Genomic DNA, 67,023 nt, shown 5'->3' with positions numbered 1-67,023 from the left:
AATTGTTAAGTTTTTAATATATGCATATATACATCATATATATTGAATATATTTTACATATATCATTTTGCTGTGTTTTTCAGTGAATGTTTTAGATATCACGTCACCTCTAATAAGTCAACATACAGCTCTTAGAATTAAGGGTAATCTTCTAGATGACCATTAAACCATTGTTACCTAAAAAACACTAATAATAATCCTATATTGTTCTATGATATTCAGCCCATTTACAAATTTCTTGGATTGGCTAAAGAATATCTTCTAAAAGTGCCAGCTTTTTAAAAGCCAAAAACCAAACTAAGCTCATATATTTTATATGACTGCAGCTTATTGGGTCTAATAAGAATTGGTCAAGAATTTGCCCTCCACCTCCTTACATTTTTTGAAGACTCAGAAGTAACCTGTATAATGTGATTCCATATTTGTCCTTTTTCTCAAGGTGGGCTTAACTTGTTCCTCTATCCTTTGTATTTATTGTGAACTGAAGGTTATGTCTAGAGGCTTTTCAGACTAAACATTTTTTATAAGACTACTTCATAGATAGTAGTGTATTTAATATAAAATATCAGGTGGCATACAAGTGAAACTATGTTTGATCTCTTGATTCATGTAATGACCACGAGTTCCCTCCATTGTATTGGTATATTTTTTTCTTTGCCATTAGTAATCCATGTGAAGTCACATTGGCACTCCACTCAGAAATTTAAACAGGTTATTATTTTAAAGAAATTAACATCTTGAGGAACCTCCATACTGTTTTCCAGAGTGGCTGTACCAGCTTGCATTCCCATCAACAGTGTAAGAGGGTTCCCCTTTCTCCACATCCTTGCCAACATTTGTTCCAACATTTCCTGTTTCCCAAATTTTTGCCATTTTAACCAGTGTAAAGTGGTATCTTATTGTGGTTTTGATTTGTATTTCCCTGATGGCTAGTGATATTGAGCATTTTTTCATGTGTCTGTTAGCCATTTGTATGTCTTCTTTGCAGAAGTGTCTATTCATGTCTTCTGCCCACTTTTTGACTGGGGTTTTTGTTTTTTGAGGACTGTGTTTGAGAAGTTCTTTATAGATCTTGGATATCAGCCCTTTATCTATAATGTCATTTGCAAATATCTTCTCCAGGGTGATAGGTACTAAGGAGAGCAAGTGTTGTGATGAGCACTGGGTGTTATACACAATGAATGAATCACTGAACACTACATCAAAAACTAATGATATACTATACAGTGGCTAACTGAACATAATTTTAAGAAAATTTTTAAAAAAGAAATCAAGACCCCCCCAAGCCCTCATATTTTATATTTACCCATATATTTACCCTTTCCCATGCTCTTCCTGATTTCCCAATTACCAATTCCCAATTGTCTGAATTTCCATCTGGTATCACTTTCCTTCAGCTTGAAGAACTTAACTTAGCATTTCTTGGAGTGCACATTTGCCAGTGGTGAATTATCAATTTCTTTTACCAAATGCCTTTGTTTTTGAAGGATTGTTTTTCTTGCTATAGAATTCTGGGGTTTGTGTGTATTTTTCAAAAGATAGACATTGATTTCTGTCCTCCATGGGTTATGATGAGAAGTCATTTGAATTATTTTTCCTCTGTATATGTCATTTCTCTCTGCATGCTTTCAAGATTTTTCATTACCTTTGGTTTTCATCTATTTGAGAATGCTGGTCTAAGTGTGGTTTTATGTTACTCCTGTTTGGGGTTCTCTGAGCCTCTGAAATCTGCACACTTATACTTTTCCCCAAATTTCAGAAAATTTTGTCCATATTCGGATATTTTTTTCTGCCCTTGCTTCTCCTCCTTCTGGGATGCCAGGTACTTGTATTAAATCTTTTGATATTGTCCCACAGGTCACTGGCTCTGTTAGTGACTCTCTCCAACCTTTTTTCTCTTTTTCAGATTGGATAATTTCTATTGCTCTATCTTCAAATTTACTGATTCTTTTTCTTGTCATCTCAATTATGCTGTTAAGCTTATCAAATGTTTGAGATATGGCACTTTTCAGTTCTAACTTCGTGTTTTTTTATATAGTTTCTATTTCTTTACTAAGATTTCCTGTTTCTTCATTGTATATTTTGACAATGCTTTTGCTTCCAGTGAAAATCTTTCATATATTGATTCATGATAGAAAAATAAGTAAAATTATTTTTAACTTATGAAAAGTATCAGTTTCAAGAAATATTCCTACCCTTTTAGTTAGGTCACAAAAACAGCTTTTCCTTTCCTTGGCGTTCCAGATTTTCTTTGTTTATATGTAGTGTGGTACTGGTGAGAAAACAAATTACACTGTCATTTTGGGGGTCTTGATTATGAAATATTTGCCAAGTATTTTTTTAAAGAAAGCCTTGGAGTTCAAAATACAGTAAATCTTTGTAAAAGATCTGTAAAACTCTTCAACCATTGAACCAATGAGCATTGGCAAAGAACATAAATAAATTCATTGTTTTCTATTTCTTTCAACAGTTCCATAAAGTGACAGTGATTCATATTTACCCATATATACTAAACCATCATACTTTTCATACTGTGGAGCAAATCAATTAGGGAGACATAAAGCTCTTTAAAATTTATGGCACGTACTACATGGAGCACTGGGTGTTATACAAAAACAATGGATCGTGGATCACCACATCAAAAACTAATGATGTATTGTATGGTGACTAACATAATAAAATTTAAAAAAAAAGAATTTAAAAAAATAAAATTCACAGAATTCATATTTTTAACTTAGCATAGCTGTTTAATCATAATAGAAATTATTTTTTTCATATCTAGTGGAAATTCTTTTTTGACATATATAAACTATTTTAAAATATCTATGCTATGACTCTGATTTTGTAGGCTGCAAATTGACAACATTTCTATTTGATTTGGAAGTCTTTTGAGGCAAAATGTATGCAGAGTATTAAGTGGGCAATATTTCATATTGTATAACTCACTTAAAGCTAGAGAAGAATATATGTAGCTTTACTAACTTTGAATTAATCTTTGATATTGTTAGATCTCTTATAGGCAGTTGACTGGTGGCTTAATTTTTTTTTACTTTTTATACAATATAATTTTTCTTTTTTCATAATATCCTAACAAAACTTCCATAACTACAGTAATAACTTATCTTCCCATATTTCCACTTAAAATTTGATTTTTTGTGTATGTAACACACAAAGCCACTTTATAGCTACACAAAGTTATAAGCTCAGATTATGTTTCAAAGTTATTTAAAATTTTGGTTCCCATTTAATTATGATTTCAGGCAACTAATTTTATCTATTCCTTTTTGGTTATCAAAAGGAAAATTCTCATCAAATGTGTTATGTATTTTTGCAAATGTCTCACAATATTCTCTACTTTAACTCAATTTTTGTACATTATCTAACAGCTCTTTTATTTTGCTCTATTCACAGCAAATTGTAATTGGCATTTGTTGTGAAATTCACAGTACTTCTTCCAGTCTCTTATTTTTTTACTGTTCTGGCCACAGTACTGGCCTCTACTTGACTATGCATCATTAATATGTATTCATTTTAAGTTTTAAAATCAGTACACACTTATTTAACCTAGAATAATTTAATTGTAATTAAAGTAATAAGTATATTTAATTACCAATTATTATTTCCTTCATATCACTGTAACTCATGTTGCTTTCATAAAATATCCAAATAAACACATCAACTGCTTGACATCAGCTAGGTCAGTGATATGTTTATGTCTAACCCCAGAAACAATATATACACGACATGCACACTATAATACAAAAATAAGATCGATGCAATGCAATGGTTTAAGTGAAATGTAGTCCTACCAAAACAATAAAGTTGTCAGTAATGGTAAAATATTTTACACTGCTTTTTTAATATTTAAATTAATTAAAATTAGATGAAATTTAAATGAGTTTCTCAGTCACACTAGACTCGTGTCTTAGAAAGTTCAATTTGGTGGCCATATAGACTATATTAGATGAAGGGTGGGAATGAGATGAGCATCAGAAAAAACTGAATACAAGGTATCTGTCCAATATTACTAGGCATTGCAATAATCCAGATTGGACATAAGGAAGATTCACTACAGCTGTGATGGTAGGAAAAAATCAAGTATTTTTCATACATTAAGTAGAATCAGCAGGACATGATGGGATGTGAGAGACCACAAATTCCAGAAAGATTCTCAAATACTGCAAGTGTACCGGTAAACCCCCATTTCAATCATTTAATTCCAGCCTATTAGAACTTTTGTTCAATACTGGCATCCAGGAAGTTGGGTTCCATGGTTGGTATTTGAATTAGGGCATCTGTTAATTACCCCCCCATATCAATCTCCCTTTCTTCCATAATAAAAGAACAATCACTTCTTTATTTCCTTGTGTGCACCACTAGGATGGTGATTCCCCCACCTTATTGGTCCATGGCTCTTCTGTTATGTCCAACTGGAGATAATCGAAATTGTGTGGCAGTTTGAAGGAACCTACCTTAAACACACCTGGTTATCTCCCTTTCTTCCTTCCTCCATGCCTCCATTCTACTGCCTGGATTTGGATAAGATGGTTTGGAGGACTTTGGAGCACAGCCACACCTGGCTTAGACTGTCACCTCCAGAATTTTAATGTGACAGAAAAATTTTCCTGGTTGAACCAGTCATTCTAGGTCATTTGTACAGCCAAACTATCTTTACTGATTCATCCTCGTTACTGTATACTAAGAACAGTCATCACATGTTCCTATCTCATCTCAATCAAAAACAGAGCAGAGATTTTTACATGAATATTCCCATGTTAAGTATTCATTCCCACCTCATCAAAAATTCAGAATACCTGCAAGGGGGAGACATTTTTATTTCCCTTCTAGGACATACTTTTCTGCTTTTCTAGAAGAATTCAAATAGTGCCAAATGACATTTTGAAAGACTACATGAGCTTTGGAAGAAAAGTCATTAGAGGCTGTTATTTAAGACCATCCCTTGGGGAAGAGGAGCCAAGTTAATTTATAGAATATTATGAGCACTGGGTGTTATACACAACTAATGAATCATTGAATACTACATCAAAAACTAATGATGTACTATACAGCGGCTAACTGAACATAATAAAAAACAGAATATTGCAAGACAGGAGCTTAAAATAAATGCTTCTATGCTTGGGAAACATAAGCAATGAGCATTAGCAGAAGTTACTGGAATTATCAAAGCCTGCTATACTTGGCTTTTAAACTGATTGTTCATGTCTATCTTTGTGAAATTGAGATAGAAAACTGCTTTGAGGCAGGTAGAGAAAGAGCAGCTACAATCCATGAATGAACAGTCATGTTTTGTATCTCCTAACTAGCCAATTTACAATAATTCCATTCTGAAACTTGGGCTTAATAAATCTGAACTGCTACCTCCAACCTTGGGAACCCTAGGTTCTTTCAAGAGTGGAAATAGTACTCCAGCCTATCAGAGATGCCATACTGATTCATTTAAAGTTTGCAGAGGGGTGTTACAATTTCTCTTAAAAAGGTAGAATTGAAACTAGACCCACAGAGAGAAGTCTGAGGATTAAGGTCTAGACCAGGATGTCTATCCTTAATCTGTCCTGAGCTTGATTCTGATAGAGAGAACCAGATACACAGTTTATGTCCTTGACACTGTAAGAATGAAAGTTTTTGCCCTGGGACCTGGAATAAGTAAGTACTCCTGTGAATTCTCAGACTCAAATTATCCCCTGCAGACATGTGATTGACCCTTCTTCCACCTAGCCCAGAAACAAATATTTCAAGTCCTTCTTCCATGAGCATACTATTCACTTCATTTGTGTACGTTCCAATCATGACCTCTGACACTTTGTGATTTCATTTCCCATCAGGATGCTGGAACCAAGAACCTTCTTTTAACCTACAGAGATAGCCCTTGTACTGAGGACACAGAGATGAATCTGAAATATACCTGCCTGTTGAGTTAGAAAGGTAGACCAGTAATATGATAACTTATAATGCAGTACAACTAAGTGCTATGAAATAATAGTAAAGGAGGCTGAGGTAGGTAGGCACCAAAAACAAACAGAATCTGGCAGGACTTCATGAAATAATGTGAAGACTTCTATTTGGAGCAGAAAAATCCTACAAATTAACTAAAAATGCTCAGTAAAATAGAAAAATTATTTCAAATGCTGACAGATATTCTATCGAGTGCTTATATAGCAGAGTATCTAAGAATATTAAAGAAATCTGCACTGGGGGCAAAAGTGAAAACAGAAACTGAAAAGTCAATAATGCTGGGGCTACCTGGGATGTTACAAAATGAATGGACCTGGAGATGAAAGTGACGCTAGAAGCTACAAGGAGCAACAAATTCAAACACATAGTGGGAGATTTTAACACATCGCTCAGTAAATGATTCTTCAAGCAGATAAAAATTGCATAATGAATATATTGATCTTATGAGCGTATTATAAAAGCCATGCACTTAACATGCACTGAATTCATGCTGAAGTGCCTATGGATTATTTTTAAAACCTGACCAAGTTAGAAAACTCAAACATCCTGATTCCACAACTTATAACAAAGCTATGATAATCAAAACTGTTACTGACATAAGTGATAGACACACAGATCAATAGAATTGAGAGACCATAAATAAACCCATATACTATATTGTCAATTGATTTTTGACAAGGAGGCCAAGACCATTTTATGGGGAAAAAACAGTTTCTTCAACAAATGGTGCTGGGAAAACTGAATACCCACATGCAAAAGAATGAAGCTGGGCCCTAACTCACATCATAAAAAAATTTTAAAAAAACTAACTCAAAATGGATCAAAGACCTAAAAGGAAGAGCTTATAGAACTCTTAGAATAAAACATGGGGGTGGGGGGAGGAACTTCATGAAATTGGATTTGGTAGTGATTTCTCAGATATAACACTAAAAGCACAGGAAACCAAAAACAGATGAGTTGGACTTCATCAAAATTAAAAACCTTTGTATATCAGCAGTCACTATAAACAAAGTGAAAATGGCCCTCAGAAATGGAGGAAATATTTCAAATTATCTATCTGACAAGAGATTAATATCCAGAATATATAAAGAATTCCTACAACTCAGCAACAAAACAACAAACAGCCCAATTAAAAAATGAGCAAATGGGGGTGCCTGGGTGGCTCGGTTGAACATCCGATTCTTGGTTTCAGCTTGGGTCGTGATCTCAGGGTTGTGGGATCAAGCCGTGTCAGGCTCTGTGCTCAGTGCTGAGTCTGCTTGAGACTCTCTCACCCTTTCCCTCTGCCCCCCCCCCACCCCATGCTCCTGCTCTAAAATAAATACAACTTTTTAAAAAATGAGCAAATGAATTGGTATTTCTCCCAAGAAGCTATGCAAATGGCCAATAAGCACATGAAAAGATGATCAATATTAATCATTAGGGAAATTGGGCAAATCAAAACCACAAATAGATACCACTTCACACCCACTAGGATGGCTATTTAAAAAGAAAGAAAGAAAGGAAGAAATAACAAGTGTTGGTGAGGATGTGGAGAAATGACAACCTTTGTGCAGCCTGTAGAAATGTAAAATGGCATAGTTGCTATGGAAAACAATATGGTAACCCTCAAAATTTTAAAGATTTTATTTATTTGACAGAGACACACAGAGAGAGGGAACGCAAGCAGGGGGAGAGGGAGAGGGAGAAGGAGGCTTCCCACCGAGCAGGGAGCCTGATGTGGGGCTTGATCCCAGGACCCTGGGACCATGACCTGAGCCGAAGGCAGACGCTTAACGACTGAGCCACCCAGGCGCCCCAACCCTCAAAATTTTAAATATGGAATTATCATTTAACCCAACAATTCCACTTCTACGTATATACCCAAAAAATTGAAAGCGGGGATTTCAACAGATATTTGTACTCCAATGTTCACATTATATCACAATAGCCAAAGGTAGTAAAAACCCAGTGTCTACAATAGATGAATGGATAAACTAAATGTGATATATATATGTGTATATATATATGTTATCATATATGTATATATATTGTGGAATGCTATTCAGCCTTAAGAAAGGAAAAATTTTGATATATGCTACAACACAGATGAATCTTGAAAACATCACACTAAGTGAAATAAACCAGACACAAAATGACAATATTGTATGATTCCACTTATATAGGGATAGGGTACCTAGAAAAGTCAAATCCATAGAGACAGAAAGTAGAATAGTAGTTACCAGGAGTTTGGGGGAGCAGAGGCTGTGGCAATGGGGAGTTATTTAAGAAGTACAGAATTTTGGTTTGGGATGGTGAAAAGTTCTGGAGACGGATAGTGGTAGTGCTTGCACGGTGTAAATGTACTTGGTGCTACTGAATTGTGCACTTAAAAATTGTTAAAATGGTAAACATTATGTTAACATATATTACAATAAGAAAAATAATGAAGAAAACTACCTATTTATAAAATAGAAATGAAGACTATTATAATTCTTAATCTTGAGTGCATGATAGCCAAGTGAAATCATGAAGTAAATAATAAACAGGTTTATCTGTGAAAACAACACTCCTGTCTCAATACCCCCTTGCCAAGTTAAAAGCAAATTAAGCACAAATTTTTTGTTCTACGTATGAGAAACAAAATGTTTGACTGAATTAATAAGCAGGTTTTAAAAGATTAATTTTTAAGTAATCTCTATACCCAACATGGGGCTCGAACTCACAGCCCAAAGATCGAGTCATGTGCTCTACTGACTGAGCCAACTAGGTGCCCCAATAAGCAGTTTTTATATATCAATACACAGATGAACACACTGATGTGAAAAAGAATGAGCTAAGGATATAAATGGAGATTTAATAAAAATAAATGTGTACATGAAAATATATCTAGGGACGCCTGGGTGGCTCAGTCGTTAGGCATCTGCCTTCGGCTCAGGTCATGATCCCAGGGTCCTGGGATCGAGTCCCATATCCGGCTTCCTGCTCAGCCGGAAGCCTGCTTCTCCCTCTCCCACTCCCCCTGCTTGTGTTCCTCCTCTCGCTGTCAAATAAATAAATAAAATATTTTTTAAAAAAGAAAATATATCTAAATTTATGAGATATATAGATATGTCATTAAATATTCCATATTGGCCTAAAAACTAGCAAATTTTTATAAAAATCATATCCATGGTACCATAATTTTCATGCACTATTAATTCCAAATGAATTTGGTGTAAAAGAACTCATATACAACTTTCCTAGATGGTATTTTATGCCCTTATTTAAAACAAATATGTTCTTGAATGCAACCCATTTAAAAGAATATACTTCATGGTAATGGTTAAACTAAAGTGACAAGTTATATTTTCCATAGGATTATTTATATTATAAGCAAACTTTGGAAACAATAATTCTGAATAGGCAAATAAAGTATTCTATTCCAAAAAATGGAATTCTGGGCAGGTGTTAATAATAATTATGTAGAGGTATAATGACTGATAAGAGATCTCAAGACATGAGAAAAAATGGGTTACATATAAAAATAGGTCTCCCCAACTTTGTAAAGTTATAGATGTGCTGTAAAATATAAATGTGTAATATAAACAGTATTTTTAAAGGTACATTTAATATTAGGCACTGGCTAATTCTAACTAGTTGATAAAAATTTGAAATTCAAGTTTCATCATCCTTAAGAAGATAATTCCTTTTAATATTTGTATAATAAAGAGTGGTTCAGCCCTAAAGGCCCTGAAACACAACCAATATGGCTCAAATCCATATCATCCCACTTGGAAATGGTGGGCTTTGGGCAAGTTGCTTAAAATTCATGAGCTCTATTTTTGCTCATTGTTATAATGGCAACATTATTACCACACGGGCAGGGGTTTGCTGCTAGATTTAAATTGGTTAATTATGGGGCACCTGGGTGGCTTAGTCAATTAAGCATCTGACTCTTGATTTTGGTTCAGGTCATGATCTGAGGGTTGAGAGATCCGGCCTGCATCAGGCTCTGTGCTGGCGTGAAGCCTGCGTAAGAGTTTCTCTGTCTCCCTCCCACACTCGTGCTCTCTCTCGGAAAAAAAAAAAAAAAAAAGTTAATTATGTGAAACTTTTAGCACTGTACCAGGCACATGTTAAGCATAAACATAATTTACTCAGTCACCCTCCTTGGGATCAGGCATGTTGTTGCTGGAAAAAACTGACAATGAGTTGAACACCAACAGCATCTACTGCTTTAGCCAAAATCCCCCTATCGAGTGAGAGCTGTGATGGTTAATTTTATTTGCCAATTTGACTGGTCCACAGGTGTTCAGGTATTTGGTTAAACACCATTTCTGGGTGAGTCTGTGAGAGTGTTTCGTATGAGATTAACATTTGAATCAGGGGACTGATTGCCCTCCCCTATGTGAGCAGTCCTCACCCAATCCATGGAAGGCCTGAATAAAATGAAAAGGCTAAATAAGAAAGCTTTCTGTGTTTATCTTGAAGCTGGGACATCAGTCTCCTCCTCCGTTCTGACTCAGTCTCCAACTGGAACTTAACACCATCAGCTCTCTTGGTTCTCAGGCCTTCAAACTCCACCTCGCACTATACCATTGACTCTCCTGGGTCTCCAGCTTGTCAAATGCAGATCTTGGGACTTGCTGGCCCCCATGTCCTCTCTTTCTCTGTCTCTCCTGCCCCTTTCCCTCTCCCTATATATCCTATTGGTTCTATAGATGATAGATAGATGATAGAGATAGATGATAGACAGATAGATGCAGAGCTCTATAGATTCTATCATCTATCTATCTCTATCCAGCCAGCCAGCCAGCCAGCCAGCCATCCTGTTGGTTTTGTTTCTCTGGAAAGCCCGGACTAACACATGAGCAAAAGAAAGAATTTTAGGCATCCAAGGGCTCAGCAATTATGCCATTTACTGAAGGGACCCACATAAACTGTCTAGGGAACTCCTAAGAAAGGGGGTCCAGCCAAATGACATTTAAACATTTAAATCAGAACTAAGCTTTCATGAAGGGGAGATGAGGTGAACACACAGCAGTGAGGTTCCCACACCTCTGAACCTCTTCCAGTTCCTCTCAAAGTCTCAAGCACTTTCTTCTCTTGGGGCTTTCGCAATACAGACGATTCTCTTCTCCGTCTTTGCCATAAGGTTCACTCTCACCTTTCAAACTGCTGCTTATTTATTCCCTTACAGGCCTTCCTTATATCTCTATTTAAATCAAGATCATCCATCACTGGTTCTCAAAATCCTCTTCTTTTTCATTATCGTTCATCATACTGTGTAACTTTATTTATATTTGGATTTTCCTATGTCCATCTCCATGGGTCAAATAAAATGCCCATTACAGCATGACTGTTGACTCTTCAGTTATTCATCTCTAACAGGAGTCGGAAAACTTTGGGAGGGCGCCTGGGTGGCTCAGTGGGTTAAGCGTCTGCCTTTGGCTGAGGTCATGGTCCCAGGGTCCTGGGATTGAGCCCCACGTCGGGCTCCCCGCTCTGCGGGAAGCCTGCTTCTCCCTCTCCCACTCCCCCTGCTGTGTTCCCTCTCCCGCTGTGTCTCTGTCAAATAAATAAATAAAACCTTTTTAAAAAAGGAAAGAAAACTTTGTCCTATGGGCTAAATCTGGCCCACTGCCTTTTTTTGTGTGGCTCTGGCCCATCAGCAAAGAATAAGAATGGTTTTTACAGTTTGGCGGGGTGGGGGGCGGAGGGGGACTTTTACATTTGTAAATGTTGGAAGAAATCAAAGGACAGTCCTTTGTGGTAGTTGAAAATTATGAGATTCAAAAAAAAAAAGAAAATTATGAGATTCAAATGTCATGTCAAATGTCACTGGAACACAGCCACACTCAATCACTTACATTTTATCTATGGCTTCTTTCAAGATACCACCTCAGAGCTCAGTAGCTGTGATAGACACCCTGTAGCTCACAGACTCTAGGATATTGACTGTCAGGCCCTTTACAGAAAAAATTTGCCAACTCCTGCACTATACTCAGTATGGAGTACCAATGCCTAGCAGATAATGGAATCTATTGGTCCAAGTTTGGTCTATCACTGACATCAGGCATTTACCTCAGGGGCTGGACTTTTAAAAGCAGTAACTTAGGGACACCTGGGTGGATCAGTCAGTTAAACGCCTGACTCTTGGTTTCGGCCCAGGTCATAATCTTAGGGTCTTGAGATCAAGCCCTGCATTGGGCTCTGGGCTCCATGCTGAGCGTGGAGTCTGCTTGAGACGCTCTCCCTCTCCCTGTGCCCCTCCCCTCCACTCACTCTGTCTAAAATAAATAAATAAAATCTTTTAAAAAATTTTTTAAAGCAATCACTTATACCTAGGCATAAATAATTTAACACAATATGGCCCAAATAAGGAGATACTAGAAACAGAAGGGTAATTTTTTCAACCACATGAATTATTTCAAAATCACCCCTTCCAAGAAAGCAACTAGAGGTTTTCCACCAGCTAAATGAATAGAAAAGTAAAAATTCAATATCGGAGAGAAGTGAAGAAAACCCCCATAGGGATGGTGGTAGAGGAGGCCAGATCTCTTGAGCATCAGGCATAGAAGGCAACCGGTTAGAATGGATCATATTAAAAAATTGTGGCCAAGGATAATGCAGACCCACTTCTCCACAGTAAACACTCAGGAATAGTAGAAGTAAACTGAATCAAAATTTTTATTGGTGAAATCCATAATGGTGTATGGATGTCACTGAATTATGATGCATTAATGGAATATTTTCAAATCTTGAATGTCTACTATGAGGAAATAAATTCTCCTAATTTACATAGACTATCTGCCCAAGAATACAGAAGATGCTGAAAAATGTAGCTGTCCCTAAAGAGTCATTGTATAGCTTGAGAAAAGGGGAGAGAATAACACTCATTTCTTTTGAACTTAGCCCTATGTTTGTGTACTATAAAAATAAACTTAGTAAATATATTCCCCCAAATTCTAATCACACCTTTGTTTCATTTCCACATTGTTCATTTTGGCCTTCTCATCCTTGAAGCTAACAGAATTCCAGGAATTAAACTTAAAAACGTAGGCTTCTCTGACTCTGGGAGAGTGAAAAAATTTTACAAGGTTAAACCATTAATATTTCCCCTGTCCCTCATAGTTACAAAAAAAAAAAAAAATCGGAAAATAAAAAACTCCTAGTAAATGTTCTAATACTGAATTTAATACTTCAGAATTTTTGCTATCTTTTTGAAATAAACACTAACCTCTGATTAGTCTGTAATTATACTTAATGGTCTTAATATATGCATTTAATTTAAACTGTCATCTATGTTTTATGAAATATACACATGTAAAAATTTTTGTTGTTAAAATAAAGGATCACTGGTTCTTTCTTCATACATGCATAAAAAGATAGTAAAATTTATGAGCCTACTACATTTAAATAAAAACTTTGAGTTTGTAATTAATTTAAAGTATACCAGCAATTATTTCAGAAATTACCTATGACCCAAGTTAACAATTAGGTTTAAGAGCAGACATACTGTTAACTAATGGGAAATGTTCTTTGCCCTTAGGAGTCACAGAAAATGATCTCTCCTACTCTTTTCCCTCAATATTGTCATGCCTGTATAAAATGTCTAGAAATCTGTCAGCCTTCATGGTACCCCAGCCAACACTGGGGAAGACAAAGTGAAAAATAGAAGAGAATCTGAGTCTCTGAATATTTCATTTTGCTTATGAATCAAAAATCTCTGGAACCTCTTCTCTCCTCACCCTCCAAAAAAGCCTGTTATATGACTCAATATACTTCCTCATTGCTTACGCTAGTTTGGTATTTTGATTTTTGCTGAGTGTATCCTAACTGTATCAAATAACTAAGGGTCATGGTTCATACTGGGAGCTACAGATGCAGAGATAAAACTGATTCCATCACAGCCACCAACCAGCTCATGTCTGGTGGAGGAACACACACACACACACACACACACACACACAGTCACTGCCGAGGTGGTAAATGCTGTCCTACAAGTTTTACAAATGCTTTGTGAAACCGGACACACCTAATACATCCAATGTCAGGAGGAAGGAGTGGACAAGTATTGCAAGAATATCCAAATAGCGAATAAATAATCAGAAAAGAATGGAAATGTAAACCATGATACCTACCAGAGTAGCAAACACTTTTCTTTTTAATTGATGATGCCAAATATTGTCAAGGATATGGAGAAAGCAGAACATTCATACACTGTTGGTGGGAGTGCCAGTTGGAATTTTTGGAACCTATTTAGAAAAATTAAACTTACTAAAGTTGAACATAGGCATACCCATGACCAAACCCAAGCAACTCCACTTTCAGTATATGGAGAAAAATATGCACAGGTACGATCATTAACAGTCTGATAAGGAGCTCTGATTTCCCAACATAGTATTCCCAAGAAGACATAATGAAGGATTTTCAATGTTGTAATGCTCCTTTTATGTGAATCTTAGCTGGTACTACATGGCTGCAAAGGTTCCTGAAAAGAATTGTGCTGGGCACTCTGAATTTGTTGTGTCCAAAGTAGAATTTCAAAGATAAGAAAATCAACAGATGGAACTAGAAAAGTGATTATAAGATCTCCAATTCAAAACAAAACCACCCAATACAGTCATACGGTTTTAAAGAACAGGTAACTGCAATACAAAAACAAAAATACCTCAAAAATATAACTTTTATATAACCTCACTCATGAGATGTAAAAATTCTAAATAAAATAGTAGCAAATGAAATCTAGCAGTGCACCAGAATACATACATATACCAATAATTAACCTGGGTATATCCAGGAATGGGAGAAAATCAAACAATCTGTCAATAGAAATTATCACAATTAACAAATTAAATACTATACAGTTGCAGGAAGAGATGATGAAATGACATGAGATAACAGGAGCCCTTTTGACTTAGATACAACAAAGATTTTTACTCACAAATAAAAGAAAACATTAGAAGGCAATCCTTTGAGAGCATGATGCTAACTACCATTCCATCATAACAAGCAGACTTAGTGACTGAAATATCCAACTTTAGGGCCTCCTAGTTATGGCAGCATTCCCAATGCAGTTTCATATCCCTAAGATGGAAATAGGTAATGGGAATCAGTATTTCCATGGTAAAGTTTGAGATCACCAGTTTAAATGAAGTCAAACAATTTCACTCAATAGAATACTCTTTAGTTTTCTAAGTTGACTAGGTGCTTTTGATTTTTCCTTGAGAGGGGGATTTAGTAGTTTCTACTTCATAGGCTTCATTAACCAGAGAATCCCACTGTTTCTCAAGTACTATTCAGTACTGGTAATTTTTGAGACATAATTTCAGAAGTTCTGGGACAATTTTAGTTATATAAATTGCTTCTGTATATTGGCTTAGGGTTTGTTATTTTTCTAGCTTCTTAGTTCAGTGTGACAGGGATGGTGTAGATACGGGAAAACAGAGCATAGTTCTGGCCCTCCATCTGGCCAGATGCATCTTGGTTTCCTCCAAGACACACTAAAAGGTATTTTCCACTGAATAGAGCCTCAGGCACATTCTACAACTTCTGATACACAATTTAACTATCATTCTTTTTTGAACAATCTGTAATTGTTTCCATTTTATCTTTAATTCAGAACTTCATACATATGATAGGACTACATTTTCAAAAGTAGTTGAAAGGTTCACCAGTCTTACTAGTTGTATAATGGAGATCTCTAGTCCTTTATAATGGAGAGCTCTAGCAGTCACCATCTTAAGCAAATGACCAAACTTAGCATTGGCAGTAGTGAGAAAAATGGGTATTATGTGTTTCTGGTGTATTGCAATATGAAGTATGTATCACCAAATATGGTGTATTCTGGCCAAAAATGTTCAAGTCCCTGGCTCTAACTCGACTTTATGAGAGATACAAAGGATAGAGACACAAATTAAAGCTCACCATGAGGGAAGAAACCAATCTAGAATGCATGGCATTCTGTAAAACAGCTTTCCAAGTCTCTTCAAGATTAAAATCTAGAGACATGATAACCAAATGCAATACATGAATATAGAAAAGATGCTGGTTAGAAAATAAATAGCGGGCGCCTGGGTGGCTCAGTTGGTTAAGCGGCTGCCTTCGGCTCAGGTCATGATCCTGGAGTCCCGGGATCGAGTCCCGCATCGGGCTCCCTGCTCGGCGGGGAGTCTGCTTCTCCCTCTGACCCTCTTCCTTCTCGTGTTCTCTATCTCTCATTCTCTCTCTCTCAAATAAATAAATAAAATCTTTAAAAAAAAAAAAAGTATATGAAGCACAAAATTTAAAAAAAAAAAAAAAAAAAAAAAGAAAATAAATAGCAATAGGATACCTTGGGAGTATTGGGACATATGAAGTGAATATAAAAGAATATTACAGAATTACTGATAATTTTCTTGTGTGACCATGGTATTAAAGGCTGTTCTTATTCTTAAAAGATGCATGCTACTATATTCAGGAATTAAGTATCACTTCTATGTCATAAGATAATGGTAAGTATACGTACACATACATACCTATAATTTCAGAAAGAAAGCAAATATGATCAAATGTTAATAATTATTGATTCTAAATAGAGTACATGGATGTTTATTATACTGTTCTTTAAATTTTTCTAAGTGTCTGAAATTTGTAATAATAAAATTTGGGGAAAGAATTCCCAAACGGACAATTTTTTGTTTTTTTAATTTGTAATTTATGTCAAAATGTGAGCAGAGAATCTTAATCACTGGCTACTTCTCTGTTTTTATTCATCACAGGCAAATTGTTTCACACCTCTCCCTGGTTCTTCAATAGGTATATTCCCAACATCTTTAACACTAAGTCCACATTTTTTTTCAGCCTTCATTTTTTATGCAGCTTAAGGGATAAACTCTGAATAAAAATCCTCTCAAGTTTGTGTTTCTCTAGATTTTATCCATAATGAGAACTATCAAATTCAAATGGATGAGTGGTTATGGAAGCTCTTCTAAATCCATTACACCAATGAGCATTCTTTTCATAAGAATTCGCTACTAGTAATACTAATGATGAAGATATTAAGAACAATAGCAAACATGTATTGAGCATAGGATACATATAAGATAACTCTTCCAAGGATCTGATGCATACTAAATCCATGCAATCTCTGAAACAGGACTATTAGTTACCATCACCAACATTTTAAAGACGATGCCCAAAGGAGATAAGCATTTTTCCCAACATCCCATAGGTAGTAAGAAGGTGGAATGGTGAGGACAGTTAAGTATGGTTTGTGCCATGTGTGAGAGATTTCCTATATTTGTTACATTGACAAGGTTATTCTCTAGGATGAATTCACTGGAGTTTAACAAAGGTTGAATAGTGTCAGCAGGCTTCTATACCTTCATTAAATGAACACTACTTATTATAAATTATGCTATTATAGGCATAAGGAAGTTGTGACTCACACATTAGTCAAATCTTCCTTTAGTGTGAATATTCTGCTATTCTAATCACAGAGGTGACAAGTGAAGCATTTATTCTAATTAAATTATATTGTGACTTGTCTCATGTTTCTAAAACTGAATGTTGTCTCTCAAATTATTTCTTGGAAAGGGCAAACTTTTTAAATTCTAATCATTCATGAGCTGATTGATATTTTTATAAACACAATAATAATGTTATGGCAATATGAAATTGCTATAAGTTTCCCAACACTTACTCTTATTTTCCACATTCATCTCATGATGGACAGGTAACAATTTTGTGGACTGGCACAAGTCTCTAGACAACAGTTTTAGTAGTTCTTGTCTAAAGGCCTTCCTACATCCCAATTTAAAGGGTTTCTCATTTGCATTCATTCTATGATATAGCCTAAGATATTTATCACATTCCTTAAATTCATAAAATTTCACAGCAGTATGAGTTCTCTAATGCACACAGCAAAAACTGAATTAGGTTTTCGTTCTTTCTACATTCCTTAAAGTGTTTCTAATGAGTACAAATTCCCCAATGTTTACCAGACTTTTGTGCCATGAATAAAGATCTTCACACATCTTACATTTAAATGATTTCACATCAGTATAAACTGATATTCAATAAAATTGTATAAAATTCTAAGGGCCTTTTCATATTCCTTATATTCAAAGTATTTCTCACTAGTATGAATTTTCTGATATCAAGTAAATTGTCCACACACAGATAAGGCTTTTGCACATTCCCTACATTCATAAGCTTTCTCAAGATTCCTCACGTTGTTTATACACATAAAAAATTTTCTTTCATCTCTTCAATCATAAAGTTTCACCAGTATCAACTGTCTCATTTGAATAAGTTGTCCATATAAAGGCTTCCCCACAACCTTTATATTCATAAGGCTTATCATTACTAGGAGTTCTCTCATGTTGAACAAGGTTTGAGTCATAAACAAAGGTCTTCCCAAATTCCGTACACTGATAAGGGTTCTCACCAGTATGAAATCTCTGATGAACACTAAGCTGATAGCCACTACCAAAGGCCTTCCCACATTCTTTACATTCATAGGATTTCCCACCAGTATGGATTCTCTCATGTTTAACAAGGCTTGAACCCCAACTAAAGGCCTTCCCACATTCCTTACATTTAAAAGGTTTCTCACCAGTGTGGATTTTCTGATGTTGAGTGAGGTGATAGCCACGACTGAAGGCCTTCCCACATTCTTTACATTCATAGGGTTTCTCACCAGTATGGATTCTCTCATGTTGAACAAGACTTGAGCCACAATTAAAGGCCTTCCCACATTCTTTACATTCATAGGGTTTCTCGCCAGTATGAAATATCTGATGTCGAGTAAGTTGATAGCCACTACCGAAGGCCTTCCCACATTCTTTACATTCATAGGATTTCTCACCAGTATGGACTCTCTCATGTTTAACAAGGCTTGAACCCCAACTAAAGGCCTTCCCACACTCCTTACATTCAAAAGGTTTCTCACCAGTATGGATTTTCTGATGTTGAGTGAGGTGATAGCCACGACTGAAGGCCTTCCCACATTCTTTACATTCATAGGGTTTCTCACCAGTATGGATTCTCTCATGTTGAACAAGACTTGAGCCACAATTAAAGGTCTTCCCACATTCCTTACATTCATAGGGTTTCTTGCCAGTATGAAATATCTGATGTCGAGTAAGCTGATAACCCCAGCAAAAAGCCTTTCCACATACTTTACATTCATAAGGCTTCTTGCCAGTATGGATTTTTTGATGTTGAGTAAGTTGATAGCCACGACTGAAGGCCTTCCCACATTCTTTACATTTATAAGGTTTCTCACCTGTATGAATTATCTCATGTTTAGCAAGGCTTGAGCCCCAAAAAAAGGCCTTCCCACATTCCTTACATTCGTAAGATTTCACACCAATATGAATTTTCTGATGTTGAGTGAGGTGATAGCCACGACTGAAGGCCTTGCCACATTCTTTACATTCATAGGGTTTCTCACCAGTATGGATTCTTTCATGTTTAACAAGACTAGATCCCCAACTAAAGGTCTTCCCACATTCCTTACATCCGTAGGGTTTCTCACCAGTATGAAATCTCTGATGCACAGTGAGCTGATAGGCACTAAAAAAGTCCTTCCCACATTCTTTACATTCAAAGTGTTTTTCAGCTGTATGAGTTCGCTCATGTTGAACAAGTTTTGAGCCATGACTACACGCCTTCCCACATTCCTTACAAACATAGCGTTTCTCTCTATTATGAATTCTTTGATGTGCACTAAAAGATTTACTTTTTCTATAAGTGGGCATTTTTCCATAGCTAATTATCATTTGACTAAAGTATCCCTCTTGATGTCCCTGTGGTCCCTCAAATTTGCTTTTGCACTTAGAATTATTTTCGAAAATGGATGCCTCAAGGCCAAGAGTTTTACTTCTTTCCTTCATCTCCCATTGGGAAAAATTTATTTCAAAAATGTCTTTTTCTGAAATTGTATTTTTGGTCTCATATGTTGACTCCAAATCTGAAAGAAAACAAGAAAACCACAGATTTTATTTCCTTTCCCAGAAAATTTTACCAGGAAAAAAAAAAAAAAAAACCTCAACAGAGAAATACAAGACAAATTGGAAATAATACCCATAAGTGAATTGGGAGATTTATTAAGCTCACTGCTAAGCATCATGTCTCTACCCTGTTGAACAACAATCTCAGCTTTGACTTTTCAGCTTTTATGATCTTAATGCTCTGATCTAACAGCTTTCTGGAGGATTCCACAAAGATCACTTTAACAAGTTCCTTATCTCCCCATATGGATGACCCCTTGAACCAAATGTGCCCTTCCATCAATCAAGCCCTTATGTGCCCAAGTGTGGTTCAGCTGAACTTTTAACGATTGTGTAGGCTGGCATGATGAACTCGAATCTAGAAAATCCCCAAACTCAAAAACAAAATCTAGCACACCTGAAACTAATATTGTAGGTCAACTATACTTAAACAAAACAAAATAAAATAAAACATTAAACTACATAATACTTCTTCACAGGGATTTTACTGAGTGATTGGTGTTGGGATAGAAAGCAGACAAAATTCTGCAAGCCAAGCAGTTACTAAGTTCCAAGGCTCTACTGGAGATGAAACATGTGAAACAAAACCAACTAAAACTGTAATACAACCTCCACTTCACTCAAATCCTGATACAATCAAAGAGATAAGCACATGGTCATGTGGGAAGTTTATGGCAAAGAAAGATTTTTACATCTAATTTGAAGCCAGAAATAAACTGAAACTAATAAAAGCTATGATTCAGTCCCAGCTCAGCTCCATGCTTGGTGGGATCTGAGTTATCATCCCCTCACCCTAAATAACTGAGAAAGGAGCATATACTTTTATGGGCAGGGAACCATCTATTCTTTACTGTTCTTCAAAATGTCTGGCACATAATAAAAAATTATGAGGTAGGTGAGGAACAGGGAAAGTACAATATATAATCACCCCCCCCCAAAAAAACCCATCAAAGAGACAAAGAACAGATGACACAGATATTAGAATCAACAGGCAAGGCCAATCAATTGTATTTTATAGATTCTAGAAGAAAAGATGGACAGTGAGCAGCCGGGAAATTTCAGCAAAGAAATGGAAACTCTAAAATTGTAAAACGGAAATTCTACAACTAAAAAACCCAAACAGAAGCACAAAGAGAAAAAAGAAGGGGAAAAAAAAAAGAACAGTGTCAGATCTGTGCAACAATATCAAACAATCCAACTTCAGGCAACAGCATTCTAGAAAGAGGACAAAACCAAGTAAGTACTTGAAAAGATTGTTGAAATGTTCTCGAAATGTATGAATAGGCAAACTGCAAGCAGGATAAATACAAAGAAAAGCAACAATTGAGAACATAATCAAACAGTTGAAAACTGAAGATAAAGTAAAAATAGTAAAAGGAGGCGGGGAAGGGGGGACATTAAAGTTAGGGGAACAACTAAACATTACCACTGACTTCACATCTGTAACCATGGAAGCTACCAGACAATGGAATGATATCTTCAATGGCTGAAGGAAGAAAGCTAGAAAATCTAGAGTTTTATATAAAGCAAAAAATTTCTTCAAAATGAAGGTGAGAGATTTCCAGCCCCAGCTGTGAAGAAAAATCCGGTATTAGACTTAACTCTCAAACCACAAACAACCAAAAGCTATAAAATAGGATACTAGACAGAGGGCTGAGAAACTTTTAGAGAAGATTATCAGGAGAACTTTATATTCACCCTTTATGCCTGGTTGCATCCTCCAAAACAAGATACAGGGAAATGCTCTCCAAATAGAGAGCAGTTGTCTCACTGGGCAAAGGATCTGAGTTCAGGGCTGCTAAGGTAGCTGGAATTTGTAGTTCAAGGTTAAGTAAATAAAGGAGCCATGTAACAGAGTCCCAGAAATCTATGCAGGGATTCCCTCCCTTGGATCTATAACCAAATATTAATTTATGTATCTATACAGTGACTCTCCACAAGGTAGTTGGAGTAACACAGCCTGAGTGGAAAAAGGCATTCATCTGGGGACGCCTGGGTGGCTCAGTTGTTGGGCGTCTGCCTTCGGCTCAGGTCATGGTCCCAGGGTCCTGGGATCGAGCCCCGCATCGGGCTCCCTGCTCCGCGGGAATTCTGCTTCTCCCTCTCCCACTCCCCCTGCTTGTGTTCCTTCTCTGTCAAATAAATAAATAAAATTTATTAAAAAAAAAAAAGGCATTCATCTGAGTCCTCACAGAGACCATGTATTGAAGACACATCAGGGGCGCCTGGGTGGCTCAGTCGTTAAGCGTCTGCCTTCGGCTCAGGTCATGATCCCAGGGTCCTGGGATCGAGTCCTGCATCGGGATCCCTGCTCTGCGGGAAGCCTGCTTCTCCCTCTCCGACTCCCCCTGCTTGTGTTCCCCCTCTCGCTGTGTCTGTGTCAAATAAATAAATAAAATCTTAAAAAAAAAAAAAAAAAGAAAGACCCATCATCTGGAGCAGTAGTTCTCAAACTTGTTGGTTTCAGAATCCTTATATTCTTAAAAATTATTGATGAATTCTTTGCTTGCTCATGCATAAATTTATTTTAAATACAAAATACATAAGGTTAGTATTTTTATCTAATGGTGATTTTACAACATTTTAGTTGATTTACTAAAGGGTAGAGAAGTACTGTGGATGTATCTGTGGGAAGTAATTTTAGTCACGGCCAGTTGGTCATAGCTAAACTACAGTAACTATTGTTTTACTTAACAATGTCTTATTGCTTTGTATATATTAACATTTGGGTATAAGGACCGTGTGTATATCCAAAAGGAAGCCAAGGTATTTAAACTGACCAATCTAATATTACAACTACTTTGAGATGGTCAAATGTAAACTAAAAGGAGTGCACTTTTGTGCAGTCTAGCATCAATAAATAGTTCAGTAAACTTGAATTTAGCTCAACCAATCTGAATTGCCATGCAAGAACTTGTATTATAATTACTTGGTAAGTAAGGCTTAACAATGCTAGTAAAGGAATATAGTTTTAACTTCTTTTTAAATATTAAAAAATTATTGAGGACTAAAAAGAACTTTTGTGTGAGTTATAGTTTTTGATATACCATATTAGAAATTAAAACTGAGAAATTAAAGATATTTATTAATTCACTTGAAAATAATAAATCATTGCCTGTTAACACAAATAACAGATTTGTGAAAATTATATTTCCCAAAATAACAAAAAATAAGTATTATTTTAATTTTTTGTGAATCTCTTTAATATATGGCTTAATAGAAGAGAACTGGATTCTCATATCTGCTTCTGTATTCACTCTGTGGCAATACGCTATTCTGATTGAAGTATATGAAGAAAATCTAGCCTCCCACATATATGTAATTGTTATTTTTTGATACTATAAATATGTTACTCTTTGATAGTGTAGTAAAACTTGAGAAGGGATAGTCTCTCAAAGGTTAGCTGCAATGTGAAATATCCAACTATACCCGTGAACTTTTCATATTATGTTACCTTAAAATCCACTGCACTATGAATGATCTTTTATCCAGGCATAATTTTGTAATATCATGCACTGGTCATATGAAAAATAGTGGTTCACTGAGTTATGCAGATCTTTGAAATGTTGACATATTTCATTACACAATATATTAAAAATCATATGTTAATATTACCATCTATTGCATCAAAAAAATGTTTATGTGTTGGGAAGTTTTAAAGCTCAAAATGGTAGCTGTTTCACACAATTCTAATTTTTACTTGAAAGTCTGAATTAATCATTGGCAACAAATACTGTTATTTGTCTTCAAAGGCGTGCTTATAAGAACATTTTTCCAACTACCTAAGTCTGAACAATAAAAGTTTGTCTGTTGGGCATTCTTTCAAGAACAAAGTGGTATTCTGGGGAAAGGACACCTAGTTTGACTCACAATTCAAACAACTGCAAAACTGGTTTTCCTCAAGGCAACCATCACACTTTAGGTATACAACAGAAGAGCTTAATGAATACTTCCCATTTCACCACAATGAATATTTTTTAAAATGCATACTCAAGGGTCAAGACTTAATAAAATGAAGCCCAGAGTAGGAAACTGAAAGTCAACCACTACTGTTACCCTCTGTGAGGAGGGTGTCAGTATAAAAGAGTTGTCCCATGTGCAAGAAGGTTAAAGACAAGTGTCTGTGACCTGGCATGGAGGTCACAGCCCAAGGAGGATGAGAAGGTCAATCACATGATCAAAGTGGTGGTACTGGTAATGGAAGATTGGCTACATACAGAGCGTTTGAGCAAAAAACATATTAAGGAAAATGGAAGCCAAATTTTTCACTGTCAGAGAAGGGAGTTAGAAATATAGAAAGTAAGTTGGTAGGAATGCAAACTGGTGCAGCCACTCTGGAAAACAGTATGGAGTTTCCTCAAAAAGTTAAAAACAGAACTACACTATGACCCACCAATTGCGCTACTAGGTATTTATCCAAAGGATACAAACATAGTGATTTGAAGGGGCACATACACCCCAATGTTTATAGTAGCAATGTCCATAATAACCAAAATATGGGAAGAGCCCAGTGTCCATTGACAGATGAATGGATAAAGAAGATGTGGCGTATGTGTGTACACACACACACACACACACACACACACACACACACACAATGAAATATTACACAGCCTACAAAAAGAATGTAATCTTGCCATTTCCAATGACATGGATGGAACTAGAGGATAATATGCTAAGTGAAATAGTCAGAAAAAGACAAATACCACATGATTTCACTCATATGTGGAATTTAAGAAACAAAACAGATAAACATAGAGGAAGGGAAGGAAAAATAAAATAAGATAAAAACAGAGGGGGAGGTGACCGATAAGAGACGCTAACTATAAGAAACAAACTGAGGGTTGCTGGAGGGGAGGTGGGTGTCATCTCATGGTTTTCAATACACAGATGTAAATGTGTGTGTACACACGTATGTATGTATATAAGTATATTCCCTAGCTCTGACCACTCAGAGACCTGGGAGCACCCATCTCCCAACAGCAATGAGCAACCCTAGTATGAAAATATTGGCTTCTAACTACCATTCTCGACTAAAAGGAACCAGGACACCTTGAAGAAATGGTTGACTTTAGGACTGGAGCAGGGTAAGTACAAGATGAGCCAACATGCTGTTGTGTCAAAAGATAAGGAGATGCTCAATGAGTAACAGAGTTGTGCCAAAGGACACAGAAGCCTCAGGAGAGGGTTCCCATAGATCAAATCTGGGACAAGCTCAAATATTTTGAACTTCAAAATAAATAAGAAGAGCTTACAACCCACCAACTAAAGATCAAATATATGAATAAATTGAAAATTTGGAGGGATACATTTAATAGTTTCCAAGTTCCTCCTCAAAAAATACCCATTAAAGGAAAAATTATTAATTTTACAAGGAGGAGGGGCCCCTGGGTGGCTCAGTTGGTTAGGAGTCTGCCTTTGGCGCAGGTCATGATCCCAGGGTTCTGGGATTGGGCCCCACGTCAGGGTCCCTGCTCAGTGGAGAGCCTGCTTCTCCCTCTCTCTCTCTGCCTGCTGCTCTGCCTACTTGTGCTCTCTCTCTCTCTCTGTCTCTCTCTCTGTCAAATAAATAAATAAATAAATCTTTTAAAAAAAATTTTTTTTACAAAGAGGAAGCCCGCAGACACTAACCTAATCAAGTGCTCAAAGTATCATCAGTAATGACAAACCATTTGTATTACCTGACAGAATGCAAGAACACAGCATCAATTCTGTGATATTACTGCCAAAGATACATAAATCTAAGTCTAATCATGAAGAAAAGTGCAGACAAACGCAAATGAGGGACACTCTACAAAATAACTGGCCTATAATCTTCAAAAGCAGCTAGGAATTCAAGTCAAGGAAAGATGTATGAACTCTTTCAGACTGAAAGGCTACATAACCCAAAACCCTAAAACAACAACAAAAAAACTGTATTACTGAGCCCTCACCTATGTTACCAACCTAATTTCTTTTTTTTTTTTTAAGATTTTATTTATTTATTTGACAGAGAGACACAGCGAGAGAGGGAACACAAGCAGGGGAGTGAGAGAGGGAGAAGCAGGCTTCCCGCCGAGCAGGGAGTCCGACGCGGGGCTCGATCCCAGGACCCTGGGATTACGACCTGAGCCGAAGGCAGACGCCCAACTGACTAAGCCACCCATCACCAACCTAATTTCTTTACGATCCTTTACTAACTCTGCCCTGTCCTTCTTACAATTCCAACAGTTTCTTTGCAACCACTGAGCCTTTGCATTTACTGTTCACTGTGACAGATATATTCCTCCCCCAAATAGTCATAAAATTTGATCCCAGTTTTCATGTTTCTATTCAAGAAAGCTTTCCCTGACCATCTTATCTAACTTAGGCCTGTCAATTTCTATCATTTTCTATTCTCTTATGCTCTTTACCTTCTTTAACCAATATGTTTCATTATATGACATTATTTATGTACTTATTTACTAACTTATTTTCAGTTTCTTTCTGACTACATAAAACTGCATTTGAGAATGGGCAAGTTATCAATGTTGCACATGACTGTATTGACAGTGCCCAGTACAATGCCTGGCCAGAAGCAGGCAGTCAAAATACTTGCATAACTTATGAATGAATGCATTTATTCATTCATACACATGCAGAAATGTGAAAGAGCTGGAAAGCAGCTGAATCCGACATAGAAGTAGAATGGTTGCACCAGAAACAAAAGAGAATGCCTTCCTTGCTGAAATGGGAAGGTAATACGAGAAGAAAATCAAAGAGTAAGAAATGAGATCAGATGAAAGTTTGTTTGGCAGCCCAAAATGAGATCTCAGTTTCCTCCCTCCAGAGGCCTTGGTCCTTCGTAGGGAGTTTTCCAAACACCATCCCACCTGTTTCTTCTCCTCCTGTGTGACCTGTGAGGTTGGTTCCCTGCAGTGATGGTTCCCTCCTGCCTTTGCCTTCCTGGGTTCCAACTTCTTGGCCCTCCCCTCACAACCATCCAGGACTCTTGTCCTTGCTCCCATAATGTCACATCCAACTGAGAAATGGAGTGTCTGCTTGCAAGAAAAGAAATGCTAAATGGTATAGACTTTTTTTTTTAATGATGAGCTCAAAACATTTGGTTAAATTTGCAATAAAAAGTAAAAATAATATTGATAAAGACTTCACAGAAGAGAAGTATGATGGAAATGAAAAGCATGAGATCACATCAGTAGGAAAATGATCTTGTAGATTCATTCAGGCGCCTTCTCTTTGGAGCAAATAGAAAACAGTGGTTGAAAACACAGACTCATGAGCCAGACCTCCTTACAGGCTCAGTTGCTGCTACTTCTCCCACTAGCTGTGTGACCCTGGGAAGTCACTTACAATGTATGTGTGTCTGTATTCTCATCTATAAAAAGGGTTTGACAAAAACGTTACCTGCCTCATAGGGATGTTGTTAAAGTTAAATAAGCTAAAGTATTTGCTCTGCTTAAAACACAGCCTGGTTTATAGTAAGCACAGTGTTAAGTATTAGGATTAGTATTATTACTGTTGTTATTTTGCTAACAGAAAAAGAAGTTTCATGAGACATTTTTAATATTTAACTCAGTGTTGAATTTAACTTTGTAAAATGCAAAGTTCAGATTGCAACTTTTAACCTCAAATATGTTGAAAAGCAATTTGTTCACTTAGTATAAAACGAATTCTGTTTATCCAATCCTCCTCTACATAAAATGGAGAGGCTCTTTGCAAAGTCACAGTACATCAAGACCCTGTTTCTAGCTGTACTCCCCGCATTTTGGTCAAAAAATAACAAAGAGCAATGTTTCTTTAATGTGTATAACAATCACCTGGGGATCTTGTGTAACTGCAGACTCTCTTCTGAGGGTCTACGGTAGGACCTAACAAGCCCCAGAAGAAGCTGATGTTAAGTATGTAATACTTAACAGGCGCCTGGGTGGCTCAGTTGGTTAGGCAACTGCCTTCCGCTCAGGTCGTGATCCTGGAGTCCCACATAGGGCTCCCTGCTCAGGGGGGAGTCTGCTTCTCCCTCTGACCCTTCCCCCTCCCCTCATGCTCGTTCTCTCTCTCTCTCAAATAAATACACAAAATCTTTTTTAAAAAAGTATGTAATACTTAACAATAAAAAAAGCTAAAATCCCACATAAACCAAATGAAGGCTTCTAATCACTGAGAAAACAATCCACATTCCTCCTCCAAACCAACAAAACTGCCTATCACCTGGGCCTTATCTAGCTCCTTCACTAACTTCCTGGTGTCATCTCCTTCACTAACTCTGCTCTGGTCTTCCTACGGTTTCTCAAAACAACCACACTTTGACTAGCAAGTCACAGATCATCTCTAGATATGCTAAAGTTAAACACAGTGTGAAACCTGGTTTCTTTGACAATGGTTATGAATTAAATGCCCCATAATGCAAATCCAGCTCCTTAGTAATTAAAGAAGAGAGGCCACTGCAGGAAAAGCCAGAGGAAGGTGTGAAGGTATGGGAAGAGGAAGGAGCTCGATGAACCCATTTCTAATCCAACAAATATCAAAACATGCCTTTGAGCACAGGGAGAAGAGATTCACCTGGTTTCTTCAAAGACAGCCCTATCATTCCCATAGCAAAAGCCAATGGTGCAGAGAAAGACTAAAATATTTCAGGCAGATGACCTTACCCAATGAGACCAAGTTACTATAGTTCTCCAACATCACATCCACGTACAAGTCCCTCTGAGCAGGGTCCAGGCACTCCCACTCCTCCTGAGAGAAGTCGATGGCCACATCCCTGAAAGTCACCAAGCCCTAAAACCAAAAACCCATACATTACTTGTGAAATTTAAGAAATTTCAGGATTTAAGAAAATATTTCCAAGAGGAGAAAAAAAGGATTGTGAAGGATAAACTGCAAGAAGAGGAAAATATAACAATCAAGTAGGCTGAAAGCCTGTGATATGTACAGGTAGGGAAGAGTAAAGAAATCTGTATGGCTAAAGCAGAGTGTCTACGTGTTCTAGAAGAATCTTGCTCCAACAGAAAAAAACTTCTAGGATATTGGGAAGTAACTAGACCTGTCTGGTAATCTATAAAATAATCCCAGTTTCTCTTCTATTAAATACAAATAGTGGGGGTGGGGGAAGGCTGTTGATGAGTGTGTATACATACACACAACCTGCTATGTGCCTGCCTCATAAATTCTTCATTAATGTGACCTGCTGCACCGACTTTCAAGGAATACAAAAAAACAAATAAAACTTTTTCCCACATGCACTATAAAATCTCTATTTGAGAAAAATGATTTCTATTAAATTAAGGATTACTGTAAAGCCTCAAGTAAATCACTGTTAGATTACATAGTAAGTCTTTTCTCTTATAATGATGAATACATAAGATGTTTTTATTGGCTGCAATTCAGGTCATCATATAGATACATGAGGTTAATATCTCTACTATATTTATACAGTTAGGTTGGACAAAAATTCTATTTTCTTCATTCTAGGAATCTATTATCATCCAGTATTTAGAAATCCAGATCACCTTCTTACTTGTTACCATCAACCACCCCTCACCTAACACTTTTCCTCCTTCCTGAGTTGGAGGCCATTGAAAGGGCACAATGTATATGACACAGATATCACCCAGTATCTGTGCATCCTAGTCAATAACCAAATGAACTTAACACTGGTATTCATCGATTAGGGAACCACTTTCCCTGGAAAGACCCACTCACAAGGCCCCTCATCCTAAAAGCCTTGCAAAGCCTCACAGAAACTGAGGCTGGGCCCAAGAAAACCCAAATTCCATCTTCTCTGGGAAACTCAGGTTTGTGAAGAAGTTCCAAGTTTGCCTGTGTGGTCAAAGGAGACCCTCATCACTGAATCATCACCTCACAGACCTGACACAAGAATAAGAAATTCTGATAAGGGAACTCGTACAGCCCTAGTGGAAAAAAGACAGAGGTGATAACAAAGGGCACTACCCAAGACAGCCTGCTGTGGATATGTCCTAAGTAAACACCAAAGCTCTTCTGGAGAACGCACAAGCAACGGAAAGCGTTCTCTTGGGTGACCATCCAGCTGTCTAAGGGCATTATATCCTGACTGGTTTCCTTCCTAGATACCTGCCAATCAGCACCTTAATCTGAAAAAGAAGTAACTGTTGTTTTCAAAATGTCTATAGTCTTTCATTCTCTCTTTTCTCCTTCCCTTATAGAAATCCTGTTTGTGCCTTGATAGATGAAATCAATCTACTCTTGGTTTTCCTCGTATACGAGTGCAAATGTGCTAATTGTTAATTATATTTCTTTGAGTTATTCTTTGACAGGAGCTCAAGCATTTCCCTCAAAAGACTCCTATCCCTTCACTGCTTTCGATAGAAGACTGAGCACACAGATGTTGGATGATGTGTTCAATGATATGATGACACTGATTGGAAAGGCACGTGAGGACACTGGGCTATTTGGCACTGTTCTTTACTGGAACAGGAACTGAGAAGCAGGTTCAGGACTAGGGTTCTGTCATGCAGAAAGCTTTAGGACAATTAAGGAGAAGATTCATATGACCTAAAAATCACAGTATCTCAAGGACAGAGAAATAACAACTTACATCAGTCATGGTTCTAGAACTGCAAGAACTAATTAATAATCCATGGGGTTCCTCGACTGGTGAAGCACAGAATCCAGAAAAGCCAGAGCTGGGGAAGGAAAAAAAAAGCTTTAGACTAGGTGTGCTTAAGTGATCCCATCCTGACGTAAGCTAACATAAACTTTTATCTCTTCCATTCCTGTTTCTCCTTCATACCCCCACAACCATCTGTGGAAGCTGAACTCTCACCTAAAACCCAAATGTCCTTCAGGGGGAAGGTTCCTGGCAGTGCCTAATTCTGGGGATGCTGACATGGGCCGAAGGTTGGACTACTGAGTGCTGCCCAGACCAGATCCTCCTCCTACCACCGCCACTTCTCAGGGCTGAGAAAGAGGCACATGGTCTGAGCCAGAACATCCTTCACAGGCTTGGGGCTGAAGAAAGTTGGTCAAGACACAGGAGTGGACAGGATGTACAATTGCCTGAGCCCCAAAAGCTGACCTCTTAATGCATTCAGAACATCCATGCAATGAAATGCTATAAAACTATGCTAAGTTGGGGAAAATAATCAAGATACACTGTCAATAGAATATATAGCTTACTACATCAAAAACTAATGATGTATTATATGTTGGCTAACTGAACATAAAAAAAGGAAAAAATACAGCCTACAGGATGTATAGTGTGATTATATTTATAAAGTATATGTGTATATCAATATAGAAAAGATTGACAATCAGATGTCAATAGATGAAAAAAGTGTTTAGGAAGTTATACACGTATATACAATAAAGTTTTTATTGTGGTAATAATGTTCTTTTTGTTTAAGTATTTGTAGAGTTGTTGTAACAAGGGCCATGCATTATACTAACTATATAATTTCTATATACACTCATGTCCTGCTTAGAAAAAAATGGCTAAAATTCCCCAAGAAATGTCATGGATATACTGATGAGATCGCAAGCCTGTTTCTTTTCACGTCTTCTGACACATGGGTTTATTTTGCATCTGACCTGTCTTTTTAGACGATACTCTACCGATAACTGCTGAATCACCTGATTCTGTCAGTCTCACTTAGCAATGAACATTAGTAGGATAAAACCTCTAAGGTATAAAACTCAGGACAAATTCCATTTGCCTCCAAAAAGCTGGTCATGACCCAACAGTATTTCCTATAATTACCTTCCTATGAGTTCCTAAGACAGGTTGCCTGAATTGCTTATTGGCCTTTGTTGCTGGCAGCCTAGTTATTCCTATGTATATTTAGTCTTCTTTGTCTTAATGGTAACAACCATGTCTTTCAATTATTGTATTACCTCCCAAGTACTATCTCAGGCTCTTAAAATTGGGGCAAATTTTTACGCAGAATTCCCTTATGGAAACGTATCCTTAAACGGTTAAAGAAGTATAGATGTACATACACGAATATTCACCCAGGGGCACCTGGGTGGCACAGTCGGTTAATTGTCTGACTCTTGGTTTCAGCTCAGGTCATGATCTCATGGTCATGGGGCTGAGCTCCACCTCAGGCTCCACACTCAGCAGAGTGTGGAGATTCTCTCTCCCTCTCCCTCTGCCCTCCCCCTCATGCTCTCTCTCTAAAATAAATCTTAGAAAAAAAAAGAATATTTTGTGCCAGTACCATGCTGTCTTGATCACAGCTTTGTAATATAGCTTGAAATTGGGCAGCGTGATGCCCCCGGCTTTGTTTTTCTTTTTCAAAATTTCCTTGGCGATTCGGGGTCTTTTCTGATTCCATACAAATTTTAGGACATATAGACCAATGGAACAGAATAGAGAACCCAGATATGGACCCTCAACTCTATGGTCAAATAATCTTTGACAAAGCTGGAAAAAACATGCAATGGAAAAAAGTCTCTTCAATAAATGGTGCTGGGAAAATTGGACAGCCACATGCAGAAGAATGAAACTCGACCATTCTCTAACACCATACACAAAAATAAACTCAAAATGGATGAAAGATCTCAATGTGAGACAGGAATCCATCAAAATCCTAGAGAAGAACATAGGCAGTAACCTGTTTGACATCACCCACAGCAACTTCTTTCAAGATACATCTCCAAAAGCTAGTGAAACAAAAGCAAAAATGAACTTTTGGGACTTGATCAAGATAAAAAGCTTCTGCACAGCAAAGAAAACAGTCAACAAAACAAAGAGGCAACCCACAGAATGGGAGAAAATATTTGCAAAAAGACACTACAGATAAAGGGCTGGTATCCAAGATCTATAAAGATCTTCTCAAACTCAACACCCAAAAAACAAATAATCAAGTAAAAAACTGGGCAGAAGACATGAACAGACACTTCTCAAAAGGAGACATACAAATGGCTAACAGACAAATGAAAAAATGTTCATCATCATTAGCCATCAGGGAAATTCAAATCAAAACCATATTGAGATACCACCTTACACCAGTTAGAATGGTAAAAATTGACAAGGCAAGAAACAACCAATGTTGGAGAGGTTGTGGAGAAAGGGGAACCCTCTTACACTGTTGGTGGGAATGCAAGTTGGTACAGCCACTTTGGAAAAGAGTGTGGAGGCTCCTCAAAAAATTAAAAATAGAGCTACCCTATGACCCAGCAATTGCACTCCTGGGTATTTACCCCAAAGACACAGATGTAGTGAAAAGAAGGGCCATATGCACCCCAATGTTCATAGCAGCAATGTCCACAATAGCCAAACTGTGGAAAGAGCCGAGATGCCCTTCAACAGATGAATGGATAAAGAAGATGTGGTCCGTATATACAATGGAATATTACTCAGCCATCAGAAAGGATGAATACCCAACTTTTACATCAACATGGATGGGACTGGAGGAGATTATGCTAAGTGAAGTAAGTCAAGCGGAGAAAGCAATTATCATATGGTTTCACTTATTTGTGGAACCTAAGGAATAGCAGGAAGGACATTAGGAGAAGGAAGGGAAAAATGGCGGGGGGAATTGGAGGGAGAGATGAGCCATGAGAGACTATGGACTCTGAGAAACAAACAGGGTTTTAGAGGGCGGGGGGGTTGGTTAGCCCAGTGATGGGTATTAAGGAGGGCACGTACTGCATGGAGCACTGGGTGTTATATGAAAACAATGGATCGTGGATCACCACATCAAAAACTAATGATGTATTGTATGGTGACTAACATAACATAATAAAATTAAAGAAAAATTCAACCAAAAATCATTTATGATAAAGAATCAGAAACTACCTAACAGTAAGCAAATGATTTGCTAGATTGTGGCCTGCTATGTCCTCATTAGTTTGATTGTATTAGACCATATTAACTGATGAAGAAAAACACATGTAATCAATTCCTTAGGGAGGCAGGCAGGATTGTAAAGTATACACAATGTGGGAAGTGTATCTGAAATTAAGATAAAAACTCTGGTGTTGGACTTTCAAGATGTGAATCTGGGCTTGACAGTGACCAGTTTCTCAACACTTCTATTTCCTTGCCAATAAAAGACAAATAGGTGGGCACCTGGGTGGCTCAGTCAGTTAAGTGTCTGCCTTCGGCTCAGGTCATGATCCCAGGGTCCTGGGATCGAGCCCCGCATGGGGCTCCTTGCTCGGCGGAGAGCCTGCTTCTCCCTCTCCCTCTGCCTACCACTCTGCCTACTTGTGCTCTCTATCTCTGTTAAATAAATAAATAAAAATCTTAAAAAAAAAAAAAAAAGACGAATAGGAACATTGTCTACCACAGAGGGCTGCATTGAAGATTATGTGAGAAAATCCACAAAAAATACTGGTGTACAACAGGGGCGCCTGGCTGGCTCCTTCACAGGAGCATGTGGCTCTCGATCTCAGGGTTATGAGTTTGAGCCCCACGTTCGGTGCAGAGATTAGTTAAAACAACAACAACAACAAAAATAACAACAGCAGGTGTACAACAACTAGCCATTATTGAAGATGCAAAAGATTATTGTCCCTTATTCTAAGGAAAGTTAACACCCCTTTCCATTTTTTCATAATAAAATCTGTACTTTTCAGGTCTATTTTCTTACAAAGTTAAAGTTTCACAGCCCAGCCTTGAGCTTGCTATTCTTCCCAAATAACATAAGCAAAACAGGGTCTCAGAAAGACATACAGGAGATATCCCCTCCTCCCAGAAGCAGCAAACAGAGATAGGACTCAGCATCATAAAGCAGGCTCAGAAAATATTACCCAATTAGATGTCAAGAGAACGTTAACCAGAGGGCGCCTGGGTGGCTCAGTTGGTTAAGAGAACATTAACCAGAGATGTGATCTTGTTCTGTGCAATTGGTGGTTTATTTGAATATTTATCACCATAACCTTCTTATTCTACCTTCTGGAATAAGATTTTTATTTATTTATTTGATAGAGAGAAAAAGTGGCAGAGGGAGAGGGAGAAGCAGGCTTCCTGCTGAGCAGGGAGCCCGATGCGGGACTCGATCCCAGGACCCAGGGATCATGACCTGAGCCGAAGGCAGACGCTTAACCCACTGAGCCACCCAGGCGCCCCTATGAAATAGATTTTCATAAGACAGAACATATACACTGGAAAATTATCATTATTTTCTATGGAAGGAACCTTTAAAATAATCTAATTCTGAAAGTCTTTGTCGCCCTTATAACTAATTTTTAAATGGTGTTTCTATATGCCTAAAAGTTGTTAATACTTCAGGTTTTTAAATAAGAAATCACTGACACTTCCCTCTTCTTTCTACATATTCAAGACTAAAATAAAACCCACATCTGGGTTGGATTTCTTCTTCAAAATAAGAGCTAGAGAGTCTTCAACTCAATTGTATCACCAATTACTGTTATCTTATTCTGCAGAAACAAAACCAGACACATAGGCTCACGCACAAAAAAATTTAAACAGAAACACACCAAAGTATTAAGAATGATTAACTTTAGAGGATGTAATTTTAACTTCCTTCTCTATATGCTTCCTGGATTGTTGCGTTTTTTGCAACAAACCTATATTAATTTCATCATCAGAAATGCAAAGATATTCCCAAATGTAAAAAATTGATGGGTGCCTGGGTGGCTCAGTTGGCTGCCTTCAGCTCAGGTCATGATCCTGGAGCTCTGGGATTGAGTCCCGCATCGGTCTCCCTGCTCAGCGGGGAGTCTGCTTCTCCCTCTGACCCTCCCCGCTCTCATGCTCTCTCTCAAATAAATAAATAAAATCTTAAAAAAAAAATTGAATGATCGGGAAGGGGCATCTTTCAGCCATTAAGAAAACTGAAAAAACAGACCCAACACCGAACATCAGCGTGCCGGAAACAAAGTGCACCTACTAGCTGTTGAACGTCTGTAGCTGTAAGCTCACCACGACACTGAGACACTTTCACTGTCAAGATTCCCCTGTAATGGGCACCTGGGTGGCTTAGTCGGTTAAGCATCTGCCTTTGGGATCAAGTCCTGCATCGGGCTCCCTGCTCAGCGGGGAGTCTGCTTCTCCCTCTGCCCCTCCCCCCAGCTCAAGCTCGCCCCCGCCACTCTTTCACAAAAATAAAGAAATCTTAAAAAAAAAAAGAAGGGGCGCCTGGGTGGCTCAGTCGTTAAGTGTCTGCCTTTGGCTCAGGTCATGATCCCAGGGTCCTGGGATCGAGCCCTACATCGGGCTCCCTGCTTGGCGGGAAGCCTGCTTCTCCCTCTCGTACTCCCCCTGCTTGTGCTCCCTCTCTCACTGCCTCTGTCTCTTTCAAATAAATAAATAAATAAATAATCTTAAAAAAAAAAAATTCCCCCACAATGAACAGCAATTATGTAAGTCACCTTCAAAGTCGGAGGAAGGAAATATACGCACATAAACAGAACAATATCTGGTACAGAAGAGATGCTCAACAAGTGTGGCTACACCTCTCCACTTCTTCACTGAAGAGTCAATTAAAAAACATTTTGGATACAATTCCTGAAAAATGTCTTTCAAGACTTTCTTTCACTGAATGGGATTCTTATATAACTCATCATAATCTTGGGGACTTTTGTTCATTACTACAACTAGTACTTAATATTTTATTATTTACATTTTTCCTTTTGATTCTTTATAGGCATAATTTTTATTAGGTGCACATTATTCCATTACAGGATATACTGCCATTTACTTAACTGTTTCCATATCACTGGACGCTAATTTTGTAAAAGTTCCTTCCCAGCTATTAAATCTTAATTCCAGACCAATGAAGCTAGACCTTTTCTGGGTCATGCACACTTGACAATCTCATGAAATTATAGACATTTTGCCCCCTTAAAAAAATAAATTTACAAATATTTACAAAAATTCTGCCTCAATTTCAAGGGGTTTGCGATCACCTGGCAGCTCATAAACGGAACAAGACCTCAGGTTAAGATTTCCTGTACTAGACCATTTGAGCATCTGGTCACTTTCTTAAACTTGCAAGCACCCATCACAATCATCTTCATGTTTCTCTCAAGTTTCAATCATAAAAAGTTGATGTGAAATGATCCAGAATCACCATGTGACAGCAAATCTTAATATTCACTAAGCCTGTATCATGGGGCAGGCCCCGTTGTAAGGAACTTCACACACATTGACTCATTTTGTATCTTTATAACCCCCATGAGGTAGGCATTATTTTGCCTTAATTTGCCTTAATAATGACACAGACAGCCTGAGTCACCTAAGCTCACAGAGCTAGTAACAGGTGGAGCCAGGATTTGAATACAGATGCTCTAGGTCCAGAGCCTTACTCTTAGCCATAACACAGTACCGCTTCTACAACACTCACAAAGTGGGACCTGAAATAACTCATGTTTAGCAATGTTACAGATTTCTACCTAAAGATTATCTGAAAGGTTCTGTCCTTGTTGGTGCAAACTGCAAACCCCTATGCTCAAAGACCAACCACATTCCCACACCCTAAAAGCCTCACAACGTTGTCATTTATTAACGGAAACAATCCTTCTACCTTGCCTTGATTTAAAAATCATGACTGTGGAGAAGACAGAAAATAGTTTGCACATGATACCACTCAAATACCAACCTCCTCAAGTAATCATAGCCTAAAATAAAACTCTAACACTAATCTCTAGGAGGTGTATTTCTACATCATCACATACTCAGAAAAGGAGAATGCACTGAAGGATTTGAATAATTTGCCATTTGAACAGCTAGCTACTGATTGAGAATAGGGGCAATAGAGGGTCACTAAGAAGCGAGATACATGAGTAGGGTGGGTCATTCACCAGAAGGAAAACCCAGGATAGACACTACCAGTAATATTGCAGGTCAAGGAAAGCAAATATTCCCATGATCTAAAAACAAAAGTAATTGTCTGGAAAAAAAAAAAAAGAAAGAAAGAAACACACACTCACCTGAACCTTGATTTCAAAATATGCAGCAATTCTTTCCTCCTCCTCAGGGTCCTTCTTAAAAACCCGGCAGCAGTAGGGGGCAAAAAAGAACCATGAGACACCAACATTTCTTGGAGCACAGACCTAACTTAAAAAAACAAAACAGAAACAAAAACGGAAAACCAAAACGCTGTCTAGAGCCATATCTGCCTCCATCCACACAAAATCAAATGGGATTGAAAGGAAGGCTGGACTCTATCTCTGAGTTGACAGCAATTGTTGGGGACAGAGGTCTGGTTGCAGCGGCTCTGAAACAGGTAGCTGGCTCCGAAGGAGTTCCTAGACGCGCCCCTCCTAGGAATCTTACCTCTGGGACCTCCCCATCACGTCTTCCTAGGAGCAAGTCCTGAGGACACCTGCGGATATAAAATGCTCATCCCAAGACTGGACCTATGCCTTCTTGCGTGAAACGTTCACTCTAGGGCTTCGCGTAGGGCTCCTTCTCTTGCGGTCACTTAATTTTGGCAGGCCCAAAGAAAGTCTAGAGGGAACTTGGAGCACAAACGGCCAAAGCAAAACCACAAGGCCACGCACCTCATCACCCCATCACACATTGCCAATCGCAAACACCATTACGGAGACACACCCCGGCCTGGCCACGCCGGCTGTCACACACCCATCCTTCTCAGCCGCTCGCGCGCACACAGGCTGGAGGCTCCGAACGCGACATGCTCAGTCCGCGACCTGGGCCTCCTCAACTCGGGCGCCTCCCGGAGTCACCCCCACCCTCGCTGCCGGTTCTGACCCGGCGCTGATTACTTCCTCCGACGCGATCACCTCAACTCGCCGAGCCCAAAAACCTTCAGGACACCGGAAACGGACCCACAGGCTTATGGGAAATAAGAGCCTGAACGTCCTGGGAGGCTGGGAATCTGGCCATCCAAAGAGGTCTCCGCTGGCAAACTCGCCCCGCCCCGAAAAAGACCTGTGCCCGGGGACTTCTGGGAAATGTAGTCCATGGCGGGCAAATCCCCGGAAGCTGGGACCCTGGACCCTTAGACTGCTCCGAGCATGCAATTCGGCTACGCGTAGCAAAGGCGCTTTTTCCAAAGTCAACCTCGAGTTCGTTCTGGTCTTTGCTGCGGGGAGTAGGTCCCGGCTCGGCGAACCTCGCAGCTCAGTCATCTTTTATGTTGTTGTGAAACAACACCTCTGATGAATGGTTGTGGTCTTTGATGAATGCTTCTCAAGGAAGGCTGAGGAACGCATTCTGGACTCCAGAGGAGGTGGAGACGGGAAGGGGGCGGGGGGCGGAGGGCGGCGGGTGGTGGGGACGGGGGCGGTGACCAGGGACTTAGGCTTCAGTGAGGCGGAACATCTCAATTAAGGTCCGTGGGAATGAGCTAGGCCACGAGCTTATCTAGACTACAAGAGACTGGAGCAGGGTCTGGCAGTTGAACAGATGGGTGTGTCTTCCTCTGGGTGAGTTTGTGGGTCCAATTCGGTGAGTGGGACCTTGAGTGGAGTTGTTTACCTTCATGGGATAGTTTGTGCTAGTGTGAATCTTTGTTTCCTTAGGTGTAAGGCGGTTTGTGTTAGAAATTACATACCACTGTTGAAAAGCAACAATACGTGGTCATGGATTGATATTGTGATCATATGCAAAGATCTCTTTGGACTGAGAGACGAGATGTGTGACATTGTGTGTTAATATCAGTAACCGAGAACGACTTAATATCTGTGAGATTTTTTTTATAGACTTTTCTTTTGTGTGCATACTATGATGATTATGAAAGTGGATCACTGTCCAGCTGAGATCGAAAAACAGTGAGTTGTTAGTTTGATTATATGACTGCCAATCACTATATATGCCTGAATAATTGTGACTGTGTTAGGATAGTGAGTTTCATTATTTCCACAGTTTCATTATCTATAAAATAGTGTTATTACATCTTGGAGCATCACATTTGAGATGCAGAAAAATATTTGCAATTTATTTACCAAATGATTTTATGATATTTTATAATGAATCAATGCTGTTTATCGGAAAGAATGCAAATCAACATTTTAAAAGAAAGAAGAAATAGGGATGCCTGGGTGGCTCAGTCAGTTAAGTGTCTGCCTTCAGCTCAGGTCATGATCCCAGGGTCCTGGGATTGAGCCCCACATTGGGCTCCCTGCTCTGCGGGAGGCCTGCTTCTCCCTCTCCCACTCCCCCTGCTTGGGGAGTTCCCTCTCTCACTGTGTCTCTCTCTGTCAAATAAATAAATAATATCTTTAAAAAAAAACACCACTTGTCTTATTCAAAAAGTGATAATTACATTTTGTCATATTCTGAGTAAACAAATACCAGGATACCATTTCCTGAACAGTGCCTGATTCCTCTTTTGCAGTTGGCAATTTTGAAACTAAATATTTGTATTTCTTCTGACATTTCTGACACTTTTTCTTCAGACCTGAAATGGTAGATAAAAATATATGAAGAGCTAATGGATGTAGTATGAGGGAAGAAGATAAAATTCCTTGTCTATCACAATTTCAGAACAACCTACCAAATGTTCCGGGCGGGGGGAATGTTTTTTTTCTGACCTTTTTTTGTTGTTTCTCCTCCAAATGTCTCTCTTTTGTTTCAGCCTAACTGGCTTCATCACAGCTAAAAATCCGTGAATGCTTTCTGTGTCATAAAACACAGTTACATTGGTTTTGCTCATATCATTGCAGTAACAAATCTAGAAATGAAACATGCCCATCAAAAGTAGGATGGAATGAGAGACGATGGACTCTGAGAAACAAACGGAGGGTTCTAGAGGGGAGGGGGTGGGGGATGGGTTAGCCTGGTGATGGGTGTTAAAGAGGGCACGTTCTGCGTGGAGCACTGGGTGTTATACGCAAACAATGAATCATGGAACACTACATCCAAAACTAATGATGTAATGTATGGTGATTAACATAACATAATAAAGAAAAGGCTGGATAATTAAGTGTGGACTACTTTTACATTGGCATAGTACACAGCAGTGAAAGTTACTGACTCTAACATGATGAGCAAGAGCCATAGAAATATAGAGTGTGTTCCATTCATAAGATTTTAGAAAGAAGCAAAATAAATGATACTTTGTGCTTAAGTGGAAGATAATGGAAAACAAGGATATGGTAAATAAAATTCAGGAATGTGGTAAGTTCGGAGAGGAGGAAACATGAAAAGATAAGTTTGCAAGGGGATTCAAAGTTATCTCATGACCCCACTGGCTGCTCTGAACTGCCGTCTTTGCATTGTTCCCGTGTCCAGCTCCGGGTTCGCGGTAATCACCTCTGCCACACACCTCCTCCACCACCACAGACTCCGGCAGCTTCATCGCCAGAGCCCTCCAACTCTTGCTTGCTTTTTAATCCACTGCATTGGATCGCCGGTGTGCCAGGTCATGTCAGAGGTAGCCGTGGACACCAGCTCCGAGATTACCACCAAGGACTTAACAGAATTGTGGAGGACGCAGAGAATGGCAGAGATGCACCTGCTAATGGGAAAGCTCCTGAAGAAAATGGGGAGCAGGAGACCAACAAGGTGGATGAAGAAGAGGTAAAGGGGCAGGAGGAAGAGGAGGAAGAAGATGGAGAGGAAGATGGGGAGGCTTAGGCAGCTATGCACACAGGCAGCTGAAGATGATGAGGATGATGATGTCGACACCAAGAAACAAGACCTCTGAGGATGATTGGACAGCAAAAAAGAAAAAGTTAAACTTAACAACAACAAAGGCTACCATGATCTATTCACCCCGCCCACCCACTTCCCATCTCAGACTCTAAACGTGGTCACTTTCAGGGCGCCTGGGTGGCTCAGTCAACTGTCTGCCTTCAGCTCAGGTCATGATCCCAGGGTCCTGGAATCGAGCCCATATCAGGCTCCCTGCTCCGCGGGAAGCCTGCTTCTCCCTCTCCCACTCCCCCTGCTTGTGTTCCTGCTTTTGCTATCTCTTTCTCTGTCAAATAAATAAATAAAAAGTCTTAAAAAATAAATAAATAAACATGATCACTTTCAAGTGGAGAGTCCCACCTACCCACGCCCCATGTGGGCTGCGCCACCTACAGATGATACACTCACTCTACCCCCCCCACCCACAATCACAACAGGAGTCTGCAAACAGGGAAGAAGAAAAGAACCAACAATTCCAAGGCCCTGCTTTTTTTCTTAAAAGTATTTCAAAAGGGGAAATTTGTATTTTATATTTATATATTTTTACATACTGCTAGGGATCAACCATTTTTAGTGATCTCGGATGACCAAACTAGCCTTCTGAGCGTTCTCCACCCTACTTCTGACTTTACTTATGGTGTGACCATATTCATTATAATCTCAAAGAAGAAAATAAAACCTTGTAAAAAAAAAAAAAAGGCAAAACAAAAACAAAAAATCTTATTCTAAGCCCTCCACTAATTTTTTGGTGTGTATGTACTTAGCTGTACCATAAGTAGTTGGTTTCTATGAGATGGTTAAAAAGGCCAAAGGTAAAAGGTTTCCTTTTTTTCCTTTTTTGCCTATGAAGTTTCTGTTTATTTTCTTTGACCCGTTTGATGTATGTGTGGAACAATGCTGTCCAACAATAAACTGGAATTTTATTTTGCTGAGTTGTTCTAACAACAACAAAAATTATTTCATGTATTGTATTTCTTAAACTGGGTTATATTTACACAATTGTTTACTGTTATTTTGATATATTCCTCATCAGTTATAAGTATTAGTTTATCTGTGATGAAATTTAAAAAAATTAATATAAGAATTGAATATATAACTGTGTATTTATATAAATGTGACTGTATGAACATGGAGAAAGATGTGGGATATATACACCAGATTTTTTTTTAAAAGATTTTATTTATTTATTTGACAGAGAGACACAGCGAGAGAGGGAACACAAGCAGGGGGAGTGGGAGAGGGAGAGGCAGGCTTCCCACTGAGCAGGGAGCCCGATGTGGGGCTCAATCCCAGGACCCTGGGATCATGACCTGAACTGAAGGCAGACGCTTAATGACTGAGCCACACAGGCGTCCCTATACACCAGATTTTTAATATGTTCTACATTGGGGGACTGTAGGAACTTGTGAAGGTGTATGTACAAAGGAGAAACTGATAGGCAACCAATGAAGATCTTGTTAAAAGTATAAAATACATCTCTGTTATTTACATGTATATATGTTAAAAGATGGTTTAAAAAATACCAAGAATGGGCGCCTGGGTGGCTCAGTTGGTTAAGCGACTGCCTTCGGCTCAGGTCATGATCCTGGAGTCCCGGGATCGAGTCCCGCATCGGGCTCCCTGCTCAGCAGGGAGTCTGCTTCTCCCTCTGACCCTCTTCCTTCTCGTGCTTTCTATCTCTCATTCTCTCTCTCAAATAAATAAATAAAATCTTTAAAAAAAAAATACCAAGAATTATCACAAGATAGCAGGCTTTCAGGTGTTTTCACTTTATATTTTTATGTCCTGCTTGAATTTTTGACTTAAAGTCTATTTTGTCTGATTATGGCCACCCCTGCTTTCTTTTGGCTACCATTTGCATGGAATGTCTTTTTCCATACTTCACTTTCAGCCTATATGTGTCCTTAAATCTAAAGTGACTCTCTTATAGACAGCATATAGTTGGATTATGTTTATACATTCAGCCACTCTGTATATTTTGATTGGAGAGTTTAATGCATTTATATCTAAAATAATTATTGATAGGGAAGGACTTACTGTTAGCATTTTGTTAATTGTTTTCTATATTTCCTGTGTCTCTTTTCTCCCTCTTTTCCTCTCTTACTGTCTTCCTTTGTGCTTCAGTGATTTTTTTTTTTTGTAGTGTCATGCTTTGATTCCTTTCAAATTTTCTTTTGTGTATCTTCTATCAGTATTGCCTTTTGGTTATTGTGATGCTTACATAAAACATCTTGTGGTTATAACCATCCATATTAAGCTGACACTTACTTAATTTCAGTTGCATAGAAATACTCAACACTTTTACTTCTCTCCCCTCACATTTTATGTTATTGATGTCATGAATCGTGTCTTTTTATATTGTGCATCTATTAACATACTTTAGTAGTTACAGTTTCTTATATTTCTGTCTTTTAACTTCTATACCCAGAATTAAAAGTGATTTATGCACCACTGTTACACTTTTATAATATTCTGTATCTGTCTGTGTACTTAACAGTGAGCTTTATACTTTCATTTCCTTTTCCTTTTTTTAAAGTAATCTCTACACCCAATGAGGGGCTTGAACTCACAACCCCAAGATCAAGAATCACGTGCTCACCAACGGAGCCAGCGAGGCACACCTCATATGCTTTTCTATTACTATTTAGCATCCTTTCATTTCAACTCGAAAGATTCCCTTTAGCATTCCTTGTAAGGTGGATCTAGCAGTGATGAAGTCCCTCAGCTTTTGTTTTTCTGGGAAAGTTTTTATTTCTCCTTCATTTTTGAGGGATGCCTTTGCCAGATATATTAGTTCTTGATTGGCATTTTTTTCTTTCAGCATGTTGAATATATTATCCCACTCCCTTCTGGTCTGCAAAGCATCTGCTGAGAGTCTTATGGGGTTTTCCATATGCATGACAAGCTGCTTTTCTCTTGCTGCTTTCAAAATTCTCTTTTTCTTTGAGTTTTGACAATTTGATTATACAATTGACCCCTGAACAACATGGGTTTGAACTGTACAGGTCAACTTATACACAGATTTTTTTTTATAAATACACTACAGTACTGTCCATGTATTCTGTCTTCCTTATAATTTTTTAAAGATTTATTTATTTTAAAGAGGGTGCACAAGCAGGGGGAGAGGGAGAGAGAGAACACCAAGCAGACTCTCCGCTGAGGGCAGAGCCCAACATAGGGCTCAATCCCACCACCCCAAGACCATGACCTGAGCCAAAATCAAGAGTCAGATGCTCAACTGACTGAGCCACCCAGGAATTATAAACTCCTTATCATTTTCTTAATAACATTTTCTTTTCTCTAGTTTATTGTAAGAATATAGTACATAATATAGATAACATACAACATATGTATTAATCCACTGTTTATGTTATCAGTGATGCTTCTGGTCAATATGCTATTAAGTTTAAAGGAAAATCAAAAGTTATACATGAATTTTTTGACTGTATGTTGAAAAGATGGGATCAGTGCTCGCAATCCCCACATGGTTCAAGGCTCCACTATAATGTGTCTCAGTGTGGATTTCTCTGGATTTATCCTATTTGAATAGGGCTTCTTGAATCTGCTATCTATTTCCTTTCCCCAGCTTGGGGAGTTTTTAGCCATTATTTCTTTAAATAAGTTTTCTGCCCCCTTCTCTTTCCTTTTTTCTGGGTACTCCCATAATGCATATATTGGTCCACTTTAAGGTATCCGTAAGTCCCTTAGACTTTCTTCACTCTTTTTTCATTTTTCTTTTTATTCCTCTGAGTGGATAATTTTAAGTGATCTTTGAACTCATTGATTATTCTGCTTGATCAAGTCAGCTATTGAATCCCTCTCGTGAATTTTTCAGTTCAATTATTGTATTCTTTACTCCCAAAATTTCTGTTTGTTTTTTTTTTATAATTTCTGTCTCTTTGTTGATATCCTCATTTTGTGCATCATTTTCTTGAGCATGTAAAGCGTCTTTATGATGGTTATTTTGAATTATTTTTTAGGTAAGTCATATACTTCCACTACTTTAGGATCAATTTCTGGAGGCTTATTTTGCTCCTGTGTTTGAGCCATGCTTATTTCTTTATATGTGTCATAACTTTGTGTTAAGATCTATGCATTTCAAAAGACAACCACTTTTTCCAGTCTTTACGGACAGGCTTCATATAGAAGACCCTTGCCAATAAGCCTGGTAAGAGATTCTGGAGGTCTCTGAAACCTTTTTTTGGAGGGGTGCAACTTCTCTAGGGCTATGTGTGCAATTTCTCAATTAGAGAGGCTTGCCAGTTTCTTTTATAGGAGTGTATTACACACTCTGGTATATGTTTGTGGTACTGCAAATTGTCTGGTTCTATAGCAGCAAGCTATCCTCTCTCCCTTGTTCCCAATGGCCAGGAGGCATCCCAATTATGCTGGCTCCCCATTTGTGCCCTAAGGTAAGACAAATACCAGTCCGTCCAATCTTGCCCTGAGGTAGACAAATACCAATCCACCAAAGGCTGGATTGCATGGAGCTGGATGCATGCTCCACTTCTCTCCCTCCCTTCCAAGGGAGAAGCCTCAGGTTATGCTCCTCTGGATCAAACCAAAGCATACTGACTGCAGCAAGCTGTTCCGCACCTGTCTTCTTTGTTCTCAGCAGCCCTCAAGGATTCAAACTATGCTGGTTCTGTAAGTGCTTGAGAATGAAGCTGGACAGAAACCAGTCCCTTGGGCAGCCCTCTGAAGAACCAGAAAACAGGATCCATGTTCCACTCTTCTCCCTCCCTACCAAGGAAGAGTCCTCAAATTGTACACTTTCTGATCACACCGAGCTATGCCAGCAACAGCAAGCTTCTCCCCAATTTTCTCTGTTCTCAGTGGTCCACAGGTATCCAAACTATGCCAATTCCATCAGCACTCTGAGTGAGACAAGACAGAAACCAGTACCTTGGGCAGTCCTCCAAAAAGCCAGAATGTTGCATGCATGCTTAACTCCTCTTTCTCCTCTAGGGAGAATTTTTAAGCCAGGGGTTCTCTCTTAGGTGCATATCTGTGCAAGCTTGGAGGAGGGGCTGACATGGGTAAAGTGACGCTGCTCTTCCTACAGATTTTAATGTAATGGTTCTCAACTTTGTGCTTGCCTGGGGTTCTGCAACTTCTTAACTGCATTCTGGAATTCTCATTAGGCTATTTTGGTCCAAATATCATTGTTAAGTAATGTTTCTATGGGGGTACAAGGGCTGGAACTTACTATTCCACCATCTTGCTGATGTAACTCTGACCCTGCCTGAATGTTTAATAAGCTCCCACATATAAGGACTCACAATAAAAGTGGTAAATGTTTCTTCATCAAGGAAGAAAAGTCATGCTTATTATGCCTCTGATATTCTTGTTTTTCTGAGAAACAAGGACACAGGGGCACCTGGGTTGCTCAGTTGGTTAAGCGTCTGCCTTCGGCTCAGGTCATGATCCCAGGGTCCTGGGATCGAGTCCCACATCGGGCTTCTTGCTCAGCGGGGAGTCCGCTTCTCCCTCTCCCTCTGCCACTCTCCCTGCTTGTGCTCTCTTGCTCTCTCAAATAAATAAAATCTTAAAAGGAAACAAGGATACCAAGTAAAACAACTAGAATTATTAAGAATTCAGTGGCAGGGCGCCTGGGTGGCTCAGTTGGTTAAGCGACTGCCTTCAGCTCAGGTCATGATCCTGGAGTCCCGGGATCGAGTCCCACATCGGGCTCCCTGCTCAGTGGGGGTTCTGCTTCTCCCTCTGACCCTCTTCCCTCTCATGCTCTCTGTCTCTCATTCTCTCTCTCTCAAATAAATAAATAAAATCTTTAAAAAAAATAAAATAAATACACAATTAAAAAAAAAGAATTCAGTGGCAGTCAGACATTAAGTAACAAAATTGAATGTTTCTGCTACCAGCAGCAAACTGTTAGGGGGAAAAGTTAATTTGTTACACACAGTTGCAATAGAAAATACCTAAAGCAAAAATAAGAAACTAATAGAAATTCTATTAAGAAAATAAAATATATTGTTTTTATTTATTTCTTCATTTTGGGGGATGGAGATTTATTGAAGCATTCACAGGTAAAGAAGGAGGACAAAATCAGCTACACAGGCAGCCTCATGGAAGAACAGAAACTTAAAAGTGGTTCATGATCCAAAGCAGCTCTAGAGCCTGGCTTATCTTGTCACCCCCTCAGCTGCAGGCATCTGTTGCTCCCTACTCTAGTGCTTCCCAAAGTGGTGACTCAACTTTCTGCCTATATTTATACCCTTCCTAGTACTACGGACTACTTTTTTTTCCTGCTGCTCTCTTGCTTGTCTTTGGCCTTCGGGGGCCTCATATCATGAGAATGCAGGACCACAAGGCAGCAGAAGCCATAAAGCATCAAGACAACAATGGGCCAAAAAGACACAAGCCATGAAGCAACAAGAGCCACAATGTAGCAGGAGCCATGAGGAACAGAAACCATGAGGAAAAACCCTGAATCTGAGATCCACAAAGCAGCAGAAGGCTTGAACAGACAAGATCCATGAGGCAGCAGAAGTGATCAGACTGTAAGAGCCACAAGGTAGCAAGGCAACATGAAGAGGCTGCAGGAATTACAAGGCAAGCAGAAGCTACCACACAGAGAAGCCCTGGATTAATTGGAATGGAAGCCCCAGAGGCCAGGAAGCTGCAGAGAACAGGAGGCCCAGAAAATATATTGTTTTTGAAAGAAACTTTTTAAAAGACTTAGATTAATGAAAGAATTGCCCTGAACCTGTGTGTAAACACTCAAATTTAGAGCCATTCAATTCTTTCTAAAACTACACCCAAAACAATATTCCAAAGTATATTTTTCTCATAGATTTGCTAGAACGTTGTATTTCAAATGGAAGAAAAAAAATAAAAGAAAAACCACAACAAGTTTGAGGACTATATGGTAGGAGGGGAATTTATTGGCTTTTTAAAAATATATTTTGTTATGGAAAATTATAATGAGCCCTCATGTACCTGCCACCAGCATCAATAATTATGTTTATAAGCAATTTGGCTTTACCTCTACCCTCCACCCACTTCTCCCAATTCCTTATTGTTTTGAAGAAAATCCAACATATTTCACTCATACATATTTCAGGATCTCCTAAATTCTTTTCAAAAAATATAACTTCATTGCTATTTCCTCACACATACATAAATAACAGTAAATTATTAATATCAAATAGTCCTCCCTTTCTCAGTCCAAAATCCATTAGTTGGATCTGGTAGAAAAGGGTGGAAGGGACATGGCCGATGATGACCCAGCTCAGTGCAGGATCAGTGCCCATGTAAAGTAAAAACAGCATCTGAGTAGGGAGGAGGGAAGGCAGCCCAGGCTGGTGATTGAGTGGATAAGACAGGTGTTGCTATGGGAGGTAGAAGTGGCATAGCAGTCACTTAGAGGAGAACTTACCAAATAGGTAAACATATTGGAGATAGTGGGAGCCAGATTTCTCAAGGAATGAGAAAGGAGCTACAAATATGAAAGAGAGGAAAGCTAGAACAAACCCTATAATGTATTAGAATTGGAAGTTTTGGTATGAACTCATAGTTTCTACCATGTATATATGGTGCATATGTATATACATATATTTCTTACCTCTTGAACTAGTGCCACCCACCTGCACCTACAGTAATGAGCAGAGGCACCTAGGTCTTAGTTTCTCAATATCATTCTCTACTCAGGGCGCCTGGGCGGCTCAGATGGTTGAGCGTCTGTCTGCCTTTGGCTCAGGTCATGATCCCAGGGTCCTGGGATCGAGTCCCACATCAGGCTCCCTGCTCCTTGGGAGCCTGCTTCTCCCTCTGCCTCTCTCTCTCTTTGTCTCTCATGAATAAATAAATAAAATCTTTTAAAAAAAATATCATTCTCTACTCATAGAGAAATGGCTATTTCCAGAACTTGACAATGAAAAGCACAAGATGAGCCTGGAACATCTTGTGTCAGTAAAGAAGGAGGTGTTCAAGGAGTATAGTGTACACTCCAAGAGAAGCCAGCTTGAAGGTGCTCTCACTAATCTCACCTGGGACCATTTGTAATAATGATAATAGTGTATTATAGGACACTGAACAAAATAAGAACCCATGAGCCTATGTTACTATAAATAAACATAATTTATTTATATTATATCATTATATTATACCACCAATTGTAACACTTTTCTTTACAGCAGAATTCCAAACTAATAAATGTAGAAAGGATGAGAAACTTCAAAAAAAAATCACAATTTGACACTCACTGTGGTAATAATTTTTTCAGGCAATAATCATCAATAGATACCAAAACAGAGGATGCAGTTTTAATGAAGAGTAGGGTATTTACAGAGTCTCAAATTATCTCCTTCCAAAATACTTAATAATTTCAAGAGAAAAAGAGTAAAGTGGAGAAACCTGGCAAGGACCACTCTAATCAAATGATGCAACTTAGCATCACATAGGACAAATGGAAATTTGTACTTCTATTTTTTAAAAGACTATTTATTTATTTGAGAGAGAGAGAGAGATTGAGAAAACTAGTGGGAGGAGGGGCAGAGGGAGAAGCAGACTCCCTGCAGAGCAGGGAGCCCAATGTGGTACTCAATCCCAGGACCCTGGGATCATGACCTGAGCTGAAAAAGCAGATGTTTAACCGACTAAGCCACCCAGGTGCCTGGAAATTTGTACTTCTAAATAGGGTGCAATGCAGAGCATCCTGCCAAAAAGAAACTCCATGCCTATATCAAGATTTAAGTATACATTTACATGACTCACTGAGTCATTTAATTATTTCATCCATTTTAAATGTATCTATATGTAAAGAATAAAATTGGTGTCTATCCCCAACGTACATAGTGCTAGTCAGTTCAACTAACACTATTTATTAAATAAACTCTCTTGCTATATTAAGTAATTTATTTCCTAGATATTAGTTTTCCTTTATACCTGGGGTTTTTACTCAACCATTTATTTTGATCTTTAAAAAAATATATTTATTTGTTTGTTTGTTTAGAGAGAAAGTGCGAGCAGGGTGGGGGGCAGAGGGTGAGGGAGAGAGAATCTCAAGCAGACTCCACACAGAGCATAGAGCCCAATGCAGGGCTCAATCTCACAACCCTGACATCATGACCTGAGCCAAAATCAAGCGTTGGATGCTTAACCGACTGAGGCACCCAGGCCAGCACAGAGCTTGCTATCACTGTGCACCCCTCCCCTGCATTCTCTGGAGGACCCTGCCTCCTCTGATATGCCTTGGCTGGAGGCCATCCAAAGCAGTGCCAAGAGCCTGGCAGTGTGCAAGCAGTCCCAATGGGCTAGCACCACTCCAAAGTGACTCCTGCCCCAGAGAGAGGGGGATATAACTATACACAATAGTCTGACTTGAGCCCCAGCAGTGGGCTGGGGACAGACATCAGGTCTGATTGCAGGCCCCTCCTACCAATGAAAGCTTCTCAGGGCACCACACAGGGAAAGTGCCCTGCAGTTCAGTACTACTGCATCTGTGTCAGTCACCTGGTCTGATTCAACTCAAGGCCAAGGCAACCCCAGACTGGTCTGCTAACAACACAGACACCAAACCCTGCCCACAGCAGGCAAAGAGAGCCATTGCAAATGACTGGACTGAAGGCAAATGCAGCTCAGCCACAAGAGCAGGATGCATGCAACACACATAGGAGATACCCTTGAAGTGTCAGTTTCTGGTGAACAGGAACATTGCACTGCAGGGCACTACAGGAACTCTTCTTCATATAGCCACTACTTTCAAGAGCAGGAGACATAGCTGACTTTCCTAACACATAGAAATGGACACAGCGAATTAGACAAAGTGAGGAAATACAGGAATGTGTTCCAAATGAAAAAACAGGACAAAATCATAGCAAGAGAGCTAAACAAAGCAGAGGTAAGTAATATACCTGATAGAGAATTTAAAGTAATGATCATAAAGATACTTACTGGACTTGAGAAAAGAGTGGAGGACCTCGGTGAGACCTTCAAAATAAAAAAGAATTAATTAGAGAGGCGCCTGGTGGCTCAGTCAGTTAAGCATCTGCCTTTAGCTTGGGTCATGATCTCAGGGTCCTGGGATTGAGCCCTGCATCAGGCTCCCTGCTCAGCAGAAAGTCTGCTGTCTGCTTCTCCCTCTCCCTCTGCCCCTCTCTCCGCTCATGCTCTCTCTCTCAAATAAATAAATAAAATCTTTTTTTAAAACAAAAGAACCAATTAGAGATGAAGAACTCAATAACAGATTAAAAATGCATGAGATGGAATAAATAGTAGACTAGAGGAAGCAGAAGAATGGATCAGCAACTTAAGGACAGGGAAATGGAAAGCAATCAGGCTAAACAGGAGAGAGAAAATATAGTAATAACAAATGAAAATAGACTAAGGGACTCAGCAACAACATCAAGCATGATAGCATTCACATTTTAGGGATCCTAGAAGGAGGAGAGAGAGGAAAAGGGGCAGAAAAATTATTTGAAGAAATAATAGCTGAAAACTTCCCAAATCTGAGAAAGGAAACAAATCCAGATCTAGGAGGCACAAAGAGCCAACAAAATCAACCCAAGGAGGTTCACACCAAGATACACAGTAATTAAAAATGCAAAAGTAGTGATAGAGAATTTTTAAAGCAGCAAGAGAAAAGAAAACAGTTACATAAAGGGAAACCCCAGAAGGTGATCAGCTGATTTTTCAGCAGAAACTGCAGGCTAGAAGGGAGTGGTGTGATATAGTCAAAGTACTAAAAGAAAATAAAGCTTCAACCAAGAATATTCTATCCAGTGAGGTTATCATTCAGAACAGGAGAGGTAGAGTTTCCCAGACAAATAAAAGTTAAAGGAATTCATAACCACTAAACCAGCCCTACAAGAAATGTTAGAGGGGCTCTTTGAGTGGAAAGGAAAGACCATAAGCAGGAGTAAGAAAAGTAGAAAGCACAAAAGCAGTAAAATTAAGTATATCTATAAATATCAGTTAAGAGATTCACAAAATAAAAGAATGTAAAGTATGATACCATATACTTAAAATGGAGGAGGGTGTGGAGTAAGGAATGGGTTCAAACTTAGGCAACCATCAATACAGACTGCTATATGCATAAGATGTTATATATAAACCCAATGGTAACCACAAATCAAAAACCAGTAATAGATATGCAAAAAAATAAAGAGAAAGGAATCCAAGTATATCACTAAAGAAAGCCAGCAAACCATGAGAGAAGAGAGCAAGAGAAGAAAGGATCAGAGAACTACAAAAATAACCATAAAACAAGTAACAAAATGGCAATAAGTACATACCTATTAATAATTACTTTGATTGTAAATGGACTGAACATGCCAATAAAAAGACATAGGGTGAGGGAATGGATTTAAAAATAAAGTATTATTTATTTATTTGAAATAACTTAAATACAGACATTATTTTGAGATCTTTGGTCTTTACAATGTGTAGTTTGCATACTGAGCATCAGGTTTTGTGGAAAGATGTATTTTTCCACTACAATTTGTAGACTTATATGTCAGCATTGAACACTTATGGTAATGGCTCTATCACCTCATGTGTATCAGTACTAAGCATTTAACCTCTTTCATTTGATGCCTGTCCTCTTAATGATTATTGTAAAATTGTGTTCCTGTGAGGTGTCATTTCCCATTACATTCTTTTATTGGATGGTAATTATTACATAGAATGCCATCTTTTTTGTTTTGTAGAATCTATTTTTCTTTTACCTGATAAAATGTTTTCTCTATCTCCATACCAAAAAAAAAGCAAGACCCATTAATATGCTGCCTATAAGAGATTCAGACGAATCTACACATGTAGATTGATAGTGAAAATATGGCAAAGCATTTATTTACCATGCAAATGGAAGTGAAAAGCTGGGGTAGCAATACTTAGTTTGGACAAAATAGACTTTTTTGGCCCCACCCCCTGGACAAAATGACTTTAAAATAAAGACTAGGGGCACCTGGGTGGCTCAGTCAGTTAGGCATCTGCCTTTGGCTCAGGTCATGATCTCAGGGTCCTGGGATCCAGCCCCACATCAGGCTCCCTGCTTAGTGGGGAGCCTGTTTCTCCCTCTCCCTCTGCTGCTCCCCCTGCTTGTGTTTTCTCTTTTTCTCTCTCTCTCTCTCTCATAAATAAATAAAATCTTAAGAAAAACAAAGACTATAACAAGAGACAAAGGATACTACATAATCATAAAAGGATCAATACAACAAGAAGATATAACAATTATAAATATCTATGTGCTCAACATGGAGCACCAAAATACTTAAAGCAGCTAATACCAAATATAAAGGAAATAACTGGTAGTAATATAATAATAGTAGGAGACTTCAACACCCAACTTACATCAAAGGATAGATCATCCAAACAGGAAATCAAAAAGGAAACGGTAGCTTTGAATGACACATTGTATCAGATGGATCTAACAGATATATTCAGACTATTCCATCCTAAAACAGTGGAATAAATGGTCTTTTCAGGTGCACATGGAATCTTCTCCAGACTATCACATAGGACCACAAAACAAGTCTCAACAAATTCAAAAAGACTGAAGTCTCACCATGTATCTTTTCCAACCACGATGCTATGAAGCTAGAAATCAACCACAAGAAAAAATCTGGAAAGAACACAAACACATGGAAGTTAAATAACATGATACTAAACAATGAATGGGTCAGCCAAGAAATAAAAGAGGAAATTTAAAAAGTAGATGGAGACAAATGAAAATGAAAACACAGCTGTCCAAAATCTTTGGAATGCAGTGAAAGCTGTTCTAAGAGGGAAGTTTATAACAACATAGGCCTGCCTTAAGAAGCAAGAAAAATCTCAAACAACCTAACCTGATACCTAAAGGAGCTAGAAAAAGAAGAACAAACAAAAACCAAAACCAGTAGAAAAAAGGAAATAATAAAGACTAGAGCAGAAATTAAAAAAAAAAAAAAAAGCTGAAAAGGCAATAGAACAGATCAATGAAACCAGGAGCTGGTTCTTTGGAAAGATCAATAAAATTGATAAACTTTTAGCCAGACTCATCAAAAAGGGTGGGGGAGAGAGAAAGATCTCAAATAAACAAAATTAGAAATGAAAGAGGAGAAATAACAATTGACACCACAGGTACAAACAGTTATAAGAGAAAACTGAAAAATTATATGCCAACAAATTGGACAACCTAGAAGAAATGGATAAATTCCTAGAAATACTGAACCTCCCAAAAGTGAATCAGGAAGAAATAGAAAATCTGAACAACTGATTACCACAATGAAATTGAATCAGTAATCAAAAAACTCCAAACAAACGAAAGTCCAGGACCAGATGGTTTTGCAGTCAAATTCTACTAAGCATTTAGGAAGAGTTAAGACCTATTCTTCTCAAACTATTCCAAAAAATAGTAGAGGAGGCAAAGCTTCCAAATTCATTCTATGAGGCCAGTATTCTCCTGATAACAAAACCAGACAAAGACATACAAAAGAGAGAGAGAGAGAGAACTACAGGGGCACCTGGCTGGCTCAGTCAGTAGAGAATGTGACCCTTGATCTCAGGGTTATAAATTCGAGCCCCATGTTAGGTATAGAAATTACTAAAAATCGGGCGGCTGGGTGGCTCAGTCGTTAAGTGTCTGCCTTCGGCTCAGGTCATGATCCCAGAGTCCTGGGATCGAGTCCCGCATCGGGCTCCCTGCTCAGCGGGAAGCCTGCTTCTCCCTCTCCCACTCCCCCTGCTTGTGTTCCTGCTCTCGCTGTCTCTCTCTGTCAAATAAATAAATAAAATCTTTAAAAAAAAAAGAAATTACTAAAAATCTTTAAAAGTACAGACCAATATCTCTAATGAGCATAGATGCAGAAATCCTCCACAAAATATTAGCAAACCAAATCAAACAATACATTTTTTAAAAAATCATTCACCACAATCATTTGGAATTTATTCATGGGCTGCAAGGGTGGTTCAGTACTCAAAATCAACATGATACATCACATCAACAAGAGAAAGGATAAAAACGTGATCATTTCAATAGATGCAGGAAAAGCATTTGACAAAGTACAACATCCTTTCATGATACAGGATAAAAACCCTCAACAAAGTAGATTTAGAGGGAACATACCTCAACATAATAAAGGCCATGTATGCAAAGCCCAGAGGTAACATCATACTCAATAGTGAAGAACTGAGAGCTTTTCCTTTAACATTGAGAACAAGGATGTCTACTCTCACTACTTTTATTCAACATAGTACTGGAAGTCCTAGACACAGCAATCAGAGAAGAAAAAGAAATAAAAGGCTCTAAATCAGTAAGGGAAAAGTAAAACTTTCACTATTTACAGATGGCATGATACCATATATAGAAAAGCCTAAAGACTCCACCAAAAACTAAAACAAAAACAAAAGCACTAGAACTGATAAATGAATTCAGTAAGGTCACAGGATACAAAACCAATATACAGAAATCTGTTGCATTTCTATATACTACTACGAATATTTCCAATTATCCTATTACTATTATATTCTAATTTAAATAATTCTAATACACTAATAGTGGAAAGAGAGATTAAGAAAACAATTCTATTTTCAATTGTACCAAAAATAATAAGATACCTAGCAATAAACTTAACCAAGGAGGTTAACGACCTGTACTCTTAAAGCTATAAAACATTGATGAAAGAAAATGAAGACAACACAAGCAAATGGAAAGATTTTCCATACTTATGGATTGGAAGAACAAATATTGCTAAAATGTCCATACCACCCAAAGCAATCTACAGATTTAACGCAATCCCTATCAAAATGCCAACATCATTTTTCACAGAACCAGAATAAATCCTAAAATTTGTATGGAACCACAAAAGACCCTGAATAGCCAAAGCAATCTTAAGAAAGAAGAACAAAATTGTATCACAATTCCAGATATCAAGATATACTACAAACCTGTAGTAATCAAAACATTGTGGTACTGGCACAAAAAGAGACACATAAATTAAAGGAACAGAATAGAGAGCCTCATATAAACCCATGATTATGTGGTCAATTAATCTCTGACAAAGGAGGCAAGAATATGTGATGGGAAAATGACAGTCTCTTCAACAAATGGCCTTGGGACAACTAGACAGCTACATGGAAAAGAATGAAACTAGACCACTTTCTTACACCATACACAAAAATAAATTCAAAATGGATTAAATACATAATTGTGAGACCTGAAACCATTAAAATCCTAGAAGAGAGTCTGACATCAGGCATAGCAACATTTTTCTAGATGTCTCCTGAGGCAAGGGACACAAAAGCAAAAATAAACTATTGGGACTACATCAAAATAAAAAGTTTTTGCACAACAAAGGAAAACATCAAAACAACTAAGAGACAAGCTACTGAATGGGAGACGATATTTGCAAATGATATATCCAATAAAGGATTACTATCCAAAATATATAAGGAATTTATACAACTCACCACCAAAAAAACAAATAATCCAATTAAAAAATGGGCAAAAGACATGAACAGACATTTCTCCAAAGAAGACATCCAGAGGCCAACAGGCACATGAAAAGATGCTCAACATCACTCATCAGCAGGGCAATGCAAATCAAACCACAATGAAATATCACCTCACACCTGTCAGAATGGCTAAAATAAAAAATATAAGAAACAACAAGTGTTGTTGAGGATGTGGAGAAAAAGGAACCCTTGTATACTGTTGGTGGGAATGCAGACTGGTGCAACCACTGTGGAAAACAGTATGGAGTTTCCTCAAAAAATTAAAATTAGAATTGTCATATGATTCAGTAATTCCACTACTGGGTATTTACCCAAAGAATATGAAAACACTAATTAAAAAATATATATGCACCACTATGTTTATTAGAGCATTATTTACAACAGCCAAATTACAGAAGCAACCTAAGTGGTGGTCATTAATAGATGAATGGATAAAGAAGAGGTTATAACTATATATAATGGAATATTTCTCAGCCACAAAAAAGAATGAAATCTTGCCATTTGCAGTGATGAGAATGGATCTAAAGGGTATAAGGCTAAGTGAAATAAGTCAGTCAGAGAAAGGCAAATACCATATGATTTCACTCATATGTGGAATTTAAGAAACAAAACAAACAAAGAAAAAAGAGACAAACCAAAAAACAGAAAACAAACTGATGGTTTGGGTGGGAGGGGAGGTGGGTGGGGAGATGGGTGAAATAGGTGAAGAGATTAAGAGTACACATACTATGATGAGCCCTGAGTTGTATAGAATTGTTGAATCACCATATTGTACACATGAAATTCATATAACACTGTATGTTAACTATACTGGAATTTTATTTTTTAATTTAATTTTATTTTATTATGTTAGTCACCATACAGTACATAATTAGTTTTTGATGTAGTGTTCCATGATTCATTGTTTTCGTATAACACCCAGTGCTCCATGCAAAATGTGCCCTCCTTAATACCCATCACTGGGCTAACCCATCCCCCCACACCCCTCCCCTCTAAAACCCTCAGTTTGTTTCTCAGAGTCCATAGTCTCTCATGGTTCATCTCCTCCTCCAATTTCCCCCCCTTCATTTTTTCCCTTCCTTCTCCCAATGGTCTCCATGCTATTCCTTATGTTCCACAAATAAGTGAAACCATATGATAATTGACTTTCTCCGCTTGACTTATTTCACTTAGCATAATCTCCTCCAGTCTCATCCATGTTGATGTAAAAGTTGGGTATTCATCCTTTCTGATGGCTGAGTAATATTCCATTGTATATACGGACCACATCTTCTTTATTCATTCATCTGTTGAAGGGCATCTCATCTCTTTCCATAGTTTGGCTATTGTGGACATTGCTGCTATGAACGTTGCGGTGCATATGGCCCTTCTTTTCACTACATCTGTGTCTTTGGGTAAATACCCAGGAGTGCAATTGCTGGGTCATAGGGTAGCCCTATTTTTAATTTTTTGAGGCACCTCCACACTGTTTTCCAAAGTGGCTGTACCAACTTGCATTCCCACCCAACAGTGTAAGAGGGTTCCCCTTTCTCCACAACCTCTCCAACATTTGTTGTTTCTTGCCTTGTCCATTTTTGCCATTCTAACTGGTATAAGGTGGTATCTCAATGTGGTTTTGATTTGAATTTCCCTGATGGCTAATGATGATGAACATTTTTTCATGTGTCTGTTAGCCATTTGTATGTCTCCTTTTGAGAAGTGTCTGTTCATGTCTTCTGCCCAGTTTTTTACTTGATTATTTGTTTTTTGGGTGTTGAGTTTGAGAAGTTCATTATAGATCTTGGATATCAGCGCTTCGTCTGTAGTGTCATTTGCAAATATCTTCTCCCATTCTGTGGGTTACATTTTTGTTTTGTTGACTGTTTCCTTTGCTGTGCAGAAGCTTTTTATCTTGATCAAGTCCCAAAAGTTCATTTTTGCTTTTGTTTCACTTGCCTTTGGAGATGTATCTTGAAAGAAGTTGCTGTGGGCGATGTCAAACAGGTTACTGCTGATGTTCTCCTCTAGGATTTTGATGGGATTCCTGTCTCACATTGAGTCTTTCACCCATTTTGAGTTTATCTTTGTGCATGGTGTTAGAGAATGGTCGAGTTTCATTCTTCTGCATGTGGCTGTCCAATTTTCCCAGCACCATTTATTGAAGAGACTGTCTTTTTTCCATTGCATATTTTTTCCTGCTTTGTCAAAGATTATTTGACCATAGAGTTGAGGGCCCATATCTGGGCTCTCTATTCTGTTCCATTGGTCTGTATGACTGTTTTTGTGCCAGTACCAAGCTGTCTTGGTGATCACAGCTTTGTAATATAGAGTGAAATTGGGCAATATGATGCCCCCAGCTTTGTTTTTCTTTTTCAACATTTCCATGGCGATTTGGGGTCTTTTCTGATTCCATACAAATTTTAGGATTGTTTGTTCCAGCACTTTGAAAAATGTCATGGGAATTTTGATCGGGATGGCATTGAAGGTACAGATTGCTCTGGGCAGCAGAGACATTTTAACAATGTTACTGGAGCTGGTTAAGTTGGAAGGAAGTGAGAATTGGGTTATCATTACAAAATAAAAACTGTTTCCATAGGTCAGCTGTATCACAGTTAACAGAATGAAGTAACTATTCAAAAAATGCTTTCACAGAACAAGAGCCAAATGACAAACTCTTAGGCATGATCTACATAGCCTATAATCTCCTTCACGATCTGCCTGGTCCATTTCTCTGATCCCATCTTCTACCATTCTTCATATTACCTAATATATTTCTTTTTTACAAATGTGTACAGTTTTATTTAATGAATATTAATTCCCTTGAAGAAAACAGAATTTCTTCCAATTAAACAGTATAATAAGATGAAAGATGTAGTTGTACACATATAACCTGGTTCAACAAAGATTTTGTAGATTTTATAGAACCAAAGATCTCATAGGTCCAAACTCATGAACAGGCCTAAACTGTCAATGCCTATTGTTATTCATTATCGGTAGATTTCCCATTTTACAAACAAACCTCTTTATTTATGGGAAGAGCTTCAGGGCTTCAGAATGTCTTTAGCATGTATTTTTTCCTGATCCTGAAGGGGCAGAATTCCCCTGTTGTTCATCAAATGACACCCACGTGCAGTTGCAGGGCATTCTGCAGGGCTACTCTTCTACTCCAGGGTTAAATACATAACAAACAGACAAAAAAATACATAACAAACAGAGCTAAATACATATAAAGACATAATTCATATTAAATGCTTAAGAGTGTTTCTGTTTTCTTCATATAACGGAAATGATAGTATTACCCTATGCCATAAGTTTGAGGATTATGAGACAATAAATGTCGAGGACTTATGTGCCAGGTCCATAATACATCACAAATGCTAATTAACATTGTTACTATCACTGTGAAATATAAAACTTCAATAAATGGATATCATATATAAAAATATTACTAGATAGGAAAATTCCATATTGAAAAGATGGTAATAATCCCCCTACTTATTTGTAAAGTTAATGTAAACATTTTTCAAAATTCCAGGAAGATTTTTTTGAAGGGAAAGTCTGATGAATTGATTCTGAATCTTGTCTGAAAGAATAAAATAGCCAAGAAAATTTTGAGGGGGAAAAAGACATACTGCATAGAGGATAATCCCCTGGTAACCATATATGCCCTCTAATCTTATCAAACTATAAATTGCTTACTGTTCCTCAAATAAAATGTTCTAATCCCTATCTCTTTACCACTACCCTCCTCTCCCTTTTTTCTCCTGGTTTCTGTCATCTGGAATTCCATATAAATTTCTAACCAAACACTACCATTTAGGGACAGAGTCTTCCCTGACTTCTCTACCCTCTTTAACATTTATCAAGCATTTGGCTGTAATCTTTTTTCTGCCTAATACTGTTAATTAGCTATTCACAAGTTTTTGATTTATCTTCCAATTAAACTGTAAACTCCAATTTTATTTGTCAGAGAGAGCACAAGCAGGGAAAGTGGCAGAGGCAGAGGGAGAAGCAGGCTCCCCACTGAGCAAGGAGCCGGATGTGAGACTCGATCCCAAGACCTTGGGATCATGACCTGCGCCAAAGGCAGACACTTAACCTACTAAGACACGCAGGCATCCCTAGATGGTAAGCTCCTTTTTTTTTTTTTAAAGATTTTATTTGTCAGAGAGAGAGCGAGAAAGCGTATAAGCATGGGGAGCGGCAGGCAGAGAGAGAAGCTGGCTCCCCACTGAGCAGAGAGCCGGATGTAGGACTCGATCCCAGGACCCTGGGATCATGACCTGAGCCGAAGGCAGATGTTTAACCGACTGAGCCACCCAGGTGTCCCAGATTGTAAGCTCTTTCAAGGCAGATTCCTATACTCAGTTTTCCCTGAATTCCTCATGCATCTACATAGTAGATACTCCTCATGTCCTGGTTTTGGAAAGTAACCCCATAGTCAATCCAAATATGACCAAACGTGTACATTTAGTGTTCCTTACAGATTTTTCTAGAACAATGTTTATATATTTTTTGTATAAACATAGATTTTCTGCTGCCCCAATACATTTTTTTAGTTTTTTATATCAGAACTCATCAGCTGATTCTGTGTCTGAGCCACAAGACTGCAGTTCATCTTGCAGGAACTCAGCTTCAGTGTCATAAACAAAATTTGGATCATCCTTCTTCTGATTTTTCTCAAAAAGTTCACCCATGATGCTCTTTCTTTTGGCAAGTTCTTTGTCATCTAGTTTGTTCAAGTCTTCCACAGGATCAGTGGTTGTTTCCTGTTGAATTTGTTACACTGTTTTTGACAGACTTTGCCCCCACAAGTAACCTCATAAAAAAGTGAGTAACTTCTCTAGATGTCTCAGGGATACTTGTTCCAGGTAATTCTTGTGTTGTGGATTATTCTTTAATTGTTCAGCAGCTCTGCTGCAATCTGAAAACTTTGAAAAGCTTCAGACGCATGATGCATTGGTGACTTTTCCCCTTCATTTCATTCTCACAGATTAAGATAAGAGCTGGAGGCTGGAACCTAATTCCACATTTCTTTGCAGTGCACGTCATTTTCACATACATATTCACATTCACATTCCTCTGGGTAAATCAGAGGAAATCTGATGAAAATGCGTTAGTCACATAATGACTTCCTGCTGGAAGTGGAGGTGGAGACAGGGAGCTCCCCGATCCAGCTCACAGGACTGAGCCTGGGGGTCGGGCATAGCTAATATATTTCATTATATTTGCCAGTGTATCATTTAGAGAGGCATTTGCTAGAATAGCAAGTAAACCCTCAACACTAGCTTAAATACATATATTTTGGTCAAATAAATGATCAGGGTTTATCTATTATGACTGTTAACTGCTCAGTTATAGGAGGTTTCATGTTACATTTCTATTCTCATACCAATTTTATTTTTTTTATTTTCTTATGTTATGTTAATAACCATACATTACATCATTAGTTTTTGATGTAGTGTTCCATGATTCATTGTTTGCGTATAACACCCAATGCTCCATTCAGTACGTGCCCTCCTTAATACCCATCACCAGGCTAACCCATCCCCCCACCCCCCTCCCCTCTAGAACCCTCAGTTTGTTTCTCAGAGTCCATAGTCTCTCATGGTTCATCTCCTCCTCCGATTTCCCCCCCTTCATTTTTCCCTTCCTGCTATCTTCTTTTTTTTTTTTTAACATATAATGTATTATTTGTTTCAGAGGTACAGGTCTGTGATTCAACAGTCTTACACAATTCACATGCTCACCATAGCACATACCCTCCCCAATGTCTATCAACCAGCCACCCCCCATCCCCACCACTCCAGCAAACCTCAGTTTGTTTCCTGAGATTAAGAATTCCTCATATTAGTGAGATCATATGATACATGTCTTTCTCTGATTGAGTTATTTCGCTCAGGATAATACCCTCCCATTCCATCCACGTCGTCGCAAATGACAAGACTTCATTCCTTTTGACGGCTGCATAATATTCCATTGTGTGTGTGTGTGTGTGTGTGTGTGTGTGTGTGTGTGTGTATACCACATCTTTATCCATTCGTCTGTTGATGGACATCTTGGCTCTTTCCATAGTTTGGCTATTGTGGACATTGCTGCTATAAACATCAGGGTGCATGTACCCCCTTGGATCCCTACATTTGTATCTTTGGGGTAAATACCCAGTAGTGCAATTGCTGGGTCATCTCATACCAATTTTAATTTTCTCAAATTAGAATTAATGTATTTTAATATGCTTGGCTTCTCCATGTACAAATTATTTATTCATTCCCAAATTTTCAATAGAACATGTCAGGAATTCCATCAATTTAATTTTCTTCTTCAATACATTCCTCTGCCTCAAGTTTGACTGTGTAATCTCTAGGCTGGTGTATGGCTGTTAACCTAGGTTTGCCTTTCTCTACCACTGAACAGATCTCATTAGCATTTTGGTTGGGTTGAATCTCCAGTGTCCAGGGTCCATATTGTCTTACTTACTGTCTTCACTTACTTTACAGAGTTTCGCCTTCAGTAATTCCTGGAAAAGCATTAATAGAACATTTTGAGAACTTGCCTTCCTGAAAATATCTCTATTCTAAATCATCCCTGAGTTTAGTTTGACAGGTATCCAATTTTAGTTTAGAAATCGTTATTTCAGAAGTTTGGCAGCATTGCTCCCTTGCCTTCCAGTTTTCAATGTTGCTCTTTAGAAATCTGAGCCAGTTTAATTTTTCTCCCTTTGGATATGACCTGTTGTTTGCTTTCCAGAATCTTTAGGAATCTGTTTTTTCTTCCCTCCAATATTTTTTTCTCTTTCCAAGTTTTTATTTAAATTCTAGTTAACATACAGTGTAATATTAGTTTCAGGTGTAGAATTTAGTGATTTGTCACTTACATACAACACCCAGTGCTCATCACAAGTGCCTTCCTTAATACCCATCACCTATTTAACCCATCCTCCTGCCCACCTCCCCTCCAAACAAACCATCAGATTGTTCTCTGTAGTTAAGAATCTGTTTCTTGCTTTGCCTCTCTTTCTTTCCCCCCACCATGTTCATTTGTTTTGTTTCTTAAATTCCACATTTGAATGAAATATATATAATGGAATATTAGTCAGCCATAAAAAAGAATAAAATCTTGCCATTTGCAATGACATGGATGGAGCTAGAGAGTATTATTCTCCCAATATTTGAAATTTAGATATTGGCATATTTTAATTCACTTCCCATTAAACAAATGAGCCTTTTAGTCTGTAAATGGATATGACAAAACTTCTTGTATAATTTCTCTGATATTTTTCTCTTCTCCATGTTTATATTTCTTTCTCCTAGGGATATCTATTATTCAGATATTCACTGCCAGAAAAGTTTTGCTATTTTTCTAATGTTTCTAAGTTCGTTTCCCTTCTTCCAATTTCCTAGAGGTTGCTCCATATTACCTTCCAACCACTCTGCTGAGTACTTTATCTCTTCTGTCATGGTCCTAATTCCAGAAAGGTCCTTTTAGTCTTCTATCATTCATTTTAATAGCATCCTACCCTTACCTATGCATGCAACAGTTTCATATCTCATCAACAATATTACTTACAAATTGTAGAACTTTTTCTACTTCCTTAATATGGTTTGTTTTTTCCATGTTACTATCCCTTCCCTACCCCCATCTGTTTGTCTTTGTGTTTTTCTTTCAAGGTAGAATGTTTCTTCAAGTGCTTGCTGGTCTTTGGCTGATTGATATTAAAGGATAAGGTCTTTATTTTTTTAATTAATTAATTAATTTACTTTTTGAGAGAGAGAGAGCAGGGCAAGGGGTGGAGGGAAAAGGTGAGAGAAAATTTCAAGCAGGCTCCACCCTCAGTGCAGTGCCCAATGCCAAGATCGACATGCAGCTCAATCTCACATCCCTGAGATCATGACCTGACCTGAAGTCAAGAGTTGGACACTTAACCGACTGAGCCACTCAGGTGCCCCAAAGGATGAGGCCTTTAAAAGCACATTCAAATCATGCATGATAGGGCATGAAGAGTATCAGGTGGGCCTTCCATTAGTATTATTATATAGGCCCTGCCATCTCATTAGGGTAACCCCAAGTGTTAATATAAGTGAGCCCTTTTTTCTTGGATTATGCAGTTTCTGCAGAGAAGAAAACATATTTTGTTGCATTGGAAGGCAATAGTCAATGAGAAAATTAATGCATTTAGAAAACTAAATCACACAACTGAAACCTCACATTGAAAAACAACCAGGATAGGGGCGCCTGGCTCAGTCAGTTAAGCATCTGCCTTTGGCTCAAGTCATGATCCCAGAATCCTGGGATCAAGACCCTCATTGGGCTCCCTGCTCAGTGGGAAGCCTGCTTCTCCCTCTCCCTCTGCCTGCCTTGCTCTCTCTGTCAAATAAATAAAATCTTGAAAGAAAGAAATAAAAAGAAAGAAAGAAAGAAAAGAAAGAAAGAAGAAAGGAAGGAAGGAAGGAAGAAAGGAAGGAAGAAAGAAAGAAAGGACGGAAGGAAGGAAGAAAGAAAGGAAGGAAGGAAGGAAGAATGAAGGAAGGAAGAAAGGAAGGAAGGAAGGAAGAAAGAAAGAAGAAAGAAGAAAGAAAGAAGGAAGGAAGGAAGGAAGGAAGGAAGGAAGAAGGAAGGAAGAAGGAAGGAAGGAAGAAAGGAAGAAGAAGGAAGGAAGGAAGGAAGGAAGAAGGAAGGAAGGAAAGAAAGAAGAAAGGAAGGAAGGAAGGAAGGAAGGAAGAAAGAAAGAAAGAGAAAGAAAGAAAGAAAGAAAGGAAGGAAGGAAGGAAGGAAGGAAGGAAGGAAGGAAGGAAGAAAGAAAGAAAGAGAAAGAAAGAAAGAAGAAAGAAAGAAAGAAAGAAAGAAAGAAGAAAGAAAGAAAGAAAGAAAGAAAGAAAGAAAGAAAGAAAGAAAGAAAGAAAGAAAGAATAAATAAAGAAAGAAAGAAAGAGAAAGAAAGAAAGAAAGAAAGAAAGAAAGAAAGAAAGAAAGAAAGAAAGAAAGAAAGAAAGAAGAAAGAAAGAAAGAAAGAAAGAGAAAGAAAAACAACCAGGATAAATTTTAAATGAGTCTACAGTTAGACCCACAGTTGTCAAATATTTTGTACTTAAAAATTTGTTGAATGAATGGTAGTTGTTTATAAAGAGACTATCTGGAGATTTTTATCTTACAACTGACAAAGTAGATTCTTAAGATTTGAATGTCATGGCTGATGAAGAGATAGGGGCTGAAAGCTGGAAAACAAGCAGCCAGGAATGCACTGATGTTCATGAGTTGCAGGCTTTGGGTGACAAAGCAAGTCATATAGAGTGATAAGATGGAGGATGGAAAATAAAAAGAAACAAATGAGCTCACCAGAAGCAGGACAATGTGAGTGGCAGTGGTCTCTGGGGAGGCTCTGGAAGAGAGACTGGTGTGGCGAAGGTATTGGACTCTGCTTATGTCTTTGCAGGAAGAGCACTATGGAGCCACTGGCCCAACCCTTTGGTCCCAAACACAAAATATGAAGGAAGGTAAAGAGGAATGCATAGAGCTTATGGATGAATCAGACCCTCCTGTAGTACACAGTCCAAAATTCATTTTTTGTAATGTTTATAGTATTCCCTGGATGAGTCACTTTCATTGGCACAGCAATATTTATCAGGAGATGAAGAATCCAACAGAGGCAACAGAAGGGTTGAACAACTCTAGGAGCCTTCAGTTTCAGTACTTCCCACCTGGAATTTTTAGGACTAATAGTGATAGCCTGGAAGCCACTCAAAAGGCAGGTGGTGCATAGAGAAACCCCTCGGGCCACCCTATGAGTATAAAAGGTAATCTTGCACACAGCTTCTCCCAGGAAATAGTCCAAACAAAAAGCTGCCAGTGTCTGAGTGATTCCCCTAGAGAGAAGGACTAGAAGGTTGGCTGAAGCCAATTGGTTGAGAATTAGATCTGTAGGCCTCTGAGTATATTTAGTGAATCAAGTTAATATATAAAAACAATGGGATAAGAAATTCCCTAGAAGCCCAACTACAGTCTGGAAGAGGAGGAGAATCCCCATTACCAACTCATAAGAAGCCATAATGTCAATGTCCAAAAGGAGTTTCAAAGCCAGATTATCTAGAGAGAAAGAATGTGTGTATTACTTCCCTTAGTGTGGCAAATTCAATA

General features: G+C 38.3%; 1 protein-coding gene and 3 pseudogenes across 1 annotated transcript; 1 reads left to right on the top strand and 3 right to left on the bottom strand.

The window, feature by feature from the left end:
* Positions 1-16,240: 16,240 nt before the first annotated feature.
* Positions 16,241-38,669, bottom strand: ZNF283 (zinc finger protein 283). Its single transcript, XM_027618699.2, has 5 exons — positions 38,137-38,669; positions 37,791-37,844; positions 30,487-30,574; positions 28,562-28,688; positions 16,241-19,894 (listed from the first exon to the last, which is right to left on the bottom strand). Exons 1-5 carry the CDS (start codon positions 38,151-38,153, stop codon positions 18,192-18,194), a joined length of 1,989 nt encoding a protein of 662 aa, XP_027474500.1. The 5' UTR covers positions 38,154-38,669; the 3' UTR covers positions 16,241-18,191.
* Positions 38,670-38,798: 129 nt separating this feature from the next.
* On the top strand, positions 38,799-41,699 carry LOC113936386 (annotated as a pseudogene).
* A 19,761-nt stretch (positions 41,700-61,460) lies between these two features.
* LOC113935306 lies at positions 61,461-61,956 on the bottom strand (annotated as a pseudogene).
* Positions 61,957-66,018: 4,062 nt separating this feature from the next.
* Positions 66,019-66,934, bottom strand: LOC113935524 (annotated as a pseudogene).
* Between the last annotated feature and the right edge of the window lie 89 nt (positions 66,935-67,023).

The sequence above is a fragment of the Zalophus californianus genome, chromosome 17 (assembly GCF_009762305.2).
Source record: "Zalophus californianus isolate mZalCal1 chromosome 17, mZalCal1.pri.v2, whole genome shotgun sequence".
Classification (NCBI taxonomy): domain Eukaryota; kingdom Metazoa; phylum Chordata; class Mammalia; order Carnivora; family Otariidae; genus Zalophus; species Zalophus californianus.
Note: the sequence above shows the minus strand (reverse complement) of the source record. Positions and strands in the feature narration are given on the sequence as shown.

Bases quoted from the DNA above. Each gene is read 5' to 3' on its own strand.
- ZNF283 (XM_027618699.2), bottom strand. The intron at 30,575-37,790 runs GTGAGTGTGTGT...TTCCTTCCCCAG, and splicing joins ATTTTGAAATCAAGGTTCAG to CTCTGGCTTTTCTGGATTCT. The intron at 19,895-28,561 runs GTAAGGTCATCT...GTTTTCTTTCAG, and splicing joins TAGTAACTTGGTCTCATTGG to ATTTGGAGTCAACATATGAG.